At 39.1% G+C, this 64405-nt stretch overlaps 3 protein-coding genes, 1 long non-coding RNA gene and 1 pseudogene across 5 annotated transcripts; 4 read left to right on the top strand and 1 right to left on the bottom strand.

The window, feature by feature from the left end:
* The first annotated feature begins 8725 nt into the window (after nt 1–8725).
* On the top strand, nt 8726–9725 carry LOC148729215 (uncharacterized). The gene is made up of 2 exons (XM_088725114.1): nt 8726–9101; nt 9301–9725. Exons 1-2 carry the CDS (start codon nt 8726–8728, stop codon nt 9723–9725), a joined length of 801 nt encoding a protein of 266 aa, XP_088581240.1.
* Nucleotides 9726–18926: 9201 nt separating this feature from the next.
* On the top strand, nt 18927–30969 carry LOC148729214 (polycystin-1-like protein 2). Its single transcript, XM_088725228.1, has 7 exons — nt 18927–19213; nt 22688–22948; nt 24235–24951; nt 25437–25670; nt 25984–27282; nt 27781–27949; nt 28292–30969. Exons 1-7 carry the CDS (start codon nt 19148–19150, stop codon nt 30031–30033), a joined length of 4488 nt encoding a protein of 1495 aa, XP_088581354.1. The 5' UTR covers nt 18927–19147; the 3' UTR covers nt 30034–30969.
* A 687-nt stretch (nt 30970–31656) lies between these two features.
* LOC148729213 (UPF0764 protein C16orf89 homolog) lies at nt 31657–36533 on the top strand. 2 transcript variants are annotated; one of them, XM_088725313.1, is made up of 5 exons: nt 31657–32394; nt 34050–34478; nt 35063–35438; nt 35609–35670; nt 35779–36533. In XM_088725313.1, the coding sequence occupies exons 1-5, from the start codon at nt 32148–32150 to the stop codon at nt 35829–35831; spliced, it is 1167 nt and encodes a 388-aa protein (XP_088581439.1). In that variant the 5' UTR covers nt 31657–32147; the 3' UTR covers nt 35832–36533. The 2 variants fall into 2 exon arrangements, with proteins under 2 accessions (XP_088581439.1, XP_088581438.1); XM_088725312.1 differs by having other exon boundaries at nt 31658–32394; nt 35775–36533.
* Nucleotides 36534–43886: 7353 nt separating this feature from the next.
* Nucleotides 43887–44612, top strand: LOC148729212 (uncharacterized; annotated as a pseudogene).
* Nucleotides 44613–58378: 13766 nt separating this feature from the next.
* LOC148729211 (uncharacterized) lies at nt 58379–59866 on the bottom strand. Its single transcript, XR_015988796.1, has 2 exons — nt 59651–59866; nt 58379–59521 (listed from the first exon to the last, which is right to left on the bottom strand). It is a non-coding gene; the product is annotated as an uncharacterized LOC148729211 (long non-coding RNA).
* Between the last annotated feature and the right edge of the window lie 4539 nt (nt 59867–64405).

The raw sequence follows: 64405 nt of genomic DNA, 5'->3' as shown, positions 1-64405 counted from the left end.
CCTGTCTGCGACAACCATCGTAATAGGAAGTGTAATCCTTCAGAGTGGTAAACACTGGGCAATTATCCACCTGACACTTAAGAAACACACCTTGTATCCATTCTTTCTGCGAATGTATTTCATTCATACCCTCGTTATGAATGGGACAAGGGTAGCCGGCTCCTACACTGGCCAGTAACTCCTCCAGAGTACCGTATTGATAATTACCTGAATCAGGTATCTCGCCTTCTTCCAAGACATGGGTTTCCACTGGTGGGGAAGACATGGGTTGTTGCTGCTGTTGGTAGATTCTACCAGATTTTCAAGTTGTTTCAACGGTGGCTCTGTGACCATCTCGGAGTTATCTGAGGGATACACCACTTTCACGGGGGTCTGCATGACAGGCACATGAGAATTCAAATCCAACGACAGGTTTTTGACATTTTTCTTTTTGAGCCAGTTTTTCTTGGAATTAACCACTCCCTTGTCGAAAGGGGTAGACCTCTTGCCTTTGACTCCTTTAGTAGGTTTCTCCATTCTGCTGCTATGGCTGCTGCTACTGCTGCTGCTGCTGCTACACTGTGGTAAAAGTAGTGAAACTTTGCTAGCTTTATACGCTAGAGAACAATACCCCATACTTTGATTGACAGGTATTGTTTTATTAGAGACGCGACGCTAAAAAAGAGACGCGACGCCAACTTTGATTGACAGGTCGTGGACGCGACGCTAAAAAAGAGACGCGACGCCAACTTTGATTGACAGTAGCAATTTTTATCAGAGACGCGACGCAACATTTAATTGACAAGTATTGTTTTCACTTTCTATATAGAACTAGGTACTTCCATGATACCTGTATCATTCACCATGAATCCAACTTTGGAAACGAACCCTAAAATGGGAGTGTTAGCTATGGATGAGCTTTTAGATACTATGGAATATCGCTCTGACGACGATTCTTTACGAAGAGTGATTCGAGATGCTGAAAAATATTTAATCGACTTTGCACCCAATGAGGATGATTACGATAGAAGAACGTGGGAATTACGCAGTCAAGTCATGCGTGACTTCTTGGATTTTGTGCGATATCATTACGATGGTGCCATTTCTTCGTACAAAAAACGCCTTCAATTTACCGATGATGAGCAGACGCCAATCAAAAAGTGATTGACAGCTGTCACCAAAGACTCTTATTAAAAGACTTTTATTTTCCTACCTTCTTATCATTTTAAACCTGTAGAGTTACCAGAACGATGCCTTCCTCTATCCATACTCGTCCTTGGGATGCTGCCAGTGAAATCGTTTGTATGCTTACAGATTTGAGACTCGATGCTACTCTAGGGGATTTAGACTTTAACTTAAACACCATGAAAGACTTGGCTCCCATACGAGAAGCCCCTACACCAGAAATTAAACAAGCACAAACTCAAGTGTTTGACGCGTTTACCAATTACCTAAAAGTGCTTAAAGATTCCTACAAACCTCTGGGTGCCACTAAAGACTTGCAAGATCAGCCATCCAAAGCCTGTGTGATACGCGATGAAGTCTTAACCTGTGTAGACCAAAAAACCAGATGGTGGGATATGGATAAAATCAAAACTCGCATCTTGTTTTCCATGCGAGATGATATGCCAGGAGCCACTCGTGAGCAGAAACAATACAACAAAGTCTACAATGGCGTGATGGAAGCCTTTGCGAAATTCGTAAAACATTGTGAAGACCCCAGAGATTCTTCTGATGACACTTCAGATGACGATGAGTGACAGCTGTCATTGCAAACTCTTATTAAAAGACTTTTGCTTTCACCACTTTCATTCATTTACAACCTACACAGCAATCATGTTTGACGCTTTGGGTGATAATCCTCAATGGTGTGCCGTGGCTTTAGAAGATTTATTGTCCATTGTGGAGAGAAATGCTGACTATGATGATTACTGCCGAATGCTGAGATTTACCAAACATTACATTAAAGACACTAATCCTACAGAAGTGGAAGACGATGAACAGCAAACACTTGAACTGCAAAAAGAAATCATGAAAGCTTTTCTCACTTACACAGAACATTGTAAAACAGTCTACCTCAAAAAGTTAAAGGAAGATCAAAGCAGCAGCAGTGACGAGGATGAAATGTTTTTACCAGCTAAAGAGACTAAACAAGAAGACATTAAGAAACCTTATATTCCTGAACCATTTCCAGAACATTTAATTGCCATACAATTAAACAATTAATTTCCTGTATACAATCGTGTGAGATGATAATAAATGTTTTGATTTGAAAATTTACACATGTTGTCTGTGGTTAATCCCTCCGCCATCTTGGAATTCATTGTTGTCTTTGTTTCCGACGTCATCTTGGATTTCATTGACCGTTATTTTTTTAAAAATTTATAAACCCTAAAAAATCCCTCTTACACCTACGCCACAACCCTAACCCTAACCCCTCCTACACCTACGTCACAACCCTAACCCTAACCCTAACCCTAAAAACCCCTCTTACACCTACGCTACGTGAATAAATTAACCTCAGCCGAGTCACTCGGGCCCAGACCTTGCGGGAATAGCTGGTAAGGCTACGTATACTACTTGAATGAGTAAATTTCATGATTCCGGTATAGTGATTCCGGTATTGCACATAACCTTTTGATATGTTTTGGAAATAAAACGAAGGGCTTTACAATCAGTAATTCAAAGTATTCAGTATTTCAAAGCAACAACACAAAAACAATTAAAGAAACAAAAACTTGCAATAAGTTTTAACCAGAGCCAAGAAGCAAAACGTTTTTTTCTCTTTGTGAACATTTCCTGTTAATACTATAACATTTATATTTTTAGTTAAAAACATAAATGGGTACATTAACAGGGCTCCCAAACTAACTTCAAGTCTAAACTATCTGCTATCGAGTCGTTGCTGCAATGAGTGCTACATGGATGAAACTTTATAACTTACTCAGCTACTGCGTTATTGATACACAAATGCTTTCTTTTCTTCGCGAAACGGTGAAGGACTCGCGCGAAATTTACTACAGCTTTGAAACCTTTCTGCAACTGAATCGTCTCAACGGAACTACAAATTTCCGTCTTATTTCCCGTATTTTATAACTTGATTGAATAGGAGGTAAGAAAATTCTTCTTACAGAGAATGTTTTTGTAGGACATAGTGTAGGTTCCATTGGCAGTTACATTACCCGAATCAAGAGCTCATTGCAAGAAAAATTAGTATTCTCTGACCTAAAAGCAATTAAGTATGCATTAAGACCAGTAAACTGATAGCCATTAATGAATGGACTGATTTCTAGGTTAGCCGAGAATCAAACCATACATCTGTAAAATGTCTGTAATCACTTCACTGCATTTGGAGGAGACATTCTTGTTGCGCCAAATACCATAGAATTTCAACTGGTCCAGCAGGCATTTGACAATGTGAGTCCTGACGACCTTTTCGTCTTAATAACATTGTGCTCTACCCTTCTGGTTTACTTTCTTGTTTTGGTAAAAGCACCCAGGACTGATAAAATGGATGCCTTAAAGGTTGGTGCCAAATCGTTCGATGACCCTAGGATATTGTAGCCATCATTCAACTAACTATAATGCCATCGGATGTTTGTATGAATAAGACCTTACAACAATTACACTTTTTATGACGTGGTTTCCTTTCTCGGAAAAGCTACCCTTCTGAAAACGTCAACGAAATTTAATCTTTCTTTTGCGTTAACGTGATATTATGATTTAAGCTATATCTCAGATTATTTTTCTTGGCCATTTTCTTGGCCATTTTCTTGGCCATTTTCTTGGCCATTTCGGTGTCTGCAGATATCATATCTCCCAGCCACTGAAAATATTTATCGTACTCATCATTGTAGCCTCGGGATGTGGATGCGGTAGGAGGACAAGAAAGGAAACAAAGTTAATTAACGGACACAAAGGGGAGCAGTTAACTAGTGTTGTGGATCTTTCATCTTTGGATGTTGATCGTGCAAGGAAGCACATTCAAGAAAAACCAGAGGAAAATGTACGCATATTTCAAGGAACTCTAATCCTCAATGACATTTTTCGCTCTTCTATTGATGTCTGCTATGGAGAAAAAAACGACCGAAGATACAAACTAAATGCCGCCACAGAGGAATGCTTCCAGTTTTCTGATAATATGGAACACTATAAGGTGCGTGTGCTGTTAGTTAGCAAGACAAATATATAGCAATATTATCACAAGGATGGTAAGCGCTTAGGCATGAGCTGAAACGCTAACTTGGAAGCTAATAGCTTCTGTAGGACCTGATAACCTGGCAGAAGTTGACCTTTTAAAGTTTGCTCTTTGGAATCATTAGAAATCTTTTACCACCCTTATTCATTTTCATCAATTCCTACTTCTTCGTGGTTAGTTATCTCTATCACTTTCACTATTTCTCCCAATTATGCTATGGGTATGCACCATTACTAGGATAATTATAGACATCTTTTTAAACTTTTTGACCTAGGATAGAAATTCTGATCCATGAAATATCTGTTTTGTGGAGAACACGTCTTTTATTTGTATTATTTTCCGTTGTTGGAGAACGATGCGACTTCCCAGAGGACCCTAGATACATGTGGTTAATGGTAGTAGAGTATCACTTGTTTAGGATTTATTTTGTTTTGTACACCGATGACTGTCTACACATTTTTTTTAATAGATTACCAATGCCGATCGGTTTTGGAGATGGGTCGAAATATCTTTTTAACATGCAGTTTTCGTTGACGATTAGTACAGTGGACAGGAAGAAAGAGTTTCAGAATACATTGGAAATAAGCAATCAATTTTGGTCGGTTTGCCTCATCTACGACAACTAAGGGTCATGGAAAGTAAGTGTATCAGCTGTAAGAAAGAAGTTACTTTGAAAGAATTCCTTATCTGAAACTTTGTGGTCAAACTATTTTCATGCTTTTGATGACGAGTATCATGTCTAAAATTCTTTTTTCTGTTTTTGGAAAGAGATGCCACTGTATGATGACAAAATTTCAGACTCATCAAAACTTTCATGTCTTTTAATGTCTTAATGAGGACGACTTTTGGAGCAAAGAGATAATAAAATTGAGCTGCATTTTGGGATATACAGATCAATAATCTAAATACTGCAGATGAGCTCCACAAACTCGGCAAAAAGGAGATTTGAAGTATTAATACAGCAATGTTCAAATAATTAAACATTTTTTCTTCCTTACAGATTCTAGTCAAGACCAAAAATTGTTTAAAAACACAATCACATCTTGTTTCGATTTCTACTCCCCACCAAGGAGGAAAAAGGAACTTGGGTTGATTCGAAGAAGATAAAGTTCTATGCCCAGAAATATGATGTAGAAAGAAGGCATGGCGGCTTTGATTTTTGAGGTCGCTTTGCTGTTTACAGTGGCGGAGGATACATAGCTAATTTAGGATATAGCAAGTTTACTGCCATATGAATTATCGACGACCTATACGAAAACTAGTGGATTGATCGGCAGACCAGGGCTGTGCTGGTGGAGTTCTCACTGCATAATCCACCAAGTAACCTTCTAGCAGAGATGATTTACTAGTACTCCTTCGAAGTCCTTCCTTTTGCCTTTGCTGGCACATTCAAGAGCTACGGAATTTTACCTGTGAGTACGAAGAACTCTCAGGCTCATAGCACTTATCTGATGTTTGTGTTGTTGTTCAGTATTCTGCTTGTTTGCTTTTTTGTTGTGCAGTACATCAAACTCTGCCGTCAGGAGTGTTCTATCAAGTCGGTGTGGAATTGGTTGGATATATTGCAGATAGTCACTGCATCATCGGCACTATCATTGCAATGGATGCGGGCCAAGGCGGCTAGAAAAGCTTTCGAAATAATGAAAGAAAATCCCTATCTTTCCGTCAGCTTATATCGTGTGTTACTTTTGCATGAGTTTGAAGAAGTCGTTATTTGTCTAACGACTGCGCTTGCTACAATGCGTCTTCCGGCTGAACTGCTTCTATTTCAAACCAAAGATAGTTGTTTTTACTGCGACACTTCGTAAATTGTTTAGCTTCCTATTTCATGGTGTTTTTTATAGCCGCTAATACCTTTGGGACAACCAATCCCAATAAATGAGCTAAAGGAAGCAAATCCCATTGTAGGCAGACTTCATTTTCACTTTATTTTTTCTCCACAACCAGTATAGTCATTTTAAATATGTTTATCGCCGTAATAAATAAACATTACACTACCTCGAACGCTGAAAGAGGTGGAAAAGACTATGAGCTCGTGCAGTTTATAACTAAATGAAAAGTTGATATTGTCTTAGGACAGAAATCTGACCGAAACCAGAACTGGTGTGAGCCGAACAATAAAACAGCCCATAGAACTCACAATAACACAGTTTCCTGGTTTATTTCGCTTCAGTCTAATTCACGAAACTCTCGCCAAAATTCGATGGAAAAACTTTCCATAAACTCACGCTCTCCCAACCTTCCTGTTCTTTTTTCCACACGCATGCGCTTACCACCTTATTTGGTAGCCCTAGCCCAAGTTTGGTAATGTTGCTCAACGTCACAAAACCGTGAGGGTTAGGCTTAGTAAATCTTTCGTACAGGAGGAAACACGAGCTTTTCGAGCCAGATCCTTTCCAGAGGAGAGTTCCTCTGGTGGAGTTCAAAATGGCACGTTTTCACCTGAGTGGACACCAGTCCGACATGTACCGGAGCTGCACGCAGAAAATATCCAGGACACGAAGATCCCCAGTAGGCGATAGTGAAGACTACGTAGGGGTGTTCAGTTTGGGAAACGAACGGACCACAACATTTGTTGGTGGAAAGTTCCACAAATGAAACAGGCTTTACACGCGCTAATCTCAATTAATATTCCACATTCGTCGCCGACACAAGACGTTATAACATCATGACAGTTTGGAATGCATTGGAGGATTACTATGAAGATGACGAAGGCGAAGACGAAGAAAGCGTCATTGACGATGTCGATAATTATAACGGTGACGAAGACACTGACGAAGGCAAAGACGATGACGACGACGACGACGACGACAATGGTGACGTCTATGACTATGGCGATGACGACAGCGATTAAGATGACGTTACTGATAACAGTGACGATGGTAGTGACTAAGAGAGATCCTAAAACCAGTAAGAAGAGGTAAAAGGCAAGCTCGACCTTCTTCAGATACAATGATAATGTCTTTCTTCTCTTTTATCATTGTACCGAATGCGCCAGTTTAGTTAATCAAGCAGTTGTGCCAACTTGCTTACTGAAGTCAACAGTTTATTATGCATGAGGCGCCAAAGAGCATAGTGTTACTCGTTAAAAAAGCACTTGTGCAAATGAGTAATGTAGAGTCTAAATATACATATTCAAACCACGGATTGAACCGGATTAATGTGATCGAACTAGGCATCGCGATCCTAAACTCATCGACTCCGTCCTTCCTCAATTCCTATCCCACGATTGTCTGCACATATCCCGACATACACTACATATAATGTGCCCTTGAAAATAGAAGTGTATAATGTATACTAAACCAGTAAATAGGTAAATAAATGACTGAATGAAAAAAGAGTATGAAATATGAATTAAATTCTGCACGATTGTAATTTAACAAACGATTAAAGTTTAACACGAGATGGAGGCACGTATCGTCCTTTCCTTCATACCGAAACAAAACAGGCCAATGACATTATTCTTGAAGAAAACAATCAGGTCATAGCTCATTGCCAGAAATTTGGGTCAAAATGCCGGACGCGCGTGCGTATTGAGAAGTTAATGGCGGCGAAATCGTGTAAGGAAATGTATGGGATTTCCAAAAAAATCCAAAATACAGCAAATATGAATCAGAGTATTCCCGAGCGACTCGAAATATGTTCAGTAGAGATTAAGCTGTACTTCTTGCTTAAAAATAATTCAAAAGCTGTTTGTCTACTTACTTCCAGCAATGTCAGTAATTTTCGATATTCGAGGCTAGTCATTACCTCTAGTCTGTTTCAAATATAGCGTAATCCACGGCAAAAGATCGCCGATTTGAGGTGCAACCCTCCAAGAAGTCAACTAGCTCCGACTCACATTAAATAAAGGGAAGTTCGAAGTAAGCAAATCGTCCATAAAAAGAGACATTTCATGACAATGATACTTCCAAAAGAGCTTGAAAATTGCTATTTTTGCTCTGTGGAGTCTGTGATCTGAGACCATTCTTGAGAACGCACCAGAAGGGAAAGCGTCAAAAGAAAAACCCTCTGAAAAACCTTCAAACTGTAGCCATATTTGTTTTTCTTATTCAGCAATGTTTGACGGGAAATAAACTCAATCCAGACCATCTCATATTAAAGTAGAGCCTTGAACAAATGTATTTTCTCGCGCGAAAATTAGGAAGTAGATCAAAGAGATCTGTATAGTACGTTCGTTGAACTGTGTTTTCAACTGGGAGAAAAAGCTCTTTTCAAGTAAGATTTGCCTAGATCTTCCCATTATTTAATGCAAGTGGTTAAAGCTACAATTTTCTAAATGTCTGACATCCGTAGACGATTACAAATAAAGCCAGTTTGAATGGACATTGAAGCTTTGTACAGATTGTCCCTTGCATTACATCAGACAGCAAATTGCTATAAGTCGCTCTGCCTTAAAAATACTAAGAGATATGTTCAAAGTTTTTTTTTTTTGCTTCTTTTTTCCGTAAAGAAGGTCCACAGAACTTAAATCGCTCAATATTTAATATGGAACTTGTCCTAACCACTATCTTTGTTTTCATCGGACTGCAATCCGCCGACCAATGAATGCGGGAGCAAAATGTCCTCGATTTCTGGCAATGTGATAAGTGTGAAATTGCCGAGCTTTTGAATCAACATTTTATTAAGATCACGGAGAGTGTGAACGCGGTGAGCGAAGAGGAGTACGGTAAGAATTTTGCAAACCATCCAAGTATTATAGCAATACTACAACGTAATAGCAACGCAAGTTTCGAGTTCCAGTACACTAATCAAATACAGATCGAAAGCCTGCTATTGAAAATCAATTGTCGCAAATCGTGTGGCCATGACGTGATGACACCTAGGCTTGTGAAGGATTCGGCGGCTGTGTTATCTAATCCCATTGTAAGCATTTTGAACTCGTCGATTGACCGCGGTGTGGATGCGAGCGAGTGGAAAAAAGGTAACATCCTTGTTTAAAAAAGGCGATGAATTGAACAAGACCAATTATAGGCCCGTTAGATTCCTTAAAGTTCTCAACAATGTGTACGAAAGGCTGTTGATGGTACAAATGAAAGACTTTTATCGTGCCATCTTATCTGATTTCATCAGTTCTTATAGAAAGTTCTATACTTGTGAGACAGCCTTATTACGTCTGACAGAGGATTGGAGGAGCATGCGCGATAGGGGGGTATTGGTTGGTGTGGTGCCCATGGATCTTTCAAAAGCTTTTGATCTTATACAGCACGACCTATTGTTGGCAAAACTCAAGGCTTACGGTGTTGGTGAGAAAAGCTACGCGCTTCTAAAGGATTATCTAACTGGAAGACAGCAGAGAGTAAGAATTGGAGATACGTACTCCAGGTGGCAGAGCATAGGCCAAGGTGTTACTCAGGGGAGTGTCCCAGGCCCAATGCTCTTTAATGTCTTCATTAACGATCTGTTTTATCATGTTACGCAAGCCAAGCTGAATGTATATGCTGATGACCACCAAGTGTACTACCCAAACACTGATCCAGTAATATTGGAAAAATGTATTTGTAGAGCTAAGGCAAATCTAGGGTACAAAGATAACAATGAAAGTTGACGTAACTAAACACCAAGCGCTTATTTTGGGAAAAACTGATCGGATCACAATTTCTCTTTCCCAACTAAAAATTCTCTAGACATTTTTGGTATGAATATTGATAACAGGCTCTCTCTCGACAAACATGTATCCACTATATGTACAAACTGGATTAACAATCAATTTAAAGTTATGCAAAGATTCCGAAAACTCATCGCCAGAGATACTCTATTAAAGCTGTATAAGGCCTTCATCCTGCCGCATTTTTATTACTACTCCTCTGTGTGACACTTTTGCGGCGCCCCCAATTCTGGTAAAGTGGAGGCCTAAAACAAGCGGATTTTAAGGTTTCTTTTACAAGATTATCAATCCTCGTAGAACACGTTACTGGATAAGGTAAACTTAAAATCTCTTCAAGTCAGACGCCTACAGAATTTTCTAATCATATTGTAGAAGAGTTTATTTTTTACTAACTACCCAGTAAATGATATGTTTACGTTTAGATCTACGTCCTATAACTTACGTGATAGTTATATCTTGTCCCTTCCAAAACCTAAAATTAAACTACAACATATGGCCGTCAGTCTTTTTCTTACTTAGCTGCTAACTTATGGAACTCTCTCCCGGACACCTCTAGAACTCTCAATTTTCCAGACTTTCGGCGCCGAATACTTCAGTATGACTCCTATGTGTAACTATATTGAATTTAGTAGTATAATTATATTTAAATAATGTTAATAGGTAAATATTTATCATCATTAATGTATTATTATTCATTTATTCTAGTTTAGCTTATTCCTTTTACTTCATTTTAATACACCGAATCAAAATATGGCGTCCAATCTGAATTTCCATTGTTCTTGACTGACTAGCCTCTCACACATGTGATAATCCTTTTGTGTTTCCACGTCAAGACGAGGCTAGTAAGTCCAAAACAATGGTAATTCAAATTGGACGCCATATTTGGTTCTGTCCTGGTGTACCGGTTCACAAGGGAATTACCATTGTTCTTTCTTTGTTTAGGAGTTATCGGTTAGCTATTGTGTATTGTTTGGTCTTTTGTATTGGCTCTTGTGAACCGGTACACGAGGACAGAACCCCATATTTCGATTCGGTGAATTACTCGAAGATATTAGCTTACAGCTACTCTTAAACTCGAGGTATATAAAGTTTATGTATGTATGTATGTATGTCAGGCTTCAAGTCAATCGTTTAAATGATAATTAAAAAAACAATTGAGTCGGGTAGACTAGGGCGAGTTGTTCTCAAGATGAGCGAAAATAGTTGCAAATGATTTTAAGACGCCATGTTCGGTTGTGATTCTCGCAACTAACTTTGGCTGCAGTTTTGAAAACGTTCTGCAAATATCGTGGACCATGGGCTTGTAAACATTCTATATGTTATCTAAAAATAGTGATACTGGTAAATTGAAAAGTTTCATTTCTTCAGGGCTTTCGTATTGAATCCAATGAAAGACTTTCATAGGATTGTTGGTTAGAATATCAAAGTATTTAATCTCTTAAGGTGTAAAGATTAGCATCTTCTTGCTTTAAATTCCTCTGGTTATACAGGTGCTCAAGCAGAAAATTCTGCGTTGTGTTACAATTAGTATGTGTAATCAAGTGGCGAGGAGTGAAATTATTAAATAATTTCACTTGCGTTTTGTCAAAATTCTGATAATTTCCCTTGCCTAAAGGCTCGGGAAATTATCAGAATTTTGAAAAAACGCAAGTGAAATTATTTCCTAATTTCACGAGAAAACCATTTCATTACCTTTAAATATCGTGGGTGACAAATTACGTCTTGTTTACACACGGAGGCGTAAAATCGCTCGAGTACTTTATCCAACTGCTCGGGAAGAATCATCTCCAGGTTTTTCTCAAGGCTATTTTCGTTACACTACTTCTCAAAAACTCGCACCCAGTGAATTGTGCTCTTTCGCGTATTTAAATTTTCGGTGGCTTCTTTTAATTTCGTAATCTCTTTAACGGTCACCGTCTTAAATATCGACGCCATCTTGGCTCTGATCGAGATACGAGAGATGTTACAGTGGTAATTTTGTAATTTCACATGTGAAATTAAAAATCAACGCTGAAATTTCGCCCCAAAATTAAGGAGTAATTTGTCACCTATGATATTAAAACTGTAATTTTTTTTTGTCTACAATTTGGTAAACACATTTGGCTTTTGCAGTGTTAGTCAAAGATTGACGATTTCAAAGGGTGAACTCTAACGAAATTTAGTGTGACTTAACAGATGGCTCGATTGTATAGTTCACAGCACAAAAGCTTTCAAAACCCCTTATTTTTTTTCTTTAGCTCAAGTTTTAATCAGTTAGTAAAAACTGCTTGTTAATTTCGTGCGAACTGCTGTTGTCATGAGTTGGCCAATGGCTATTATTAGCTATTATTCAAAACACTGCTTTAAGATGAAACCGCCTCCCGGTTAGCTCAATGGATAAAGCGCTGGACTGTTGTGCGGGAGGTCGAGGATTCGAACCCCAGCCAGACCAACACTCAGGGTCTTAAAATAATTGAGAAGAATTTGCTACCTTTCTATAACATCAAGAAATAGTTAGATATTCTAGTCTTCTCGGATAGTGACGAATAAATGGAGGTCCTGTCTCCTGCAGGGTTGGGGTAGAAGACGTTAATTTCCCACACACGAGATTACTTTGTGATGGATGTCCTCCCCTGGGGTGGGATAAGTGGGATATTGGACGCACTTAATTTGGAGCTTCGATCTGTTGTGCGACCCTCACCACACTCTGGTGAAAGTGATTAAATAAGTAAATAAATAAACGAAAGCAAATAATCCTGTTTTGAAAAACATTTCTAAAAGTTTTACAATAACAGTGAATAACACAAAGGAACATGTTTTGCAACAATCACGGTCTGGAAAAGTCACAAATTAATAAATAATCAAACCTCATAATGTTACCCAGCTTGAGCATTGTAACGCATCGAAACAACGAAAAGGTGCCAATGTCAGTGATCCGAATAGAGTTTGGTCAATTATTCATGAAAGTGGGAATAAATTTGTTCTTATATTATGTATTACGAGTTGTTTCAAATTTCGCAATACAAAGTAGTACACTGAAAAATTGACTTTTTCTGATTGCATAGTAATGAGCAACTTACATTCCTCGTTTTTATCTAGAACTTAGGTTTGTTCTTGGGGCTCTTATCGTGGTTTTTATACTTGAAAAGATTAAGCTCTTACCCTTTTTTTTTTGAAAGCGGCAGCCCTAAATAGTCGCAGGAAGGCTATTTCATTCAGCAGAAAAAGAAGCAACAACTCACAGGGTATCAATACATTGTTTAGTTCAATGTTTAGTTTCCAATTGGCAACCCACAATTAAAGATTGGTTTTAGACCTTGTGTAAATTATAAATTATTAAAAAGACGGGTTTCAGAGAGATTTTCATAATGAAAAGAGTTCAGGTAAACTAAATGGGAAAAGGTTAACAGAAAGTGGCGAGGAGAAGCAATGCTATTGAGAAAAATTAGAATATTCTTGCTAATAAATCCAATGGTAAGTGGCTCATTTAATTTTACCCACGTCATCATTTCTAGATATTTGCGATGCCTGCATAGCACATTACAAGTTACAATACACAACACTATTCTGACCTTAATTAAGTTCTAGAAAGGAAATGATTCCGAGATTTTTCGTAAGAAAACTGGAACAGTAGCAAACACATCAAAACAAAAAAAAAATGCGTTTTTCTCAAAAGGACAATGTGAGTAGATTTAGAGCATAATACGTTTATCCTTTATTTTCCGCTTAACTAATCGACTAGTTTCCAATTCTTGCTTGGTACGCTCAAGTCCAGCATACACCTTTGATTGCGTCTGAATATATAAAAAATTTCTGGCTTGATAGCAATATCCTGCCATAATTATATTTTAACTTTTGGGAATTACTTGCAACAGATTCTACTGTCTTTGCTAACGACGAAATGGACTCTTCTCGTTCTAATGTCAGGAACTGGAGCTGCATCGTATGGTAAGAAAGATGCTGTTTCGATATTCATGTTAAAATCATCAATCAGTGCATTTCGGGTGTTATAAAACCGAAACCTAACCACTCAAAACGAGTAACAAGAAGAGCAGAAATACCTTATGGATAAAAAAGCACGTTTTACTTTTTGCAATTAGACGGCCCGTTCTCACCTTAAACACAAATTAAAGCGGTAACTTCGTAAGGTTAAGAATTTACACTGATCTTAAAAATGTACTTCAAATATTCCAGTGGTTAAGTTGAAAACTATCATCAGACAAGTATAGATTCAAATTGACAGACAGTCAGTCAGTCACACCGACAAAATGGTTGACTAATTGATAAGTGGACGAGAAGGCGAACGGGTGGACAGAAAGCAAAAGATGTTACGTTTTGGATGAAATATCAATATTTTTGTGCATCTCAGAGTGCAGCAACCACACCAACATAACCGACCCAACCCGGTCTGTGTCCCATAAAATAAGCAGTGAAGATGCAGATTGTGACAAAGGGAAACTTACTTCGGAAAGCTGGGTTCGCTCTATCGGGAGCAACCCACTACAGGCATACCATTGTGGAACAAATTCTCCGGGTTGGATTCGGGGTGCCCATCCTGCTGTTGCTGAAAGGGTTGTGCAACGACAACTCTGCTACCGTCATCTCGGCGAAGAATTTTCACTCATATAAAATTTCAATTCGCAACTGTGGCTCGTTTTTTGTTTACAAACCACCAGTAATAACGCGGTGTTATCTGCGACTTTGTACCAGTGTGTATGTATATTAATCACAATGATCAATGTTTCTTTTAGGACTCATAATAACATTGTCATACCAGCCTATATGGTTTGTAAGCCTGCTTAAGTTTCCAAGAATCACAAAACGAGAAATGAAGGAAAAGAGAAATGAATAAGAATTATTAAAAGGATCGTGCATCATACGTATTTAATACCGCAGTTCAAAATATATGAACTTCATATATTCATTGTATCTGATTGATCATCACGGGTTTATTACGAATCAACTTAACGGCCTGCTCCCAGTTGGCTTGTTAGCTCAATTGATAAAGCGCTGCACTAGTATCGCAGAGGTCAGTGGTTCGAATGCCGTACAGGCCTGATTTTTTTCAGGTCTGATTTTCGCTATTGCATAAATAGCGCTATCTACTGCGAAGGATCGTGCATCATACGTATTTAATACCGCAGTTCAAAATATATGAACTTCATATATTCATTGTGTATACAGTGCTATTGAATTATTTATATGTCATTGCAGGTTGTCCAGAACATACTATATGCATCGAAACATTTTCCAATGCCTGTCTTAAATGCTGGTGTAGATATTTTAACCCTGGGGGTCAAGGAAATGATCCATGCAAAGGCCTAGAAGGTATGTTTTGAGAGACAATAACTTATGGGAGAGAAACAAAGTATTTCCTTTACTTTTTAAAGATGTCTTTTCTGCTCATTGAGTTGAGACTCCAACAGTGGCTTGGAAATTCGTTTTTGACTTCCTGTTTGTTCTTTTTCGTGTTTAGAGTATTTGAGAAAATCAGTGGACTCGATGGAGGTTATAATTTATGATACGAACACACATTCAAGAACACCACTGAAGTTTAGACGTGACCAGACGAGAACGCTAGTCGCATCTATAAATATCAAATCCTTTCTTCCAGAAAAAGCCTCGTTTTGTTGGAAAATTAGCGAAATTTCGTTTACGCCTTTCAACACTTCAGTTTCTGCTGAAACAGAGTTGATCGTAAACGACACTCTTGAACTATACATAGGTCCAAAACTACTGTCGACAGGACTTAAACTGGTAACGTTTGAGCTGCGAGATGTAAACGACTCCTTTTTGGCTGTACAGGACTTTGCTTTCATCGCTGTTGAAAGTGCACCTCTGGTAGTCGCTATTGCAGGAGGAACTGAAATTATCCGATCGAAACAGAGATCAATCTCTTTGGATGCCAGTTCTTCATATGACAGCGATTCGAGCACTGGAGCTTCCGTTGGAATGGATTATGACTGGTCTTGTTTGATAATAGCAAATCCTGATAAGATCTCCGATATTTATTCTCCAGTATCTAACGTCACTTTTCCAGGCTCGAACAGTATATTTCCTACACTCGCCACCGCGGCTTCTGATGGAACACTCTTTCAGTTGCCAGACGATGTCTTTCTTAGACAAGTCGATGTAACAAAAGTTATATTAGACGCCACAAACATTACTGGCAACCAAACATACTATGTGGTTCTGAACGTAACCAAAGATATCCGCACAGCGAGTGCCCTACAGATTATTCATGTTCATGACGCAGACGTAATCGACATCCGAATTATGTTAGTATAGGATATGGATACAGAATAAAAGCTATGTAAAAGAGCAAGGCTGGCCTCTGTGCTGTTTGAAATCAAAGCAGCGTCTTCTTCAAGCACTAGCGCTCAGAATTAAAGTTTGTATATAATATTTCGAAATGTACCGCTCCGCACTCAGAAACAGCAAATCATAAAATCAGCTGAGAAGAAGTTAGTAATCACTATCGCTTAAATGATCCTTTACGACACAGAAAATACTTGTTCACCGAACAGGAGTTTAACAGAGGTGGATATTTACCGAGCCTCGAAGCAGTAAAACCCATTCACCAACACTGAGGGGAATAGTTGTTTTAATATATAACACACAGATACAAAAAAAAAAGTTTATTTCTTTCAATAAACCGAGAACTTGTTGGAAATAAAACTCCTAACAAGCGATTTTATTTCTTCTGCTGATGGAAGGTGAATAATATTCACCTTCAAACTAGCCAATCAGCACGCGCAAAAAAAAGCACTATTTAACTGTGTGGTATTTATTGATGTTAAACACGGGACAATCATTTAAAAAGAGCGACATGATTTTGTATCTTAATTACAGTTCCTTTATGGACAAGCTTGGCGATGATAAACACATGCTTCGTTACAAATAGGAACCATCTTTACTCGAGGACTAAGTTGAAGAACCAATCATGAGGATTTGGTGGACGAGTATTTTAATTTTCTTATCTTTGCTTAGGTGCATCGTGAATTGTGACTCACCAGCCAGTGCATCATCTCGTATCTCGTTGAGAACTGATTGCAATTCAGTACGTTGTCCTAAGTCCCTTAAATATCACTGGAGCCTGCTGAAAAACGATGGAAACTATTCTCACCTAAACTGGACTTTCCAGAAACACTTTGAATCTCTCCTGAGTACAAAAGCGGATTCGAAAAACCTTGTAATTAAAGGAAAAAAACTTTCAACCGGGTCTTCCTACAAAGTCAAGGTAGACGTTCAATCTTCGAACGGGTCACGTGGCTGGGCGGCATATCAATTTGACACATTGGCGGTTCCAACAGGAGGAGAATGTCATGGCACACAGTTGGATAAGGAAGATGTAGGATCTTGGGTGAACATAACCTGTCAAGGTTGGAGAGATGAAAATATGCCTCTAAGCTATGAATTCTTCCAAGATGTAGAAGATGGAGAAGTCGATATGCTGTCCTATGGAGTTAGGCCTTATAGCGTTGTCCACATTCCACCCTCAGATGAAGACATCGTTCGTTTTAAGGTGGTAATAGTTAATGGTGTGGGAGCAGCAATAGGATTTTCTGTAAAGGTAATCATACTTTGATATGTAAAATAACCAAATAATAATAAAAATGATAATAGTAACCAAATCGATAAACCAACCTCATCATATTACATTCACTACCTGCCATAATAGTGATAACAGCTATAGTTTCCTCGTTTAACCCTCAGTCTCCCTGGAATGTCAAAACAGTATTAAGAAGACAAGTGATCAGAACAAAAAAAAAAATGTCACTTAGGGGATTTTTCGTTGATCAAACTTCGTATGGATTGTATGGCAGACAGTAAGAAGAATTGCTAATGCGATCTTGAGAATGAATGGGCTAACTCACTCATACACTTAATGCACCCTGATAATTCTGATCGATGTCTGTCCAAGTTCCGCGCACATCTTTGGTACTACACCACATGATAGGTTGCAACTAGTCACGCTATATATTTGAAAACAATCACTTACCTTGTGAACAGCTTGACAACGGTGCATTACTCTTATGAACAGTTAACCATCTAGATTAAAAATAAACACATTTTGAAAGATAAATTTCATGGCATCCTTAAAATTTTTCCAGATAGATATTTTTTCTCATCGCACGTCTGTTCAAATATAGCAACTTCACTCTGTGTTTTGTTTTGTTTTGCTTTTTTTCGCAGCTAAATCAGTCATCTTCGTTGCGAGAAGAAAAGGTAAACCTCAACGAGCCCTTTAACGAGTTTTATAATGTTTCGAAGCTGCAGGGACAACTTTCGGATATGGGTAATTGTTTTGCTATGGGAAATGTCAATATGGCTTTTCAAGAAGCAGGCAAACTTCTCTACTCACTCAATAGGGTCGCAGAGCAAGGCGGTGGAAATGGGAATATACTTCAGGTAAGTTCAGTGGACTGCATATAACACAAGTAGTTTTGGAGGTTGTAGTAACGATAGGTATTATAAGATCGTATTTGATGGTGCCCATAGGGCCAACGTGTGGCTTCTTGACCGCGCAATAGTATCTCCAGCTGAGTAACAAAACCAATCACCATAGTTTCTCTCCGCATAAAAGAGACAAGCGCGAAAAGAAAATCACAACTTAGCTCCTTATTGAGATCGCAACATTTTGAAAGAATCTATCAGCTATATAGAGGTTTTTAAAGTTGCAAACAAAATCCTATTTGGTTTAGCAGCCGAATCCCCACCATAAACAACACACGCAATAATCGACGCACAAACACTTTTTCTGTGGTAGGACCCCCATTTCATTATTTCTTTTAGAATTGCCTACAAATGCCATTTAAGACGCTTATGGGCTGGTGGATAAAACATCGCATGGTTGCTTAATGTTAGCTCTTGTTCAATATGTAATGTTTATCCCTGCTGCAGATGAAAAATCACATTATTTCCAATATATTTGAAGTACGGATTGACAGAATAGAGAGGTTAGTCATGGTTGCTACCATTCTGAAAAAGGCCACAAAGGGTGACGCCCTCGTCTCACACAATGAAACGGTAGGATACTGAAATCCTTTACTTATCAATTTCTTTATAAAACATTATTTTAAAAACGTGACTTTTTCAATGTTCTGATCTATGCGTCTTTTGAGGTGGAGGACTTTGTGAGATTTTAAGACATGATTGAAATCCAATTTGACAGATAAGAAAAAAGTTCGCATAGGGAAGAAGTCTGCACACAAGCTTTAACTATATTCATTACTATCAATTTTTTTTTGCAGAGAGCTTTATTGGACAAACTTGAGGATTTAACCGACTGGCTTTTACCACAAAATGTGAGGAACCGCAACCCTGAAACCCGCCTTCTTCGCGACGGATGTAGATTGCTATTGTCTTGTGTCACAAATATCATGGATTCTAGCTCCAGCAAACTTCTTACAGCTAATCAGTCTGCCAACTTTGATGGAGACGAAGAGGTATTTCTCAAATAGCATGTATCTCGAAACTTTCAGTAAGGGCCACATCTAACAAATTTCATTAAACGAGGACCTTATTAAATGAACTCGACACTTTCAGTAGCGTATTTGGTTTTAGTATATACTAAAACAGTGGATAGCGACGACGCATTCCCTGAAAACACAAAGAAAGCGCCTAAATTTGGTTTGGCCGTGTTTAAAGGCAATGGTGTAAGTTTTTAACCCGGAGTTTATCGATAAAAACCAATGAGAAAGGTTTTGTTTACAAATGCAAATTACGTATGATGCACGATCCTCGCAGTAGATAGCGCAATTTAAGCAATAGCGAAAATCAGACCTGAAAAAAATCAGGCCTGTACGGGACTCGAACCACTGACCTCTGCGATACTAGTGCAGCGCTCTACCAATTGAGCTAACAAGCCAACTGGGAGCAGGCCGTTAAGTTGATTCGTAATAAACCCGTGAAAGTGATAAATAAGATACAATGAATATATGAAGATCATATATTTTGAACTGCGGTATTAGGTACGTATGATGCACGATCCTCGCAGTAGATAGCGCTATTTAAGCAATAGCAAAAATCAGACCTGAAAAAAAAAAACAAAAAAATCAGGCCTGTACGGGACTCGAACCACTGACCTCTGCGATACTAGTGCAGTGCTCTACCAATTGAGCTAACAAGCCAACTGGGAGCAGGTCGTTAAGTTGACTTGACTACCAGTTGGCTTGTTAGCTCAGTTGGTAGAGCGCTGCAGTAGTATCGCAGAGGTCAGTGGTTCGAGTCCCCTACAGGCCTGATTTTTTTCAGGTCTGATTTTCGCTATTGCTTAAATAGCGCTATCTACTGCGAGGATCGTGCATCATACGTATCTAATACCGCAGTTCAAAATATATGATCTTCATATATTCATTGTATCTTATTTATCACTTTCACGGGTTTATTATGAATCAACTTAACGGCCTGCTCCCAGTTGGCTTTTTAGCTCAATTGGTAGAGCGCTGCAGTAGTATCGCAGAGGTCAGTGGTTCGAGTCCCGTACAGGCCTGATTTTTTTCAGGTCTGATTTTCGCTATTGCTTAAATTGCGCTATCTACTGCGAGGATCGTGCATCATACGTATTTAATACCGCAGTTCAAAATATATGATCTTCATATATTCATTGTATCTTAAATGCAAATTAATCTTACGTAATCTCACTTGTTGACTTCCGCGCGTGAAAATGTTGGAATCGTTGCTGGAATGTATGAATTAAAATACCTTTTTGGTGGTGTATATTATCTCACTGTTTTAGTATATAATAAAACAACTATTCACCTCAGTGTCGGTGGTTAGCGGTGGATATTTACCTCGCCGCTTCGCGGCTCAGTAAATATCCACCACTAACCACCTCCACTTCGGTAGAGTATCGAAATTGTAAATTGGCCGCCGTAAAGAGTTAAAAAGCTGACGTTTCGAGCGTTAGCCCTTGTCAGAGCGATTGGGAGAATTATGGATTGTGTGTGGGTTTATATAGGCGCAAATTTTTGATTGAAGGCTACGGTTTATGTGCTCAGTAATGTGTATTGCAAACCTACAGACTGAGATGCTACTTGTTGTATTCATCTTCGCATCCATCTTATGTCAAGAATCCCATTCCCTTTTCTCAGTTTCTAAGCCTTCATCGTTTATGTAGTAATGACTTTGATTTTTTCCGAAAATCAGAGTCATGTGCCAGTTTTTCGAAAAACGTGGTTATTCTGTTTCTGTCGTTCAAGCGGGTCAACACCGCGCTCAACTTATTGATCGATAGTCAGCACTACAAACATCACAGAAGAAAAATTCCTATCGCATTCCATTCACTCTCACACTTCACCCTAACAACCATTCAGTTAAATCCATTATTCTTAAAAACCTTAAATTACTTCAAAACGATCCGGAGACTAGTACTATCTTTTCGCAACCTCCATTCATTTCATTCAAACGCGACAAAAACATAGGCAATTTTTTGGTCAGAAGTTCATTCCAAACTAATTACCAACCCCACAATTTTAAATGCGCTCGCGCACGGTGCAAAACTCGTCCTTTCATTCACAACGCTGAGAAAAGATCGGGACCCAAACAATCTATTAAGATCACTGATCACTGCACGTGCACCTCCGCCAACGTCATCTCTTGCATAACTTGCACTTATTGCAAAAAGCTAAACATCGGCGAAACAGAAAGACGACTAGGTGATCGATTGCGAGAACACCTTCGCGACATAGAAAGGAATGACGAGGACGCATCAAAACCATGTCGCCAGAAACTTTAATCTACCTAATCATTTTAAACAGCATATGGCAATCTGCGGTCTTTCCTTACATTTAGGTAGCTCAGAAAGCCGCAAACTCTTGAATAAAAGTTTATCTTTCAAATCGGCACTCTTAACCCCCTAGATATCAACAAACGCTTTTCATTCTACTAATTTATTCGTGTCCCCATCAAAAGCGTAGCTCCACTTTCTGCATATAAACTCACACACATCCCACAATTTCTCCATTCGCTCTGACAAAAGGCTAACGCTCGAAATGTCAGGTTTTTAACTCTTTGCGGTGGCCAATTTGCAATTTCAACTCAGTTGACATAACCAAATTACCTTGTTAGCCCCACCGACGCAGCACCACAGTTTCTTAAGGAACTTATCTCTTTTATTCACATACTTTCAGTAGAGACCGCATTAAACAAAAAGTTGTAAGACGTGGTGTTTTGGCCAGTGACTTTTGATTCATGCATGCAAGATATTCACCGTACCGGACTAATTGCAATGAAGAGTCTAGAGAAAGAATTATGAAATAATTTTAGGAAAAGCAGAAGGCCATGCTATTGTTTTTGTCCCATAGAAAACAAAAGATAGGGAAACGGCCTTGAATTCTTTACCGAAATGCAGGCTTAGGGATTATGACAACACGTGCCAAACTCCATAGCAGTAAAATACTGACCTGTATCAAAATTAATTTTGGTTTTTTCAACTGAGTTGACAAAGGGCTAATAATCAAAACCGCAGCTTTTAAACTCTTTACGGTGGCCAATCTACATTATAAACTCAGTTGATAAATCCAAAATTACTTAGTCACTCCCACCGAAGCAGCACCTCAGTTTCTTTAGAAACTTACCCCTTTATTCATTTAACAGAAATAAGGAGATGGAAAACTACAGTGTAATCACGCATCAGATCTTTAACGATTCCAGGGAAAAGGAAATCGGCAATTAACCACTCAACACGGTCCGACAAACTTTAAGATAATATCAATTCTTGGGTATGCAAGAGGAACACTAATTATCCCACTCCCTTCTCTTCAAGTTGAAGAAATCTTCTTTACCCACGGGCAATTTTTCTCAGATGCTTTTTGCTCATATTGCCGCTTTTATTCCTATTCGTCCCTCCCCTCTTTTTTAAGTTTTTTCCCATCCCAGCGTTATAATATGATAATGTAAGTTACTGAACTTCTCTTTAGATAGACATTGGAAAGATAATCTCAGCCCGTTGTCAGAAGTTGACAGAAGTTATTACCAACGTATTACTATCGTTCAAGTTGCCTGGAGAAGAATACAGTACCATTCGCAATGGACTTCAATCGACTACACTCGGCAAACATGAATCAAGTGAATTGAGCCTTTTAGAAATCAGCGATGGAGAAGCCAGTTTTGTGTTCCCTCATCTGGATGACATAGCGTTGAAAAGTTGGATTGGTGACGTCTCTGAAGTTGGGGTAGAAGTAAGTAATCGTTCCAGCGAATAAAGTGAAATTTGTTGACTTTTAAAGCTCTCCATGGCTTAGCGCTAGTATATCTTAGTGATATTATATCATTCAAAGGCGATTCTGATTACAATTTAAGATCAAATTTTAGTAATTTATTAGCTCGCCCGACAATTAGATCTGCCATGACTACTGGAGACAGAGCTTTTTCGGTAGCTGCCCTATTTTTATGGAACTCTATTCCGGAAAGCCTAAGGGCTGTAAGTAGTACAAATATTTTTAAGAAACAACTGAAAACGTATCTTTTTAAACAAGCATACTGTTCATTGCGTGAACATTTTTTAGACTAGGTACTGTATAGATTTTTTATTGCTTTTTAATTCATTATTAAAATATAATTTTGTTTTCATTTTGTAATTTAACTTTCACATTCAACGCGGTTTCTTTTAGATATTTTTTAACTTATTGCAAAGCGCATTAGATCATCTACTTATAATGAATTTTTTGCAATAGAAGTATTAAATTTATTATTATTATTTATTATGTTCGTTAATGGCAATATGTTACTACAGCGGTACTGTAGTAAACGATTTGTAAGGTCAGCGGTTGTCCCCAATTTTCCGGGTAACCACTCAACCACGAGTGTGGCCATGTTTTTCTCATCACAAGTGTGATGCGTAGTTTTCCATCAATGCGATCTTCTGGCCATCTGCATTTCTAAAGCAGAACTTAAGTTGTTATCTGAAGATTAAAGTGTTGATCTTGACAGTAACAACGCTAGTATTTTTATCGTGGAAACTCCTTCAGACCTAGCAAGTGCGACTTTCGGGGGCAGCCACACAATAACTGTGTTGAAATAGAGGCTTGAAGTAGCATGAAAAAAACACTGCAGTACTGATGAATGGCTGATGAACAATGTCACATGGAGGAAAAGCGTCCTCCCAATATCTCACCATCTCATGAAGGAAGGTACAGCGGATGTTTTGTAATGATTCTGAGCCGGTTTCTTCGTCAACTCAACCTTCTTTTCCTTTATCTACATTTATTATACTGCATACCTTCATAACAATCCATGTACATTTACGATGAGGATTAGTCGCATTATCCATGCTAAGTTTCGAGTATCCTGTCTCACTCACCTTCAAGACTTTTGTAGTTCAGTTTGTTGCGCATAGAAACGCGAAATCAGAAGAGGCTGCGGTTCGTATACTGAAATGAGAATCACATTATTCGTCACCCTACGCTAATGGAAAATATTTTACTTTATTATCTTTACTTTTTACTTTCTTTTTGGTACCTTGCAGATGATCAACTATCATTTCAACCCGTATGCGACAGACAATAGCAGCAGTAGAATCAGATCAAACGTTGTCAGCCTTGTCCTAAAAGACGAGACGGGGAAAGCTCTAAACACAACTGAACTACCTTCATATATACAAATCGCTATTCCAGTGACAAATTATGCTCCCGGAAACAGTACTGGCTCGGATCATTTCTTAAATCCTGGAAGGATGCAATATCACGTGGTAACCGTACGTGAGGTCAATACTACCGTGAAACTAACCATTACGACCAAAACGGCTTCTTTTCTTACTGTGTATGTAAAATTTGCTGAACAGCCAACTGAGACATCCTACGATGAGATGATTTACTCATCTGCAGAGGAACGATTAAACAGCACGGGCATTGATTGTGAATTAGGAGAGGCGTGCACTCATAATATCACCATGGAGTGCAGATATTCGGGTAAATATTACTTTGGTCTATTGGAGATCAGTAAGTCTCGAACAGAATTGCCACAGTCAAGGAGTAGACGATCCATTCTGCCAGAGCGAGCCACGCGAGAGAAGTGCGTAAAGTTTAAGGATCCTCCTCCAACAGTTCCCCCTAAAGGAGAGTACGTCAGTCTTGTCCCTCAGTACGACTTTAATAGATCAGTTAACTATAGTGTGCAAGTGGAGACTATATGGTGTGCATTTTGGTCTGAGAATAAACAAAGATGGACAAACAAAGGATGCAAGGTGAGAGAGAATACACAGAAAACATGCAATGAGCCATTCATTGGCAAAGAAAAACATCCGAGACCTTATTACGCAGGTTATTCAAGCATTTGTAAGCTCTCTGTGGGATTGGAAATTAAACGAAGAGTTTTATAGTCACTAGCATGTCATAGATTTAAACCATTAAGCAACTTGGTTGTATCTATAGCAGTATAAAACTGATTCTTGAGTTAAAATAAGTAAGTATAAATTTGTTACTGCTACTCAACAAAAAAAACACAAACATTTTTCTCATTTGTCGGAGAATAAAGTACTCGCACGTACTTGCAACAGCTCTGAATCGCCTTCAGAGCGAAATAACCTGAAAGTAACTGGAAATTCCCCTTGCAAAGTCCATTTAAAATTTGCTGAAGGTGAGATGAGAGTCTTTTTTACAGAAAATATCGTAATAGTAGCCACATAAAGGGTATTTTAACTGAGGCAGGAATTAATGGACTGATCCACAGGTGAGCCGAGAATCAAGCCATTCTTCTCTGAAATGTCTCTGTAATCACTTAACTGCATTTGGAGGAGACATTCTTGTTGCGCCAAATACCATTGACTTTCAACTGGTCCAGCAGGCCTTTGACGATGTGGATCCTAATGACCTCCTTGTCTTAACAGTATTGTGTTCTACTTTTCTGATTTACTTTCTTGTTTTGGTGAAAGCTCGCAGGGCTGATAAAGAGGATGCCTCGAAGGTTGGTTTAAAATAAAAGATGATAGTAAGGATACTGTCTACATAAATGAACCAATTTCTTTGCAATCAGTTGTTTCTGAAGTTTGCTATAAAGGACGCTTTATGAACTGAGTTAAAAATAAACTTTCATTTTATATATTTACTAGATCAATTTCAACGATAGTGTGCAAATTTAAATTTGAATGACACTTGCGTATCAACGATGTTATATATATCAATCATTTATTCTTTGAATACGTTTGTCTAAGAGGCAGCACTCCTGTCAGAGATTTTAACGGTGATTAAGTTTCACTTAATTCGCTTTTTTTTTCAAGGACAGTCCTATGATACCCTTGTTGGAGCATCAAAACGGTTATTACAAGTACGAGGTATCCATTACCACTGGTGGATGGAAATATTGTGGTACCACTGCTAATGTATCCATGACTCTTCATGGGACTAAAAATACCAGTGAGGTTATCAAACTGACATGTGACATCCCGTACGACAGGAAGCTGTTTTCTGAAGGGAACACTGATAATTTCCTCCTTCGACAGAATATGCCGCTGGGTGAGATATTTTGTGTGCAGATCGGCCATGACATTTCTGGCGAGGACCCATCCTGGTTTATCAGTGAGATCTTAGCTGTGGATTGTCAAACAGGACAGCAATGGCTCTTTAGCTGTCACCGCTGGCTTGCGCTAGAGAGAGATGATGGTGAAACAACCAGGAGATTTTATGCAGATGACTTTAAAGAAGACGAAGAATTTAAACGAACGTTCAGTGTACTACGAAGAAATGGCTTCGCTGATGATCATTTGTGGTTGTCAGTGATTAAGAAGCAGCCAAGGAATCACTTTACTCGAGTTCAACGAGCATCCTGCTGTTGGAGCCTTCTCATGTTGTCAATGGTAACATCCGCCATGTTTTATGAAACAGCGAACCTCTCAGAGAGAAAAATACAGGTTGGACCCTTTTCACTGACTCGGAGTCAACTTGTCATTGCCTTGGAAAGTGCCTTGATTGTTGTGCCTGCAAGTCTGCTAATTGTGGTTTTGTTTCGTAAAAGCGAACCTAGGATAAATACACAAGGGAGGCGGTATCAATTGGAGAAAAGCAAGAGAAAAACATCGTGTTCACTACCTCATTTTTGTGTATATATTGCATGGTTTCTCTGTGTAAGTACTGCAATCACCTCTGCCCTTTTCACAGCGTTTTACTCTCTTACGTGGGGAGGAGAGAAGTCGGCACGTTGGTTAACAACTGTTGTGCTTTCGCTTACTGGAGATGTTATAATCTCCCAGCCCATCAAGATTCTTATCGTATCCATCATTATAGCCTCGCGGTGTGGTTGCAGTAGAAGGAAAACGAAGGAAGCTACGTCGACGAACGGGCGTGACGGGGAGGAACTAGCTAGTGTTGTGGATCTTTCTTCCTTAGATGTTGAGCGTGCAAGAAAGTTTAAGATAAACGAGAGAAAAATGTATGCTTACTTCAAGGAACTCGTCTTTTCGATGACATTCTTTACACTTTTATTGATTGTCTGTTATGGAGACAAAAGTGACCATAGATACAAACTTTATGCCGCCACAGAGGGAAGCTTTCAGTTCTTCGATAATATGGGCAGTTATAAGGTGCGTTTCTTTCGATGGCATATCCCCACCAACTAGGGTATCACACATAACATTTTATCTCAAACTTGTTACAGTTGAACAGGAGGCTATGTGTCCTGTAAAACCGAAAAGGAGCAGAACCTGGATCTCCTTGTACTTAGTCAAAATTTCCAGAGTTCGCTTTTTGGAATTCACCAATTCTTGTTCCCTGTTTGCATTTGCGATGAAAATTTAAATGGTTATAGATACCTTTTGAGAACATAGTAACCTTAAAAGAGAAGACTAACCATGATATAAATTAATTATCAGTTCTTAGCCGTTTAACTATTTAACTAGTGATAAGAAGAAAGAATCATCCACCGTTTTACAGCAGTCATATTTCACGTTGGTTGTATTTTTGTTTTGGAAAAGAAAAAAGCTCATCATCATTTTCTAATGATTCTGGATACTCTGTTAGCGCAGCTATTGAAAACGGTTTTATTTTCTTTGTACAGTCAATGTTCTATTTTATTTTTACAGATTACCAATGCCACTCAGTTTTGGGGTTGGGTGGAAAACATTTTCACGCCAGCAGTTTTTACAAACAATTGGTACAATGGGCAAGAAGAAAAAGTTTCAGAATATGTTGGAAACAAACGATCACTCTTGGTCGGAATGCCTCGTCTGAGACAACTCAGGGTCAAAAAAAGTAAGTTTATCGTTAGTCAAAAGAGACAATTCTGGTGTGAATTTCTTATCTGAAATTTTGCGAACTACAACAAGCTGCAGGAAAATGATGACCACATCATACGAAAGTTACAACTTTGTCACAACTTTCAGAATGTCGTAACAGGTTAATGTATTAATATGACCTTCAGGGACACAGAAATAATTGAAGTAAAGTGAATTTAGCGTACGTGGATTGAGCAAATAACTCATGATAATTTCATCCAAGATGAGCTCCAGCAAACGTACCAAAGAGTGGATGTAAAATAATGAAAACAGCCATTCTCAAGTACGGAAACGTTTCTCTCTGTCTTTCTCTTTACAGAATCCTGTGAAGTTCACGAACTGTTTAAAGACACTTTCAAATCTTGTTTCGATTCGTACTCCTCCACAAAGGAGGAAAAAGGAACTTGGATTTACTCCAATAGCTCTTCAGTCCTGTGCCCAGAAAATTGGGAATATGATGCAGACAGAAGGTTTGGCGGCTTTGATTCTTGGGGTCGTTTTGCTGTTTACAATGGCGGAGGATACATAGCCAATTTAGGATACAACACGTTTACAGCTGAAATAGTTATCAACGATTTAAAAGAAAACCACTGGATTGATCAGCAGACCAGAGCCGTGCTGTTGGAGTTCTCACTGTATAATCCACCAAGTAACCTTCTAGCAGTCATGACTTACTACTTCGAAGTCCTTCCATCTGGCTTTGCAGGAACGTTCAAGAGCTGTAGGATCTTATCTCTGAGTGCAACAAACCCTCAGGCTCATAGCACTTATCTGCTGTTTGTGTTGTTGTTCAGCATTCTACTCGTTTGCTTCTTCTTTGTCCAATGTGTCAAATTCTACCGTCGAAAGTGTTCTTATTTCAATTCGGTGTGGAATTTTTTGGATATGTTGCAGATACTCTCTTCGTCATCAGCGATGTTACTGCAATATATGCGGACCAAGGTGGCCACAAAAACGTTCGAAACGTTGAAAGAAAACCCTTTTCTTCCACTCAGCTTCCATCTTGTATTAAGTTTGCTTGAGTTAGAAGAAGCTGCTATTTGTTTGGCGACCGTGATTGCTACACTACGTCTTCTGAAATGCTTTTATTTCAACCCACAGATCATAGTTTTTACCTGGACACTTCGTAGATTGTTTAAACCAATAGCTTCCTTTTTCATGGTGTTTTTTATAGCAACAATGGCCCATGCACTATTGGGTTTCATCGCTTTTGGATCCAGTGTAAGCATGTTTGCCTTAGTGCATAACGCTATTTTCAGTCAGTTTTTAATGCTCTTGGGACAACCAATCCCACTGAATGAACTAAAGGAGACAAACCCAATAGTAGGACGTCTCTTCTTTCTCACTTTCGTCTCCAGCGCGGTTATAATCATCTTTAACATGTTTATCGCTATAATAAATGAATATTATGCCGACTCGAGCGCTGACAAAGGAGGGGAGGATTATGAGCTTGCACAATTCATAATTGAGAGAATTCTGGAGACTGTATTGGGACAGAAATCTAAGAAAGACCAGACGTGGAGAAAACACGAGCTTTTTGAGCCAGATTCTCTTCTAGAGGAACGTTCCTCTAGAGGAGTTCCAGATGGTGACTCTTCACCTGAGTGGACACCAGTCATGTACCGCAGCTGCACACAGCAAATATCCAAGAAAGGAAGATCTCGAGTAAACAATAGTGAAGACCTTATAGAGTGTTTAGTTTGGGAAACGTACGGACCAGAACATTTACTGGTGAGAAGTTCCACAAATGAAAAAGGATTTACAAGAGTTGATCTGAATAAACTTTCTGGCTACGTCGCCGACGCAAGACGATACAAAATTATGACAGATTGGGATGCATTGGGCGATTACCACGAACATGACGATGAAGGAGACTCTTATGATGATGAAGATCATTATGACGAAGTTGACATTGAAATAAGTTCTAGTGGCGATAGCGGTGAACATGAGGATTCTAACAGCAGTGATAGTGAAGATACGGATGAAAAAGACCCTCAGAACGAGGAAAAAACAAATCGAAACAAACATGTCCGTTTTGTGATATGTGAAAAATTTCCTTAACGTTTTCTCTTATTTACCATGACGAAATCTGCTAACTATTGAAGCTTATTGAAAAGATCCCGTGCCCTAAATACCTATCTACTTTCCAGCTGATAATTTTGGTCTGTGCTGGTGCATGACTTACGGCTTGGCATGATCTTGGTCCTAGCCAGGCAAAGAGCCTCCCTCTTACGCAAGGGTTGAGGGTGTACGAATGCCAAAAGTAAATGGGTCAGCGCTGAATATAGGAAACTTTACTTTTTTGGTATATGGCAAAAATATTTCATATTTACAGAATGAATTTTCGTCGGCAATGGTGTCATCTCAGTCGAAAGTCTAGAGACGCGAATTCACAGTACGCCCAAGGTAGCTGCTTACCACAGGTTGAGCAATTTGCGGATGTAATTCAGTACGAATGTGCCAGATTTTAACTAAAGGCCACTCTGATAATTTACTAAAGGCCACTCTGATACAGAAAAGGGCGCTTAAGATAATTTTCCCATGTGCCGATAGTTACTCAGAAGCCCTCGAGTTAGCGTATAGAAGAGATAAGATATGTAAAGAGCATATGTGCAAAATGAAGGACGCAAACCACCCTCTCCATCCTCTTCTACCAACACGCTTAGACGATACCTGTCCCTATAACCTCAGACACAAATCAGACCAGTTGTATCTTTACAGAAACGTTACTACCTGTAGAACGAAGCGCACCGAAGACTTTTTAACTTTTAAGTATTTTAAACAAATGTGATGTATGTTCCGTGTGGTGTATATAACTTGTACTTAATGTATACAGAAATGTACATAGTCGTTCTTCTTAATAAGTTTTCATTTTATCATAACTCGTTAATTCAGTAAGTTACTGCAAGGGAGTTTAATAAACCATTATTATTGATAGTATAATGTTGATGATTTCTTTGATCTATATAATCCTAAATAAAATACGTTAAAATGCTACTTAGCATAGTATTTTTTGTTCTTACTCTGCATAGTATGAGTCATATTTTGGGAAGCCCGCTGTTACAGCTACGTAAGAGCCCACAGTTTCGATTTTAAAGAAATATTTTTAATTTCTATTTCTAGCTTTTTCAACTGCCCGCTCGAAGCCCTCAAGCCGATGTTTGTTTATCATATCATTATCTTTACGCTTCATTTCGCTTCAAGCCCATGTTTGTTTATCATATCATTTTTACGTTTGGTTTTTTAGGTTTCCTAAAATCCTCTGGCGCAGAGCACACGATCATTAGAAGTGCTGTATCTCTTTAACGAATGCGAACTATTTCAATAGTTTTAGAACTATAGAAAATCTTCGCAGTTATATAAGGTTCTTACCACAAAAGCAGTCCAGTGCACCAGTTAATAGCCACCCGCTATTGAATTAAACCTTGAAAGTAGACTTCATTCAATTAATCCGGTAATGTCCATGGAAACAATCAGTCATACGTTTTCCGAGGTACCTACGTAAATTAAAGAGGTGGACAGTGCGTATCTTCCTTCCCGAAATTCAAAATTTATTGCCCACATGCGCGACTAACAGCACAAATGTCATCGGAAATGGATTGGTGAAGAAGTTTCACGACCGTATGACTTTTTTTAGTTCCGTTAAGTATCTGAAAAAATAGCTTGTTCAAATTAACAAATACTAGATTTTAACAACGACGAAACTGAAGAAGACATCTTAGTGGGGAAGGGTAAGGCTAAGATGATCGTGGGTAACGCAATCTCCATCCCGTCACTCCTAGCAAAAAACAAAGATATATAAAATTCTCCGACGTACGCGTGGCTTTAAAATTATGAACACTGAAAATAGGTTGTTTGATATAACATGCTCTTGACTCAGCTTGAGACCCCATGAAGGCATCATAGGCGGGCAGATTACTCAGCTACGCTTGTTACGATGTAAACAAAACACGTCGCTCATTGTTTTGCCATGCGGATATGCTCCGCTAATAAAATGCTAATCCCTGTCTCGGCAGGTAGTCATCTGTCAGATTTAAGTACACGTCATTTGACATCAATGGGCTAAGCATAAAAAATTCATCATATGCAGAGCATGTTTTGAATTCGTGTTGGGTAATTCAAGATATAAAATTCCTCTATTCCCAAATTTCAATTATCAACTTGAATTTTAAACCATGTATTTGCTTTCACGATATCGGCAACTGATCGTAATTCTACTTTTGATTTCCGAATTTGGACAATCTGCGCATTCCTCCAACACCAGTCTTTATAGAATACGTAGAGAATCATCAAAGACTACTGAGAATCATCAAAGACTACTGAGAAGGACTTTAATCTCTCTGAGCAAGGTTGTGGACTTCTTCGCAAAGGAGTACAAAAAGTTTAATATCGACGGGATTTTTGGTCTTCAGGCACTCGATGGTAAGTAATAACATCTCACACAATATAGTTTGCTAATCAAACTTTATAGAACTACAAATATTATTAGAGGATCAAATGAATTAGCCTCACTAAAGGATCATCAAATGAAAATGAAACCCTAAGGCTCTGCATCAGTGACTAATTATTGATCGCGGTTACATAAAGTGGGTCATCACCTCAAGACGATAAAGACAAGTTAACAAGCACCAGCTTTTTCAAAACAGCTATCATGAAGAGAATTTGTGCCAACAATGCCGGTGCAACCATAGAGAAATTCAGTTTGGCTATTAAGGCAAAACACAGACAACGTAAACAAACAGAGGTGAAGTTGCACGTGTCAGAAATCACAAAAGATGTTTTTCATTCAGACATTTTTATAGGAAAAAGAGGTTCTCAATGAGGTTAACCGATAGTCGTAAAACGGCCAAAAAATTTAGTCGTTAGGCACAAAAATTGACAAATTTCAACTGATAGTCCTTCAGAAAATTTCAGGTGACATCAATTGAAAGACATTAACCGTTGGCCCTAAGGAGGGGCCAAAATTTTAGCCGTTGGCCGTAAGAGTCATCAACCCAAAAGGGAGATAAGAATTTTGGCACCAAAATTAGCCATAATTAGTGCAAGGAGGGTCGTCTTAACATAAATTCAGCACAAATTTATCATTTTTACGCCGTAAAAATTTATGCTCGGACAGCACAACATGAAGGACACTACATGATTTCGAATAACTCCAAACTGGGTGTGATATGGGATTTTATTACACGACTCGGGCAGTCAGAGGGCCAATAACTAAAATCAACCAATCAAAATGCTCTATTGCCGGTCCAATATTCTCTAAGTATTGGACCGGGCACTGTCCTGAATGGTCCCGAATGATACCACACTTGTGTCCCTTTGAACTTCAGTCGTATAATAAATCTCTTATTAACCAAGCTTACTCGGGACCGTACTGGAAGAACATCGGCCCTCGGTCTTTTTTGTACGGACCTCGCTGCGCTCGGTCCGTACTGTCAAGACCTCGGGCCGATATTCTCCCAGTACGGCCCTCGCGCTTGGTTAATAAGATATATTTATTCACCGAAATAACGCATAAGAAATTCCTCAACAACGCAAATCTAAATGTCTTCCGCTTTGAGATTAAATAAATTACCATCATCCCAAACGGAGTAAGTATAAACGTGTTCATATTCTTACGTATGTTTCTGAGGGTGGGTGGAGGGCGAAGCCCCTATTGACGTAAGCGACATAAGCAGTAGCCCAGACTCCCAGTAGATAGTATGAAAGCTTTTATTTCATAGAGAGAAAGACTCGGACAAAACCGTAAGAGCAAAATGATTGCCATCTTCATAAAATAGCGTGTGCTTGTCTGCAGACTTTTCCTAATGCAGCAAGGGAAATTTGAGGCAACTACACGGAGGCCAAATGTTGTGCTTGCTGGACCATATGCGAATCAAAGACCATGTCAAATCCATTCCACGATGAAATAACAGATGCATATTGTGCTTACTCTTCAGCTTCCACCACTGGCGAAAGCTCCAGTCGTCAGTGCTAAATTATCAACATCAAAGAACACTAAATTAATAATTGAAATAGCTATGGTCAAGGCGTTGCTTTTATTTTTTTCTTTTATTAAAAACGAGCGCTTTATTTTTAAGGAATTCTTCAGGACTTACTAAACAAGGTGGAAACCAATCGTATTCAAATACCAAAGAAAACATTCCAAGTATTGACCCGTCTACACCGCAAAGCGAGCTTTGTTTCCAATAAATCACAGCCCTACTTACAAGCTTCGGACCCAGATTACTACAGGCTCGGTTTCGTAGCTATGCATGCTTGGCAATTCCGGAGAGAGTTCCGGAATCTAAACACCAGCCTTTCCCAAATAAAACCACAAGACGTTGTAAATGTGCAGTTTGACATGCACACTATGGACCGGTGTATCTCGGAATTGATTGGATACCAGAGGTCTGGTGCGAAACCTTGTAACATCACCAAAGAATGCTGGAATTTCGTTCGAAGTGAGAACACAACAGGTTACATGACAACTCACCAAGCACTCTTCTTCATGGTTGGGGAAATCAAAGGTACCTGATTGCAAAAATCTTTTAAATCGAAGCAGAACTGAACAAAGGTTCAATCCTTTTCAAGCAAAAGACTCCCGTGACATTCAGCGACTCGAGACTATCATTTGACTTAAATGATAACCCCCGTACTTTTTAGACATTGTTTCGACGTTATTTCGGCGCTGCCACTAGCAAAGTAACTACTCCTTTTACTTCGAGAGCTTTTATACCCTTAACTGGTCATAAATGATCACTTTATTACGATCAACTGATTTTAAGTTGGTTTCAAGTTAATGACTAATTTATTATTTCCTTAAAGAACACCAGCCTTGCGTAAGTATTATGAAACCTAGTTATTTAATTTTTTTTTTATAATTATTTTTTAGCTTTTTTTTATTCAGCGACTTGCTCACAAAAATCAAGTGTCATCAGACAATTTGGTTTAGGAAAAGGCAATTTTGCCTTTCTTGATAAGAAAACAAATTAAATAGCATGGTCTTAGAAGACACTGGACTATAGACAAGTAGTGAAAACACTTGAAAAGAAAAAGGCAAATGCTTGTAAAGGCATATGAATTCTTAGAGCTGATCTTTATCTTTGGGCAGGTTGTCTACCCAATATCACCCAAAGACTCTACAGTTCTCACAAAGAAGGAAAAAGAACTATCGAAAATATATTTAAAACACTTTGTGCTAACATCTATAAACAAATGAGATGGAGGGAACTTGTCCTCAGGAGAAAGCACCAGTCAAGGAATGCTGAGGACAAAGACCTGTATATGGAACAATGTTACGTGTGTGGGATCTTGGGATACCATCATCAGTTTCTTTCACTTGACAGACTGTCAGCTGTTTTGGATTGGCAGCTCCCACCTGGTTGCTACGGTAGCAAGGATAGTCCCAAAAGCAGACATCGAGGCACGGAAGATAGCAACGGGAATGTAGAGCATGAGGACTACAGCGATCTTAATGATGGATTCGGGTATTAAAGAACTCAACGTGCTTTACATCTTTAATTACTAACTATTAACACAAGCTATCAGTATTCGGAGCAAATGGGTTAAATAAGCTTAAGAATTGTTTTTACCGTTCATATCTCTTTGTCACCTTCTTCTCTGACACGTTATCGTATACCATACTCTTTACTTGTAGGTTAAAGCCAAGCGACTCTGTTGAACGAGTAATCAGAAATCGCTCAAACAACTATTTGCCGGGTGAGTTTCACATGTCTCGGTTATCGTTTGTGGGTTAGTTAATAGGTCGCTGCCTTTCTCTTACTAACTGCTAACCAAATTTCTTTTGTGTTTATTGTATTAAGGTAGATGTGAGAGACACATTACAGGAGTGGCAACAGGTCTACTGGGCGTCTACCTGAAGTGGCTATTGACAGAACCACCTCTCACCCCGGTGAAGGAACTAAATAACTAAAACATGATGGCCACAACTTTTTAAAATTCATATTCATTGTAACCAAAACAAACAAAAGAAGAGAGTTTGCAGTAATAGAATAAAATCAGAATTAAAACGGGGTATTAGCTTCCTGAAGAGCAAAACAGAAGGAAAAAAATGGGAAGTCTACTCACGTGCACGTGAGATAAATCAAAGTACTGGCATCGGAGACATATGCTAAAAACCTGGCTTCCCAGCACCAAATACAAAGAGCCACAATGGTCTATAAGTCTCTGCACGGCTTAGCTCCAGACTATTTACGTTCTAAATTTGAAAGGCGAGAAACTGCGTATAACCTAAGAGACTCTGAGAATAAGCTTAATATTCCATCGCCGCGCACAAACATTATAAGAATAGCTCTAGCTATAGTGGCACCACCCTATGGAACAGCTTCCTCGTGATATAAGACAGAGTCCCTTGGGTTATTTAAGCGTTTAATTAAAGAAGTACATTGTGGCACGGCATTTGTGGAAAGCAGCTTTAGTTTGGTTTAGGTTTTAAGTCTAGTTTTCATAATAGTATCTTATCCATTTGATGCATGTTGATACCGTTATATATTTTAAGTGTTTTATTATTTATAGCTGATGAATTGACCGTAGATAAATAAAGATTATCTGAGCCTTATAAATACATAATTGCTCCTGGCACTATCACCCCTGAATCACACATTAAGATCACAAGAATGAAAGAAAATGATCGCCTACCAAAAATGTCTTGATTTAGACAAATTCTAATTGTCAGCACCTTAGGCAATGTATGGAGAACATATGATTCCAATTTCTTAATCAGTATAGGTGAGGGGAGAGAATCAATTGCCTTGCTCAAGTCCGATGTTTTAAACTCAGACCACTCTTCTACAACCCGGCTCCTTTTTCCAGTTGCCTACGAACCGTAAAATCTTACTGTCCTATCCGTTGTTCTTTTTGTAGGCTACAAGGTGGTGGCTAACCATAAGTTTTGGGTCTACATATTCAGTTACTTGCTCATTGAGTAGCTTTTCGTAGACCTTTCCCCAGGCAGGTAATACAGTAGCCCATCTAAAAATTCTGACTTCTCGTCTTTTGATATTTTCAAACACAGGAATTTGTTCCCCTATCTACCTGGGGTTATCCACAGATCTAAAACAAAAAAAATTGTTTAAACCCAGTGCATATTGGGCTAAGTCTATCGCACCACAAAGCTTGTGGTGCTATAAACAACTCTGTTTGATCCGATGGCGGACTTCATGACGCATACATTGCCAACAGTTTTCATTCAGTACTGTTGTAAATATTTACCTTTCATTCGAGTTTCTTTAGCTCCGAAAATTTGTACTTCAATTGAGATTTTAACCGCTGTGATACGTGATGAAAAAAGTGGTCTTTTTCATAAAGACAAGTCCGCTGGATAAAGTTGGTTTTGTTTATCAGTTGACAAGAAAGGAACTTCTAGTTAAAAGGAAACCATTCGCAATTGTTTTAAGGATTTTTCCGAGAGTCGATTGAAATTTTTTTTGTCGTAAAATATGCCACAAAATTGTCACGAACAATGATTACAAACACATGAACTTGATCGCTTAAACTGAACATCATCGTTCTATTAAATTTATTCGACTTCCAAGTTGCATTTTTGTTACAGTAATATTGTAATCCGGCTGGCGAGAAAACCAACAGACTCAAGGTAGAGGCCACCTTGATTGGAAGCTTTAAGCTCAGTGTCGGTCAACTGTTAACGAAAACATGTTCAATTACCAAAACCATCCGAGGCACTAGATACAACTTGTCACTATAAGACTACTAAAAAATTCCCTCTGTTACCAGAACAGATCTACAACCTGAGTAAGGTTTTAAGTCAAAAGTGGAGTAACAATGGAGAATCCCTCCACTACTCGATCTGTTCTTGACCCGAATAACGTTTTCGTCAGCTCACAGAAAATATACAATGGCAGAAGGGCGTCTTAAATCAATGAAACATTCTCTTGTAGCACTTCATTCTTTAAGATCAAAACCATTTCCTTCGACAAGATGATAGCTAAAGATGAAAGCTGACGAGTTCGTGGGTTTCTTACCTAAAAAACGTACATAGAACTCAAACTAATTACACGAGTTACTTCATCGACAAACATTTTGTCTTTCATTGAAGAGTGTTCAAGTTCTAATCTGAAGCAATCTTTGCGTGGTACGGTGACAAGCAGCTTACGTATCGTGACACTGAATACAATCATTGGTTCCGTTAGTGCGCATATCTAATTCCTTCACTTGGTGTGAGAACCTGATGTTGTCAATAAAAAAGTTCAACCTGAGGCAGTACTTGTTTCACGACAGATTTCATCTTGACCTTATCACCCAGTGGATTACCACGTAGCGAGAGATGACTCAGACAAGGATTGAATTCCAAACTATCCACTAAACCACGAAAGTCATGTTCATCCAAATTTGAATAATCAAGACTTACACACATCATGCCGGGAAAGAAGCGAAAACGCTCAGTAAGCGGAGCAAGACAACCTCTGAGGTTGAAATTAGAGAAATCAAGAAGGTTTAAAGCCAGAAATGCTTCATCATATCCTCTGAGAATCTGAATCTTTAATTACTAACTCGGTGACAGAGACAACTTTTCCACAAACTGAGAAGTCACCGTGGGCGTCAAGAAAGATGTTGGTTTTTTTTTTTTTTTGGTCAGTAACTAGCATTTTCTGTGAGACTCGTACGCTTAAAACCCGTCATTAATTCTGGATTTCTCTTTAAAGACATATTTTATAATTTAGTTAATTCGCTTTCGAAGTCAATCGTTGCAAGTACTTTGCCGATGAATCCCAAAAAAGTTGCCGATAAGTGTCTAAAAGTTGCCAAAATTTTTCTGCTTTTCATACCTTTTTTGGGTGTTAAAGATTAAAAATTCGCACATTGCTTCTTATCAAAACTTTTTCAAATTACAGATAGAGCTAAAACTAAAGAAAAAAAGATATATTGTGCAGACAGCGAGAGTCGTTTAACAATCTAGACCTCTCTTCTAGTTATTGATCATTTCAGTCCTTTATTCTCGTTACCTAAATGTTTGACTCAGGGATGCTAATGTATGGAGAAAATGGAGAAGAAAGATACTAGCCAATCTTAGGAGCCAAAGAGTTAATCAAGAAAATGTAATGTTGTGACAATGCAACAACTCTAGCTGATAAGTTAGTCTTTTGTCATTGTTTGTTTGCAAGGTACTGCATAAAAAATTGTAAGGAGAAATGAAATGTTAATCGTTACCGTGTTGGTTTTTTTGCAGATGGATGCGAATCACACATCACCGGAGTTGGCACGGCCCTACTGTCAATTTACCTTCGTTTCGTAATTGATGAAGAGTTGTTAATAGTGAATTCAACTGAAGCTAGCAATTTCTAAGAGCTAAAACAAGGATTTGTCAAAAAATCAGGACTTATCACAAAAATATTTATGATCTCGAAGTATTAATTGTGTAAATAAGGTGCTGAAAAGATTTACAAACTGGAAACGCTGTTATATCGGAAAGGAGCAAACTAAATAGACATAACTTAAACTGCAAGTGATTAAAAAAAAATTAAGCCGTTTAGTCAACTACACTTTTTTAAGTAGTTGACGCATTTCCAAGTGACTAAGGAAAAAAATTTAATGGCTCGACGTATGATGTTTGATTTAAATGAAAATGGTGCAAGTCGTTTGAACTTGAAATCCAATCTCTTCAGTACCAAGATTACTGATTTTTTTTCCTGCTAACTAAGGCATTTAGTAATTGTCCTGATCCGTGCACACCACGGCTCGCGAAGAGATTATTCATGAGACGCTGTCACAATTCGAAACTAAGAAAAGAAATTACTAAATAAGGCAAATCGAGTTATGAGCTAAAAACTTTCTTTGATCAAGTTATTTTCATGTCAAGATGGTGACACCTGTCTCTAAGAGTACTCTAATATCTTTATAGACCTATTTAGACAAAATGAATTCAAAATTATCAAGGACCGTGCACATATTTCAGGGGCTCAACCAGAAAGATCTTCTTTGTAATTCTATCCAAGCAATGATTGATTTTCCTGAGGGTAATTAACACGCAGTGTGAAAGAAGGTTGCAATTTTAAAGATGAAAACTCTAGATAAGTTATAGCTTTTATTTAAAGGGTGGTTTCAATACGCAGTTGATACAACAAAAATATTTTTACAAACCCACTATTCTTTCCCTTTCCTTTTCCGCGATGTTCTCGAAACAGCCGAGAATCTTTTCGTCCATCAATATTATAGTAAGTAGTACTTGATGTTTGCTGAAAGCTATTACATACGATTTTCTGGATTGATTTAGGCAGCTTTTTCCGATTTGATTGACTTATGTAGAGTATTGGATCGCAAGAACGAACAATATTGTACAGGTAGGTATTTGAAAGACACTGGATTTAGCTTAAAACTTTTAAAACTAATGACGAATTGAGAACAGTTGTGATCCTTGAACACTAATGAATACACTACAAAAGAGACATTTATAAAGAAACATTTTTAAAGGAAAGAAACAAAAGCCCTCATCCCAAAAGAAGGTGTGATCAATTTATTTCAACATATTAACTCATACAAGTATAATGTAAGTCGACTTGAAATATGATATGTCTTCTAATTTTTTTTAGTTTATTCGATTAATATCCATATGTTTAGATAGTTCTAAGAGAAGAATATAAGAATAGGATATTACCGATCGTAAAGTGTGATCGCTTTGGTGGGATTTGTCATAAAAGGACTATTGTCGGTGACAGAGACAACTTTTCCACAAACTGAGAAGTCACCGTGGGCGTCAAGAAAGATGTTGGTTTTTTTTTTTTTTGGTCAGTTTTTCTGTAACTAGCATTTTCTGTGAGACTCGTACGCTCAAAACCCGTCATTAATTCTGGATTTCTCTTTAAAGACATATTTTATAATTTAGTTAATTCGCTTTCGAAGTCAATCGTTGCAAGTACTTTGTGCTGTTGGTAATATATTCTCCATATATAGTCCCATTTAAAACCAGGTGCGATCCCCATACCTGTGAGTATAAGACTGAAAAATAAGTCTTCACTCGACTTTGTTGATGATTCAGTTCAGGTGGCCCATACGTCAGATCCTGTCTCCAACAACAGACGCTGTCATAACTACCCTCACAAGAGTGGTCAGACTACACGATCCGATCATTTCTAATATTTGGCAAATATTACTCCTGGTCGCAAACTACCTACTCTAAAAAATCGCTAGCGCTCGATTGTAAATTCTCGTTATTACATTTCAACTAATGTGGATTATTTGTCACAGATTTTCCTGTATTTGCCGACGACATTCTTATGTCATCATGGCCGACCTGGGAGCTATTATTGGCCACCGGGTAAGGAAGAGTTTCTTCCGGTATTCATATAAAACCAAAACCAACATGTTAAGAAGACGTTAATGAACTTGTGCGCGTGCTTTGGGACTACGTAGGCTAATAATATCGTAAGTAAATCACGCGAACGTCGACCTTTTAATTTTGTGCGATTTTTTAGAGGGAGTTGAAGAGTTTTCAGTTTATCGAGTAGCAGTTTTGTTTAATGGTCGTTGTCGTTTACCGTGAGTCTATAGTTTATCGTGTTGGAATTAAAGTGTTTGTTTGGATTTCCCGTTTCGCTTCGAAACATTTTTGGCGACCACGATGGGAGCAAGGTATGAACTGTATTTTTTTTGAGATTTCGTTTGCGAGTTGAGTGCTATGGCTTCCGCTGAATCCTAGAGTTGCGAAGTTGTTGAAGTTACAGTGAAAAACGACAAAACTGGACCGAGTGGAGTCGACAAACAGAAGCAAAAGAACGTTCTGTTGATAGAGATTAAGAAAAGAAAACGTAAAGCTAAGACGAAATTGACAAAACGCAGACATGAGTTGGAAAAGTATGCTTAAGAGATTCAGAAATAACGGACATAGAAAGTGCGATTGAACAGCTGTGGGCAGCGCTAAAGGACGTACAAGAGATTTTAGAGGAAGTAGCCGCATTCTATGTGGAATTCGAAGAAGAAGCTGCAAAAAAAGAAGCGTTTGAAGAGTCCGAAACGATCGAAAGAGAAGTACAAAAAACGATTGAAGCGGGTCAAAATGCGATTAGAGTCCGCGCGTCCAAAACCGAAAATATGAACTGGCCATTAAGCGAGAACACAGCGGATCGCTAGGAGCAATCGGCCCGAGAAGATCAGCTTAACGAAAGTCACGGAAGCCACGACATCCGGAACCGATATTTGAAGCCGTTAACAGTTCCCACGTTCAATGGTGACAGGAGAAAGTTTGAAGATTTTTGGGCCCTTTTTACAAGTCTCGTAGACGAGTCAATGGAGCCAGTACATTTGAAAATGGCAAAATTACGACAATGCCTTACAGGGAACGCTTTGGAAGCCATCCGTGGTCTTGGAATCACCGCCCCCGAATACGAGGAGGCAAAAGAAATATTAAGGACGAAGTATGGAGGTACGCGCCGGCTTCTGCGAGCCTACTTGGATCAACTAGAATAGGCGCCGTTAATAAGAAGCAACGATATCCACGCGCTGGAGAAGTTTTCTGACCTTGTTAGAATTACAGTGGTAAAGTCACAGGCCGAAGGAAGAGACGGTGAGTTATGAGATGTAACTCTTCACAGCCTGCTGGTAAAAAAGTTGCCTGAGTCGTCAGCTAGAGAATTACAGTCGCTGGTTAAACGAACGCGCCAGACAAAGATCAGTCAAAGCTTTCAGAGACTGGTTGAAAAACGAAGTGAGATTCCGAATAGAAGCGGTGGAAATGGTGGACGGGATTGAGTCGAAACCTGTCGAGCGCGCCAGATTTCCGAGAGTACCGAGGTGCCAGGGTCAGAGCAGGATGTGAAATTTACATACTGTTGCGATGGGGAAAGAGCCGCCTAGTGTGAAGCCTCCATGTTCTCTCTGTCACAGTTTCGATCACGGGGTGTGGTATTACAAGGAGTCCTAGGACAGAGGAGTGGATGACCGCTGGAAGATCGCGAAAGGAAGAAAGCTGTGTTTCCCTTGCCTAGCCTCTGATCATAGGGGGAAAGATTGCCTGAGAGCCCGCAAGTGTGGTGTAGACGGTTGCTCTCTAAACCACCACCGTCTTCTTCATGGAGCTGAAGTTTTGTCGGAAACTGGACCGACGACAACGTTGCCTTATGTTGAAGATGAGAGACGCTCAGATGTTCCACGGGAGGGGGCATCCACTGTGACCCTGACCAGCTGTAATGAAGGAACGTCGACTGAATCTTATTCGTTACGAACTGTCCCTGTGTGGATGAAGGCCAATGGTAGAAAAGTAAAAATAAACGCCATTCTAGACGACTCATCGAACGAAACTTTCCCAAATGAAGAGGTTGCAGGGGTACTAAGACTGCAAGAGCCTTTCAAAAAAGTTCAAGATCATGTTCTCAACGACACCGTCGAAACGTTTCAGTCCATGCCATTGCAAATTGAAATCAAAAGTGTAGATGGCAGGTTGTCAAAGGAAATCAGGGTAAAAACATGTCCTAAGAAAGTCACAGGTAGTTACCGAGCTGTGAACTGGAACAAACATCAGGATAAATGGCCTCACCTGACCTAGTGCAGTTTTCCCAAGCCGGCAAATGATGGACTTGTCGATCTTTTGATTGGCACTGATAACGCTAAACTCCGTTATTCACATGTTGATCTCCGAGGAAATCTTGGTGAAAACCTATCGCCCGCCTCGGACCACTTGGGTGGAATTTTATAGGTGCGTCTGACGAAAGCGAAACAGCGAGGACACGATCCCACGTTATTCGTTCCTTGTTCACTAGAGAGTCAATTTGGAGCGAGAGAAGAGAGTCCTGCTGTGATGTCGACAACAGCTTAAAGAGATTCTGGGAAATTGAGAAGTCTGACGCAGACCGCGATGACAGACTCGTACTCACCGAAGAAGAAAGACTAGCTTTAAGCAAAGTGAAAGATTCCCTAAAGTACAAGAATGGAAGGTATCGTGTAGCAGTTCCTTGGAAAGAAAACAGACCCGATCTCCCTGACACTGAACCTATGGCACTGTCTCGACTACGAAGCACCGAAAGCAATTTGAAGAAGAACAGCCGTGTCGCCGAAGAATATCAAGCAACCATCCAGGCCTATGTTGGTAAAGGATATTTACGAAAGGTTCCCTCAAACGAACAGCTGCCAGCTAACGTATGGTATTTGCCGCATTTTCCGGTCGTGAGAATGGATAAATCGACAACAAAAGTACGTATCGTATTTGACTGTGCCGCTAAATGTAATGGTGCTTCCTCAAATGACACGATTCATCCTGGGTCGAAATTACTGCAAAATCTTTTCAAAGTCCTCGTCCGTTTCCATCGAAACCCTGTTGGCATCGCCTGCGACATAAAAGAAATGTACCGCCAGATAGAGATTGAGGAGCAGGACCGATCTCACTTCCGACTTTTGTGGAGAGATCTTGACCCTACCCGAGAGCCAGATGTATTCGAGTTTAACCGTGTAGTTTTTGGGAAGAATTCAGCCCCTATGGAGTCGCAGTTCGTCGCGCAGGAAAACGCTCAAAGAAACCAGGACCGTTACTCCCTTGCCGCTGAGACCGTCCTTAAGTTAACTTATATGAGTGGAGATATACTGTCAATTGAAGGCATTATGGGGAGTCGCCGGCATGGAAGCCAGGAAATGGATCTCTAATTCACCGAAAGTTATTGAAGCGATTCCATCAAAAGAACGCGCCACAGAGATCGTGATTAGGGAGTTTATGATACAGACGTTTTCGGGGCGACGGCGACGTGACACCTAGGTAAACAGGGTCAGAGGTTGCCGTTTTCGCGCCATAATTGAAGTTGTTAAGATTCTTATGACGGCCGGCCTTTGCGACTTCTGCGAAGTTCGTCGAGTTTCGCTTTATAAATTGAAGCTTTTTTGTCGTAGCATGGTTACGTTTGAAGAATTCCGCCACCTTCTCGTCCTTTACTACGACGCTAATCTTTTTAGCGATGAAGAGTTCTTGGTTTTGTATGAAATATTTCCGTCTAAAATCCCTAATTTTCCGAATGAAAATCTCCATAGATCTGAGGAGTACGTTTTCGAGGTGTATCTACGAATTGATAAAGGGAATGGCAGGAAGCAAAAATTCCCTTTTATGTTAAGAATTCAAGTACTGTATGTGTAGGTGCCCAAAACTTACCTCGACGATTTGGACTTCACTGTGTTGCCTCGGTCATTTTAACCTAAAGAGAAAACGCAAGGTCTCTTGAGTTGGCTGAGACATCGTGTGATGATTTGTGCGAAATGTGATAATGCAATCACTTTAATACAAGTGACAAAATTGGCAGTATATTAGATAAAACAAACAAGATCAACTCACGTTTTCACCACGACGGCAAACTTGAATTGAAAAGTCTGCACGAGGTGACGATTCCTCGGTGTCTGCGAAGTCCAGAGCCCGTTAAGTCGAAGCACATTGTGACTTTTGTCGATGCCTCTTAACAAGCTTATGGTGCAGCAGTCTATATCCATTGTGGATACGATAACGATACTGTAACCAGTCGCCTGGTAGCAGCAAAGAGCAAAGTGGCAGCACTAAACCCGATGACAGTACCCAGACTGGAACTCATGAGTGCGATTTTGGGCTTGCGCTTAACACAGTCGTTACTGATGGCCTTATAAGTACCAATGCAGAGCATGACGTTTTACTCTGACAGTACAGATGTTCTATGGTAGATTAGAGGACGCGGCAAGGACTTCCGATCGTTCGTAGCTTACCGAATTGGTGAAATAAAGATGTTCACTGAGCCGTCGCAGTGGCAGCATGATTCTACCGAAGTGAATCCAGCCGATTTATGTACAAGAGGGGTCACGCCTTCAGAATTAGCCAAATGTTCTTTGTGGTGGAATGGTCCTGACTGGCTGACAGATGATTTCAGTAAGTGGTCAAAGATGAAAGTCCCCGACAGACCTGGTGAAATGCCAGAGAAGAGAAACTCGAAAAGGAAAGAAGACATGAATGTCTATGTAACCCTTATGACGTGTAATCTTCAGAAAGGAACCGCACCGAAACAGAGCAACACGTTAAAAGAATGGAGACTAGATCCGAAACGGTTTTCCAGTTGGACACGTTTGGTTCGAGTACACGCGAGAGTGAGAAGAGTACTACAAAACATGGGCAACAGAGACAATACGAATGAAAGTATGGAACTGTTTCCCGAAGAATTAAAGGATGCTGAAGGAGAAATAGTGCGCTTGGCACAATGCAACGCCTTTTGTGACGAGTACAAAGCTTTGAGCTCAGGGAAGCTGATACCAAAGAAAAGCCAGTTGATAAAGCTTAACCCGTGCATCGACGACGATGGAGTTATCCGCAGTGATGGCCAGTTAAAGTTTGCAGGTTTTCTTCCATGTGATAGCAGATTTCCAATCATTCTACCTCGTGGACACTGGGTGACGAAACGTATTGTGAAGCACTATCACGAGAGGAAATCATGCTGCTGGAGTAAACTTCACTCTTTGCCAGCTGAGTGAGAGATTTTGGATTATCACCGCACGCGAGGAGGATCGCGAGTGGGATCGTGAATGTAACGAATGTAAGAGAAGACGAAACAAGCCAGCTTGTCAGATTATGGCCCCACTCCCGCAAATGAGGCTCCGTTTCAGTTTCAGACCATTCGCCCAAACACCCGTAGATCTTTCAGGTCCTTTCTATACTGTTCAAGGACGCGGAAAACCACGACAGAAACTTGGAGTGACATGGAGATTCAATCCACCAGCTGCCCCACATTTTGGAGGAGCCCATGAAATAATGGTGAAAGCTGCTAAGAAAGCCACATAAGCCGTTGTTGGAGAACGGGACGTGAACGACGAGGAGTTAATCACCGTGTTCGCAGGGGTGGAGTCCCTTCTTAATTCCCGTCCATTGACTTATCAGAGTTCAGATCCACGAGACGATGTCCCATTGACACCTAACCATTTCTTGCACGGCCAAATGGGAGGACAGTTCGCTGCTGAGGCCGTTGAAACCACTACTTTGCATCCGCGTCAACGATGGCGAAAGGTTCAAGCCATCATTTCACGACTGTGGAGGAGATGGCTCAAGGAAGTTGTTCCAGCCCTTAACAGTCGACCAAAGTGGACTTCAGAATGCCGAGACCTAAAAGTTGAGGATGTGGTCCTTGTAATCCAGCCCGATACCCCAAGAGGACGTTGGCCATTAGGACGGATTGTTGAAGTGTATCCGGGACGATATGGCCACAACCGTGTAGCTAAAGTTGCTTGTGGTGTCAAGACTGTTATGAGACCGATTAACAAACTGGTTCCGCTTGGAATTAACTGTTAATTGCTTAGTTGGAAACACACTAGGACTACCTCCCAGTGTGGGGAGGGGAAATGTTAAGAAGACGTTAATGAACTTGTGCGCGTGCGACTCGCGTGCGCGTGCTTTGGGACTACGTAGGCTAACAATATCGTAAGCAAATCACGCGGACCTTTTAATTTTGACGTGCTCGATTTTTTAGAGGGAGTTGAAAAGTTTTTAGTTTATCGAGTAGCAGTTTTGTTTAATGGTCGTTGTCGTTTACCGTGAGTCTACAGTTCACCTTGTTGGAATTAAAGTGTTTGTTTGGATTTCCCATTTCGCTTCCGAACACAACACAATTACATCTACCTGTGACAGAAAAAAAAGCGTTATATCCTAGGATCTCTTAAAAAACAACAACAACAACAACAAAGCAGACCACCTGGTTGTGGCTGGAATAATTGTAGTCTCCAGTGTGCGATTTGATCAAGCATTGATTGGCAGCCTGGGTGAGTTTAATTTTTCTACACCTATCACAAAGCGAAATAAAGAGACGGCATGAATGCTTCACGCTGTGTTGCTGATGTCTTTTCCTTGTTTCATCATGTCGGGTGGAAAGATTTGTACACCCAGCGTCAAACTTTAGGAATCTTTTATGCTTCCTTTTCTGGAGAAGTCTTTTCCTGGGAACCCGTGTCGTCTAGATATTTCAAACGAAAACAAGTAAGTTGTTCATCCAATGCGCGCTAACTATCTAAAAAATAACCCCAGCAGTGCAACCTTCTGGAAGAAGCCACTCCGTCTGTAACCTTGGTAAAGGCAATCAAATGCACCATCTCCTCGTTGTGAGCAAGAAATACAGCATTCATGTCAAACAGGCTTGATTAGCACTGCTTATTTCGCATTATTCTTATCGTTGAAATATTAAGATTAGTTAGTGCGGTTAATGAAAGACGGTTGTCTTTATTTATCGCAGAATGCTACGATTATGACACAATAAATGAGCCCAACCGCTCTGTCTCCTTCAATTCGAGTAGTGCTGAGGCAGGGTGTAACAAAGAAAATTTTACTCCAGAACGGTGGATTCGATTTATAGGGAGTGGAGGAGTTGCCATTCCTAATAACCCACCACAGGCATACCACTGTGGAACAAGTAATCCTGGCTGGATTGAAGGAGGCCATCCTAGTGTTAGGGATGGGGTTGTAGATCGAACGCTCTGCTTTCGTCATGAGGATGACAATTGTCAGATTGACAAGTACGAAATTTCAATTCGGAACTGCGGCCAGTATTATGTTTACAAACCACCGGGGGACATTAAAGAGTGTTCTCTGAGATTTTGCACTGGTACATATGCTCGTTCATAGAAGCAATCACTGTTTCAGTTTGGGTTTATGTTGCCATTGTTATGAATTACTTTATAGTTTATAAGCATGTCTACGTTCTTGAGAAATTCGATAAATAAGAAACAGAGATGGAAAAACTATACGTCTTCATATGTCACATAACTGTCTGAAAGAGTGATTCCAGCATAAACATAATTAGCACCTTCTTCACTAGATTCAGAGCGCAGACCTATCAAGACGAAATAATTGAACATTGAAAGGAACATGTGGCGTGAAAAACAGGCTAAGTGCGGCTAAATGTTACCTTTCGAGAATGCTAATGAGATAATGACTTCTACCAGCAAAGGTTCATAAACGGCTGCTTGTTTCCTTACTGAAATTTTGAGTTCCTTCCTTCTGTGTATTAAATAGTTCGAATGTAAGCAAAGATGTTGAACTACGAATATGTAAAAGTTTAAGTTGTTAAGAAAAGAATGTTTACAAGACAAGGGAGCAGCCTTACTTGATTAAATTACCTTAAAAAATACATTTAAGTAATATCTTGAAAGATTTAAAAATCTGAACTGATTTATCAATTTGGCACAGAAATCCTCGACGAGTGCTTTTATAAACCTATTGGTGTTGCAAGTTCCACAATCATCCCTGACAGTCAGATGACAGCTTCATCATTTTGGGAGAAAGACATAAGATACGCTGCCAAATACGGGCGACTTTTTAACGAGGCAGGCTTTGGATGGTGTTCAAGGAACAACAGTGAAAGCGTCTGGCTCCAGGCTGACCTTGGTAAAGAGTTTTACGTGGGTACTGTTGCTACCCAAGGAGGCTCAAGTTATACGACAGAATTTAAGCTGCGTTATTCTAGTGATGAAGGAACATGGCAAACGTATCAGAATAGGAATGGCAAGGAAGTGGTAATTGTTGTGAGCATTTGACTAGTTTCCAATTGAGTGACAGAAGTAAAAACCCTGTGACCGGTCCACTCGCCGATTACTTTTAATTAGTTTATTTGGATTTGCTATGGCTTTGAATGTCCTAGTCGGGCACTGTAACAACTGTGGATATTGACCTTTCAGAAAAACCCCCTACCTGTTTATCCAGATTAGACGACTTGCATTGGGAAGTCACGAGAGATCTACACAAGTGGGAGATAAACAGATCGGTTAAAATGGGAAACAATCTACTAGTCAAACGATGAATAAACGACTGACAATTATAATCACTCCTCAAACAAGCTTAATATTCTCGTTTCAGCGAGTAACTCGTGTACTATCACAAACTGCAGGACCCCACACTAAATTTTCCATCGTCATTCTAACTTTTAAATTACTAAGGTGTTTGTAAATTGACTCCTGACAATGATACAAATTACAGTCATTTAACCAAACACAGAAACATGTCTTATTCTCTATTCGTAATACTTCAATATGTTTCTTAGTCGAGAGACTGCTTAGGTCACATTGAAATACGCTCGGTGTTTTCCTCATTTTTCTCAGGAATTCCACAGAGAAGGAAAGGGCGTGGACCGCCACAAGCTGCCAATACCAATGGTTGCAAGATACATCCGCTTCTATCCAACGAGGCATATTTGGTGGGACTGTCTGAGAGTAGAGGTTTATGGAATCTTTAAAGGCGAGTTAATACTCAGCAAATATGATGAATGAATTTTAAAATGCTACACAGCTGTTTCGAGCGTAAAGCGTAAAAGTAAACGCAACAACCCCGAAAGGTGTTGTGGATAGCCTTCAGCTCATGGTTCTTTGAGTTTAGGATTTCAGGGAAATCTGAGAAAACGTTACTGTTAGAAAGACGCGGGTTTGATAAATTTATTTGCTTATTTGACTTATCATTGATTATCGGATATTCAGATTACCTTTCGATATTGTCGTGCGCACTTTGTCCTTTTTTCCGACAACCTTTCTCGAAACTCCGCAGCTATATACTTTCAAAGAAAAGCTCCCAAGTGTTTGACATTTGGTTTAAATCGATGTATTTCATGCAATTTAAACTTTTCCCTCTCAGATTACAAGCCTGAATACCATCCTTTTGTGTAGAGGGAGCTAAACGAGGCTTACAGATATTGGAGTAATGCGAACCAGACCTTTCTAGGCTGTGATAGTGATACGCTTACAAATGGTCAATGGTACCGTTTTACCGGGGACGCTGGTGTAATGATGGCGACATACTGCATTCCGCACTGAAGTTGCAGTGCCCACATGGCCGGCTGGATCATGAATGGAAGCTATAGGAACTTATCAAAAAGTATCGACAACTGTATGTTTTCACTGGAACCAAAACTGCTGCTATATTTCGTATCCAGTTCATATAATGAAATGCTTGGGATACTATATTCATAAGTTGCAAAAGTCGGATAACTCTCAGGCTCGTTATTGTGGTGTCAAAGATAAGTCTTGTTTTTTTTTGTTTTTTCTTCGCGAGCTCACAAACTCCAAAGTGTGCCATTATAAAATTGCAATTCAGTCGCAGTGAATTAAATCTTTGAAAAAAAATCTAAAGACAACAACTCAATATATACCAGGGACTATCCTCTTGGCTTTATGTCTCTTCAGCAAAATTTCACAAAATTAATTGATGAGATTTGTCCAAATGTTTTTTACTGATGGTTTCGCACAGTGCTGTCAACATCGTTTTGACGGAAATCCATGTAGGGGTGAGTGTATTTCAGCAAAATGAATTCTGCTATTGTCTAAGAAAATTCCAAGGAAGTTTCTTTGCTTTTTTTCATTTGACCCTTATAAAGTTTTTCTCAAGCCTTTCGTCTTACTTCAATCTTCAATTAATTAACGGAAACTAGGAATCAAGCCAAAAAAGCAAATTGATGAATAAATGAATGAATAAACAAGACATTTACGAACATAAGTAGAACTCACTGATTTCTGTCGCAACCGGATTATGAAAGGATAGTTCATGCCTTAACTATTTCCAAACTCGATCATTATAATGCTATTCCTGACTGGCTTTCTCCAGCAGCTAGATTATTGATGTGTGCCAAACACTGCAGAAAGACTGGTACCTAGATCTAAGAAAACCTGACCATGTGTGCGTATTACTCTCACGTAAAGAAACAGTTTCCTGTTTACAAATGCAAACTGCTTCTCGATACCAGCCAATATTTGAACCATAAGTTGTTCTACTGCTTGTTCTCCTTAACATATGGGAATAGATCTTTTTCTTTTGCCTTCGCAAAGTAATGGAACTCTGTTCATGCCTTAACTATTTCCAAATTCGATAACTGTAAAGCTATTCTTTACTAGCTTTCTTAATCACAACCATTGGATTAGTTGCAATATAGACCCAAACATTGTAGCAAGACTGGTAACTAGTTCTAAGACACATGACCGTTTATGTGTGTATCGCTCTCGTACTTCGTAACTTGAATTGGCTCAGTCCCAGTTCACCACTGTATCGGTTACAAAATACTCTTGATGACGTTTAAACCATGAAATAAACAGTCTCCTGCTTACACAAGCGAGTAATTTTTCAATACTACCCAAAAAGTCCTTTTAGGTCTTTCCAGCACCTGCAACAACGTTTTAGTTGCTGATGGAATGCTCTTCGAAGTATATGGTAATAGATCTTTCTCTGTTGCCTTTGCCGCTGTCTAAATCAAATTAACCAATGATACTTTCGATTGTCCTTTGTCCATGTTGAGGACGATACCGCATATTTAATAAGTGAAAATTTTGATTTTTAACGGCAGATCTGGACGAATGTGCAAGCGGAAACCATGACTGCCATAAATACGGTGTTTGTCATAACGAGGTCGGATCCTATACTTGTCACTGTCAATTTGGATACGTAGGAAATGGAACGTGGTGTGAAGGTACAAAAGTTATATTTCAATATTCTCGCCAAAAATTATTTTAAGATTCTTATCTCCCATAAGAGATGTCCGATGTTTACTTCGTTTTGTCACAGACTAAGCAAATCTCGATCTGCTATTGGTTCATGCTCTTAGTTTGCCTAACATGCAGTCCTCCTTTGTTGAGCTTTGACAGTCTAGTTGAATCTTTCAAACAAATTGTTTCACGGTACCTTTTTGTCGATCCAAAGAAACACTGAGATAACCGAACACATTTCTTCGACTACAGTTTCCCTCTTTTCATTTACTGGTGTACATCTGCTGTCAAAATCTCTCATTGTCTTCCCAATGTTCCACAAAATTTCATTAAATTGTTTGTATGTCATTGCAGCTTGTCCAGAACATTCTGAATGCATCGAGACATAACGTTCATGAATGCTGGTGTAAATACGTTTACCCTGAAGATCTAGAAGTTGATCCCCGCAGAAGACAGACAGAAAGTAATACATTAGAGAAAGTAGTCTATTTGTAAATAACATAAAAAAAATCATTTAATCGATGAGTCAGTTGTGACATAGAGTGTTTCCCTTTACTTTAAATTGCGTCTCAGCGGCTTCTTGGTGTAAACTAATAGAGCACTCGAAGGAAATTTGAAGTTCGAATCATATTTTCTAATTTCTCGTTTTTAGGCGATCGAAGAAATATTTATGATTCAATAGAGGTTTTAATTCATGATGTTAATACACAGCCAAGCAGACCAATGAAGTTTAGACGAGACCAAACAAGAACATTGGTTGCATCTTTAAAAAAGGAAAACTTTCTTCCGCAACAGGCCTCGTTCTCTTGGAAGATAAGAAAACTTTCACTATCACCTTTCAGCATTTCTGATCAGGCAGAAGTGCTCATGCCCGACACTCTTGAACTGAACATAAGACCAAACCTGCTCTCGACGGGACTTAAAATGGTAAAATTTCAGCTGCGAGAAGTACCGGGATCTGAATTAACTGCTCTAGATTTTGCTTTTATCGAGGTTCTCAATGCGGCTTTGGAAGTCTCCATTGCGGGAGGAACTGAGGTCGTTCGATTTATAAATAAACTAATTACAGTGAATGCCAGTTCTTCGTACGACCCCAACCTGAGTGCTGGAAGTTTTTCGGGAATGAAATACGATTGGTTTTGTTTAATAATAACGCAATCTAACGTCTCCAGAAGTTATACTCCAGTGTCTAACGTCACTTTTCGAGGATCGGAGAGCACATACGACACACTTGTAAGTGCAGCTGCAGGAAGAACCCTCTTTCAGTCGCCAGATGATGTCTTTCTTCAGGGCAGAGAAAGAGTCATAGTGACTTTAGATAACGAAAAACTCACTGGCAATCAAACATACTACGTGGTTGTGATGGTAAGCAAAGATGTCCGGGTAACAAGTGGCATACAGATCGTTCATGTTCGCGATGGAGACGTACTCGTCATTCGTATTTTGTAAGTATTGTATGTAGATACAAAATAGTTAATGGTTACGGAAGCAGTGTTGGAATCCTTCCTATCTAAGATTAGAGCAGCCTTCTTTCAAATTCTTAGTGCTCAGTATGACAAATAGAATAATCTACTATCTACCAATAAATTTATTTATTTATCAGGTTGGGAATCTATATCGCTCTCTTATAAATGACTTTCCAGCTTGGACACAAATGTTAAATTGATTTATGTTGAAATAGCTGTACGTAGTTACAGAAAAAGCCGCACAAACAATAATTAAACGGTGGCTTGGTTATGTATTTTAAAAAAGTACTACTTCTTAAAAATTAATTAACAATCGTTTCCTTGCAAATACGAGCCATCTTAGCGCGGTAAATGGGGACAAACACAAGCGATTCGATGGACAGGAAGATCATTTTATATAAATACATTGTTTTGCACAGGTGCACCATGAATTGTGACTCGCCGGCCAGTGTGTCATCTCGTATCTTCCTAAGAACTGATTTCGATTCAATTCGTTGTCCTGTGTCCCTCAAGTATGGATGGAGCCTGCTGAAAAACAATGGAAACAATTCTCACCCCCAATGGTGTCCTCAGATGCACTTTAAAGATCTCCTGGGTTCAAAAGTGGATTAGGAAAATCTTGTGATTAAAGAACAAAATGCTTCTACCCGGGTCTTCCTACAAAATCAAGGTAAACGTTCTGTCCCCGGACGGATCATTTGGCTCGGCCGTATACCAGTTTGACACAGTGACAAGTCCATCAGGAGGAACATGCCATGGTGCACAGTTGGACAGGAAAGATGTAGGATCTGGGGGAACATTACCTGTCAAGGTTGGAAAGATGAGCATTCGCCTCTCAGCTATGAATTCTTGCGGGAGTTAGCAAATGGAGAACTCGACACGTTGTCTTTTGGAGTTTGGCCGTACAGTGTTGTTTATATTCCACCTTTAGATGAAGAGATCATTCGGTTAAAGGTGCATCTGCAATAGGACTTTCTATCAAGGTATTTATTTAAAAAGTGTTAAGTGACTGATTAATGATCTTAATCGCAGTTACTACCGAGGTCAAAAAGGGAAATTTCGTTATTAGGAGGTATTTGCGTGAATGGGAAGATAGAGAGAAAAGCCATAGATTCCTTGTTCTTATTATTCGCACCATACATTGTCCATCCACGATTGCCTGTTCAATTTTGGCCCATGAATGTAACAGTGCACTTGATCAGAAGACGGAGAAGACAGTAAAGTTTTACAACTGGCCACACTGTCAGAAATTTCGTGAACGCAACATGTTCATAAAGACCGGAAGTTATTGAAACCGGATATCCGGTAGGAACTCTGGGATGTCTAAGACAAAAGGCCATCAAGGCGTCCACCGATGACCAAATGTAACAAGTCTACGTTGCACTTTTAATTAAATCGTTGTTAACTTTATACATCCTGTATTGAGTTCCATTCGAAACACTACATCGATACATTTTTTTTCCCGAACGGACTTATAAATATCAATTTTCCGCCTAAATATGTCCGTTTCCTTCATTTTATAGTTGAATCAATCATCTATGTTGATGGCAGAAGTGGACTACTACGAGTTGCAGGCAAGAATTGAAAAAATGGAGTCTTATTTTGAAATGAAACAAATAAATACGGCAATACAAGAGGCAGAGACACTTTTTTTTACTCAAAATGGTCGTAGAGGAAGCTGATGACAAAACATACCTTCTTCAAGTAAGTTCAGTATATTGAATAAGTGGCTTTGAACATAGACATGTAGCTGAATTAGCAAATAAAGAAGCCTTGCCAGGCTGATCAAAAAGGAAGATTCTAGAAAATAAGATAAGGAATTAAAGGGCCGAGCTCTTGCTTTCCTCTTCTAGTTAAGTTGGGCAGGGTTTGACTACAAATCTTATCCAGCAGAACAAAGCAAAAAATCGAAACAGCCTCCAATTCTCTATAATCAACAAATGGAATGATACCACCTATTCAAACTTCATAACAGTGAATAGGCAAGCTCTATTAGAAAAAAAGTGATAGAAACGGTACAGCCAATTAATACATTAGCAAGGCCTGTACCTTACCCAAGACAGTGGAAATCGAAAATTCATAACTCCACTGAGCTTACAAATATGATAATTAATAGATAAGAAAGAGGAACATTGAGTTTCCTCCTCCCCTTTCTTTAGGTTTTAGAAATATGCATCACTTTGTTCTTCCTCCTCTCCAGGAGTAGTTCCTGTTGTATTGATAAGGACTGATAGGATTAACAAAATTTTACATAATTTTAGATAACTATGGGAAAGACGATTTTGGCCCGTTTCCGGGAATTGACTGAAATGACAACCAACACACCGCTATCATTAAAGTTTCCCGGCGAAGAATACACCACCATTCGAAATGAACTTCAATCGACAGTGCTTGGCAAACATGAATCCAAATGACTTGAGCCCTTTAGAAATCAGCGATGGAAAAGCCGCTTTTGTATTTCCACTTCTGGGTCCAGTTGTTCGAAGGCTGATTAGCACTAATCCAGGGTTAAATTTTGATTCAGGTTTCCTTATTTCTCTATTCAAGAACCTTTATGAGATAATTTCCCCTGTCCTTTTTAGAGCATTCAATCATCAAATTGTAGACACAAAATAATTAAACTGAACTTTCTCCTAAAGCTTTCAGATCTGAAATCAAATTTCACGCTAACCCTGGGTTGACTTAACCCAGCTTTGAACAACCCGGCCCTGGATAGTAGAGCGTTGAAAAGTTGGGTTGAAGACGGCTTCGAGATTGGGGTAGAGGTTTGTGACTATTTCAGTTTATAAATCATAAAGGCTGGGGGTCAATCTTGGTCTATATCTATATTTGGTATATAAATGTTGGGTTAGGAAAATATGAAGACTACGCTTTTTTCATCCCTGAAATCCTCTGATGAGTGAGTGACCACAAACAAGCTTGTAGGGATGGAAGCGTAGTCGTTGTATTTTCCTAACTCGACATATATCGCGCTCTACTTTTATGTATCGAGCACTATAACACGGAAAAATCGAAACGCAGACTTCCTATATTTGGTATATATTTATATTTGATATATATTTATGTTTCACATGCTAATGGGAATGAAACTGTTCAGAATCTTTCGGTTATCCCAGCAGGACGGTAGGAATGATTTCTATAAAAGATTTGAATAACGATGAAAGATGCTGCAGTATTCAGTATTAACCAATCAATAGTGGATGTGCATCGTAACTAGAAATCGGAGCAGGCAGCAGCAGTTCGAATCCAGGATGCGGGAGAGTCAAATTGTTTCATCACTCTGCACGAATGAGATATCTTCAACTACATCATTTTATTTTCAAATCCTTTCCTTTATCTTGCAGATGATAAGCTATAATTTCAATTCATATACGACGGACAATAGCAGCAGTAGAGTCAGACCAAAGGTTATTAGCCTTGTTCTAAAGGATGGTACTGAGAAATTTCTTAACCCAACTGACTTACCCTCGGATACAGAAATTGATATTCCAATATCAAATTATGATCCTTAAACAGCACTCGATGAGATCAGTTCTTAAATCCTGGCAGGATGCAGTATCATACGATAACCGTTCTTGAGGTCGATACTACCATAAAACTGACCATTACAACCAAAACAGTAGCTTCCATAACTGTCTACGTAAAATTCGCCGAACAGCCAACAGAGATCTCCTACGATGAGGTGATTCATTTATCCAAAGAGAAAAGATCAACTAACACCGACTGTGAATTGGAAGGGAATTGCTATCTTAGTATCGTCGTAGAGGGCAAATATCAAGGTGAATATATCGTTGGCCTATTGGAGAACAGTGAATCTCGAAAAAAATTTTCATGGTCTAGAGGTAGAAGATCTTTTCTGCCAGCGACAGCCACCCAAGAGAAGTGTGTTAAGTTCAAGGATCCTCCACCAACAGTTGCTCCTCAAGTGGAGCATGTGATTTTTGTTCCTCAATATGACTCTGATAAGTCAGTTAACTACAGTTTGCAAGTTGAGACAATATGGTGTGCATTTTGGTCCGAAGCGGAACAAAAATGGACAAATGAAGGATGCAAGGTAAGAAAGATACAAAGACAGAATGAAATAAGTGAAGAGGAAATTGCATTTCAGATTATTTAACAGAAGTTGCTTAAATATTGCTTTTAAGCATAGTTAGGAAACGCGGCAAACTTCAGTCGGATAGGTTATTGTTCGATTTTATCGAGGTCACGTGACAATGACCCTGCACACATAAATCCAAAATGGCGCCGCGGGCTTGTTTCGACAGTCACGTAGCGTTTAAGTTTTTTGATTTTCTCCGTGATCGAGCGACATCTTACCTTCAAAATATAGCTAAAAACATTAATCAAGTCAGTGGACATAATGCCAGGTGAAAATTTTTCAGTATTTGGCTGTGGAACGTGTAGGAGAAGTAAAGGAATTGGAATCTGGAAGCTACCGGCGCCGCGAAACGCAGAATACAAGAATTGGCGAGAAGACCGTGGCTGAAAATAAATAAGTTACTCTATGTTATATACTTTAACCATATAGCCTTTATACTCATTTTTTCTATAAAATAATCATTAATGAGTAATATTTAATATGTTGCAGGTTGTAGCTACCAAATTAATCTTTTGTAATAAATTACTTATTGACAAATTGTGGCAGGCTCTTAGTTCTAACTATATCTGCCTTTCTTGTTCTTTGCTGGCTCTACAAATTTCCTTTCGTAGTGTTTTTGTCTTCATTTGTTTACATTGAATTTTGTGTTTCTGTATAACATCTTTGGCCAGTGAAAAACGCCGCACAGTAACATATAAATGAATAATGCTGTCCTAAACATCTTTTGCAATGCTGTTATCTACCACTGTGTCTGAGTCCAACAACATGGTGTTATATGCTTAGACCAATTGAACATCACAAGCTGATTTGGATTCTATCTTAACATTGTCAATCTTCAGCTGGAGACTTCCTGAGGTCAGAATCCTAAAATTATGTTCTATTCTCTTAAAAATTGTTTGAGCTTGTTTAGAAATAACCCAAAGTCCACCTCAGTTTAAAGATGAAATTAGTTTTTGACTCCCTGCAACATGCAAATCTTCTGCTTTGACAGCTTTCAGTATTGAAGCTGTTTGTTCAGTATGTGCTGTGGGATTATATACATTGTTCACCTTGCTATAAAGCTTGTGCAGTACATATCCTCCAATATATTGTAACCCTGCCATTTCTCTATTACACAGTTTAGTAGGGATATTGGGATTTGGTGATTCATCTTTCTGTTTGCTGTGAGCTATCAAACAATCAGCCACTTTGGTACTAAGCAATGTTGCCGCATTACTTGACAACCCCACAAAAATCTTTGTTGAATTGAGGCCTATTCTTGAATAGTACTTCGAGTAGAATTGTTCTGCATTTCCAGTTTTAACCAAACGCATATACATGGATTCTACTTCTGAGAAGTTCATATTTTCTTCATCCCAGGCAATCGTATATCTTCGTAGCTCTTCTTTTACGCTTTGAGGGTAGATTTTCTTTCAATATTTTATCTCGTGCTTTCATTGATAACGCTTCGAAGTCTTCAGCAGTAAATTTGGCTTCTTGAGTCGGTTGATTTCCCCGCGCTTGTTCCTCCTTATGCTTTATTGTCTTGTCTTTTTAATCCAGCCTTAGTCTTGCATTTCTTTTGGCACAACTCGCAAACAATTCCCTCCTCGTAATGAACCTAAAAATCGAAAGACTTTCAGTAAAAAAAATATGTTGTTGTACTACGACCGATGCCATTGCTAAGGGCATCAATAACTACAACATTTTTGGGCGAAAATAACGTTTTAAAGGCTTATAAAAGACGTACAGAGTCAGCTGCTTCGACAAAGTGCTCTTGTAATTCTTCTTCGTTTTCCAAAGTTTCCAATATGGCATCAAAATCGTCGCCGAAGAAAAATAAGTCGTTCATGTCCTCTATGTTGTTTTGGTTCTGTGCAGGGTCATTGGTCACGTGACGTTCAAGCGAGGCTCAGATGACAGACAATAGGCCGGCCCTTTGAAGTTTGCCGCGTTTCCTAACCAGTCCCCTCTACTAACTATGTTTTAAGCTTTTAGTATGTTTTGATAAAACAAATAGCTTTAGTGAATAGTCACTTCATATACTCAGTATGTCAATCTAATCCTTTTCAAGACAGCAATATTAACCAGTGGATGTCCTCCAGAGTTAAAATGCATCGGGTGTCATTGTGTTGTGAGCAAATTTTACCACAGCTCGCAATCGGTTTCAGAAATTCCCTTGGAAGCCGGGTATACAGGCCACACAAGCCGAATCAAGAGCACTTCGAACCAACAGTTGTTTTTCCCCAGGAATAAAATTAATTTACAATAAGACCAGCTAATTGACAGCCATTAATGAATGAATTAATTTTTTAGGTTAGCCGAAAATCAAGCCATTCATCTCTGAAATGTCTCTGTAATCACTTGACTGCATTTGGGGGAGACATTCTTGTTGCACCAAATACCATTGACTTTCTACTGTTCTTTCGGGCATTTGACGACGTGGATCCTGATGGCCTTCTTGTCTTGATAATATTGTGCTCTACCTTTCTGGTTTACTTTCTTGTTTTAGTAAAAGCACGCAGGGCTGATAAAATGGCTGTCACAAAGGTTGGTGTTAAATCAATAAACATTATTCAATGACAATAGAGATACTATAGGCATCCTGAATTCAAACAACTGCGATGAAATTAGTTGACCAGCAGTCAAGATGCGATCAAAGAAATGATCCTTGCAGTTGAGTTACAATTAAAGAAATTAAAGAAAAAAATCTTAAGAAAATGAAGCTTTCCTTCGATGCATGATTTTTCTTAATTCTTCGCGATTCCTTAATCACATCCCACCTGCGAGAATCATTTCTTTGCTAAGAAAGCTTAATTAACAAGTTAACAAATAAAATCTTTCATAAATTTAATTTTATTGACCATTTAACCTTTACATTACAGTCATTTTGGAAAATGAAAAATAAACTGGAAATTCAGTGATGAATAACTCCCGAAACTCTCGCTACTGTGATTCACGTCATGTTTTGAATTGCTTCGCAGCTATTTTATAATTGATAACGTTTTTGAGTAGGTAAGACGTCGGGTAAAAAAATTGCTAGGACAAGCTTAAATTAAAATAATCTCTGTGAGTTACTATGTTCAGCCAAACAATAAATGGTGAACGGGCGCTAACTTTAACCGATCTACTTTTTTCCAGGACAGTCCTCTTCTTCCCGTGGCAGAGCATCAAAAAGGTGAATACATATACGAGGTATCCATAACAACTGGCAGATGGAAAAGTTGTGGCACTTACGCCAATGTATCCATGACTCTTCATGGGGCTGAAAGTACCAGTGACGTTATAAAATTGACTTATGACATCCCATGTGAAAGGAGACTGTTTTCTGAAGGGAACACTGATAATTTCCTTCTCCGACAGGAAATGCCATTAGGCGAGATACTTTTTGTGCAGATCGGTCATGACATTTCGGGAGAAGACTCATCTTGGTTTATCAGCGAGATTTTAGCTCTGGATTGTCAAACAGGACAGAGATGGCTTTTCAGTTGTTATCGCTGGCTTGCGCTAGAAAGGGATGACGGTCAGACCACGAGGAGATTTTATGCTGATTATTTCAAAACGCACGATGAATTTAAAAGGAAGTTTAGCACACTGCGAAGAAATGGTTTCGCAGACGATCATTTGCGGTTTTCAGTGTTTTGGAAGCAGCCAAGACATCATTTCACTCGCGTTCAGCGAGCATCCTGTTGTTGGAGTCTTCTTTTCTTGTCAATGGTAACATCTGCCATGTTTTATGAAAAAGAGGACCTAACACAGACGAAATTACAGATTGGACCATTTTTAGTCGCTCCAAGTCAATTTTTAATCGCTTTGGAAAGTGCCTTGATTGTTGTCCCTGCAAGTCTGCTATTTGCGCTTTTGTTTCGTAAAAGCGAACCTGAGAAAACATTCAAGCAAAGAGGTATACTTTCAGGAGAAACGGTGGAAAACGATCGTGTATTCTCCCAAATGTTTGCGTTTATATTGCATGGTTTCTCTGTGTAAGTAAGTTGTTTCCAAATGAAAAGCAATTGAGTGTGAGCACTAGTTCGGCTAAGCGTAGTAGTGTTTCAGATTTAGGTTCCTTAACAGTACGTTGATCAAAAAAATGTTTAAGGGCCAGAAGGCCTTCGCCATTAGGAATGACAGTGTAAAGAGACGTAATATCCATGGTGAAAAGAAGTTTGTTTTGGCCAAGGAAATTAAAGTCTTGAAAAATTTGAAGAGCGTGTTCACTGTCTTTAATATATGATGGTAAAGTTTTGACGATGGGAGCCATAATTTTGTCTAGATAGCTGGAGATAAGTTCGGTAGGGCAACTGCAAGCCGAGACAATGGGCCGACCCGGGTTGTTAGGTTTGTGAATTTTAGGTAAAAAGTAAATACGAGAAGTTCGATCAAATTATCTTGAGCTTTACAACAATTCTTAGTTCAAAACTAGCACCCACTTTGGCAAAAAAGACGTAAAAGAAGGTGTCAAATCTTATAGTTTGTGCAGCTTATTACTTTGAAATAAGCTCCAAGCAGAAGGTTTTCTTTGTACAACTTCTTCAAACAAACCAATGGTGTAGCCATGGGCACCAAAATAGGACCTAGCTATGCCAATCTTTTCGTAGGTTTTGTCGAACATCAATTTTTCAGCCAATACAACGGGTCCAAACCTGAACTCTACGGTCGCTACATCGACGACCGTATCGGCGCTACCTCCTCTACCAGAGAGGAGCTCACTAAATTCATAACCGCAGTCAATTCTTTTCACCCGGCTCTGAAATATACTTGGGAAATTTCTGACAATTCTTTATCCTTTTTAGACGTCAAAGTTTTAATTGAAGGTAACGGTTTATGCACTAGTGTGTATTACAAACCTACAGACTCGCATAATTACATATTATATTCGTCTTCGCATCCATCTCACGTTAAGAATTCCATTCCTTTTTCTCATTTTCTAAGAATTCGTCGTTTATGTAGTGGTGACTCTGATTTCCACCACAAATCAGAGTCAATGTGCCAGTTCTTCGATAAACGTGGTTACCCTGTTTCCGTCGTTCAAGCGGGTTACCACCGCGCTCAACTTATTGATCGACATTCAGCACTACAAACGTCGCATAAGGAAGATTCCGACCGCATTCCATTCACTCTCACGTTTCACCCTCACAACCACTCAGTTAAATCCATCATTCTTAAAAACTTTAAATTACTTCAAAACGATCCAGAGACAAGCACTATCTTTTCGCAGCCTCCGCTCATTTCATTCAAACGCGACAAAAACATAGGCAATTTTTTGGTCAGAAGTTCTTTTCAGACTAATGACCAACCAGGCACTTTTAAATGCGCTCGTGCACGATGCAAAACGTGTCCTTTCATTCACAACACTGATAAAATATCGGGACCTAAACGATCCATTAAGATCACCGATCACTTCACGTGCACCTCCGCCAATGTAATCTATTGCATAACTTACACTTATTGCAAAAAGATATACATCGGCGAAACAGGCAGAAGACTAGGTGACCGATTCCGAGAACACCTTCGAGACGTGGAAAGAAATGACAAGGACACATCGAAACCAGTCGCTAGACATTTTAATTTACCTAATCATTCTAAGCAACACATGGCAATCTGCGGTCTTTCCTTACACTTAGGTGGCGCGGAAAGCCGTAAAAATCTTGAACAAAAGCTCATCCTTCAAACCGGTAGTCTAAATTCCACAGGGATCAACGAACGCTTTTCATTCCACTAATTTATTCATGTCTTTCTCGTTGCCATGCTCCCACCAATAACGTAGCTCCATTTTCTGCCTTTAAAAGCACACACAACCCACAATTCCTCTATTCGCTCCGACGAATGGCTAACGCTCGAAACGTAAGCTTTTGTAATCATTACGATGGCTAATTTACCATTTCAACTTTGTTGATATATCCAAATTATTTCGTTACTCCCACCGACGCAGCCCCAAACAGTTTCTTTCGAAACTATCAGCCTTTATTCATCTGATTGGAAGCCTCTTGATCAAACAATAGACCTTATTAACAGTTGTTTCCTTCTTAGCGATGAGATGAAATTTAATGGTTTAATATGTCAGGCCTATGATGTATTCAGTTGAGTTGAGTAAGGTACTAAGTAAGTGTTCTAATGAAAATGTGCTCCGTGCAAACCATGGCTCGAAAAGAGATTATTCGCGAGACGCTGTGAAATTTTTCTAAACTGCTCCTGTTTCTTCAGAATCAGCCATTGACGGAACAGTTTTTGCTTAAGTTGAATCCTTTCGATTTCGTTTGATTTCGTCAGTGTACTCATCCTGAAATAACAGTTTTATTTTTCATTTAGCACTTTTATAATAAAGATATTTCTTCCTTTGAGGATGAGTATGGTACGATAACAGATCAATTCAAATATTAAATGCTAACCAGTGAAGGATCACTCACTTCAGCCGGAGAATATTAAATATTAAATGTTAAATATTAAATATTAAATATTAAATGCTAACCAGTGAAGGATCACTCACTTCAGCCGGAGAATCCCC

The sequence above is a fragment of the Stylophora pistillata genome, chromosome 6 (assembly GCF_964205215.1).
Source record: "Stylophora pistillata chromosome 6, jaStyPist1.2, whole genome shotgun sequence".
NCBI classification, from domain to species: Eukaryota; Metazoa; Cnidaria; class Anthozoa; order Scleractinia; family Pocilloporidae; genus Stylophora; species Stylophora pistillata.
The sequence above is the reverse complement of the archived record's forward strand: the minus strand, read 5'-3'. Positions and strand labels throughout refer to the sequence as shown.

Coding starts and splice junctions, on each gene's coding strand:
- LOC148729215 (XM_088725114.1), top strand. CDS start 8,726: ATGCGGGAGCAAAATGTCCTCGATTTCTGGCAATGTGATAAGTGTGAA. Junction 9,102..9,300: donor TGCGAGCGAGTGGAAAAAAG/GTAACATCCTTG, acceptor TACGTCTGACAG/AGGATTGGAGGAGCATGCGC.
- LOC148729214 (XM_088725228.1), top strand. CDS start 19,148: ATGGATTCTAGCTCCAGCAAACTTCTTACAGCTAATCAGTCTGCCAAC. Junction 19,214..22,687: donor ACTTTGATGGAGACGAAGAG/GTATTTCTCAAA, acceptor ACTTCTCTTTAG/ATAGACATTGGAAAGATAAT. Junction 27,950..28,291: donor ACAACTCAGGGTCAAAAAAA/GTAAGTTTATCG, acceptor TTCTCTTTACAG/AATCCTGTGAAGTTCACGAA.
- LOC148729213 (XM_088725312.1), top strand. CDS start 32,148: ATGTATTTGCTTTCACGATATCGGCAACTGATCGTAATTCTACTTTTG. Junction 32,395..34,049: donor TGGTCTTCAGGCACTCGATG/GTAAGTAATAAC, acceptor TTTATTTTTAAG/GAATTCTTCAGGACTTACTA. Junction 35,439..35,608: donor GATCTTAATGATGGATTCGG/GTATTAAAGAAC, acceptor CTTTACTTGTAG/GTTAAAGCCAAGCGACTCTG.